General features: G+C 37.3%; 3 protein-coding genes across 3 annotated transcripts; all 3 read right to left on the bottom strand.

The window, feature by feature from the left end:
• Positions 1 to 14101: 14101 nt before the first annotated feature.
• On the bottom strand, positions 14102 to 17496 carry LOC117218313 (pancreatic triacylglycerol lipase-like). The gene is made up of 4 exons (XM_033466612.2): positions 17436 to 17496; positions 16848 to 17153; positions 16456 to 16698; positions 14102 to 15306 (listed from the first exon to the last, which is right to left on the bottom strand). The coding sequence occupies exons 1-4, from the start codon at positions 17482 to 17484 to the stop codon at positions 14903 to 14905; spliced, it is 1002 nt and encodes a 333-aa protein (XP_033322503.2). The 5' UTR covers positions 17485 to 17496; the 3' UTR covers positions 14102 to 14902.
• Positions 17497 to 20426: 2930 nt separating this feature from the next.
• LOC117218311 (pancreatic triacylglycerol lipase) lies at positions 20427 to 23632 on the bottom strand. The gene is made up of 4 exons (XM_033466610.2): positions 23526 to 23632; positions 22951 to 23271; positions 21281 to 21523; positions 20427 to 20955 (listed from the first exon to the last, which is right to left on the bottom strand). The coding sequence occupies exons 1-4, from the start codon at positions 23563 to 23565 to the stop codon at positions 20528 to 20530; spliced, it is 1032 nt and encodes a 343-aa protein (XP_033322501.2). The 5' UTR covers positions 23566 to 23632; the 3' UTR covers positions 20427 to 20527.
• Positions 23633 to 24450: 818 nt separating this feature from the next.
• Positions 24451 to 36851, bottom strand: LOC117218312 (uncharacterized). The gene is made up of 9 exons (XM_033466611.2): positions 36764 to 36851; positions 35017 to 35340; positions 31153 to 31395; positions 29891 to 30307; positions 29461 to 29513; positions 28341 to 28740; positions 27628 to 27948; positions 27043 to 27285; positions 24451 to 25236 (listed from the first exon to the last, which is right to left on the bottom strand). Exons 1-9 carry the CDS (start codon positions 36771 to 36773, stop codon positions 24830 to 24832), a joined length of 2418 nt encoding a protein of 805 aa, XP_033322502.2. The 5' UTR covers positions 36774 to 36851; the 3' UTR covers positions 24451 to 24829.
• Between the last annotated feature and the right edge of the window lie 35238 nt (positions 36852 to 72089).

A 72089-nucleotide genomic window follows, 5' to 3' on the forward strand; every position in this document is an offset into this window, starting at 1 on the left:
AGAGCCCGGGTCGCGGCTGCGACTTTTTCATCAGCTTCTACGCGGCGGACCGCGAAAATTGAAATTCCTGCGCGCCACTTCTGCCCGCTGCTTTCCACTTCACCCCGTTTCCGAATTCTCGAACGACGCCGCGGTCTCTCGCGTCGAAATTCGCCCCGCGTGGACCCACCACCCCCGATCCCGTCGTGTTTCCAATCTGCCGCCCGTGATTGCTGGGAATCCGCGTGATATTTAGAAAATATTGCCCGAGGGGGGACGGGGGCCACCGCGGCCTGATTTTCTTTCACACAGCCCGACAGGATTTATTAGGCCCGCCGTGTGTCCCGGCTGTTCCGTTCTAAATGGTGCGGTTATGTGCGCGATAAAAGGTATATTCAATAGCCGTACACTAACGTTACGTTTATATGGACCACTACGAGAACACAGTTCGGTTTAACGCTTCGCGTTCTCCCGGAATTTTTAACTGTCGCTTTCGTTAACTTTTTCACGCAGTTACAATGCTTTCTTTATCGCAATTAATTCTTTTCATTGTTATCTCATTTCTTACAAGCAAAAGTTACATCTGTGGGATCGCCGATTTCAACGCTAGATTTACGGAACCCGTCAAAATGACGGGTCGATAATTCTTTAATTTACGATTATTCATGTCGTAATGATACATTTATGAGTTATTTATTCAATTTATATGTTACTCACGGCAAATGTTGCAATAACATTTGTTCAAAATCAGAATAAATGCCTTGTTGCTTTTAGAAATTATTATAAAACAGCTGTTTTTTGAGCTCCGTAAATCTGGTGTTAATGAAACTATTTGTATAATTGTATAGCAAATTCTCTCCAATTATCCCGCAGCTTGTGAACATAGACAATTTGGGAAGAGAAGATGCAATATTTTTTTTTATAATTGTTGACAATCGGCAAATATAAAAATGAGCCGCTAGACTTGAATAATCATATCTTCCCTTCCCAAATTATCCATTTTTGTTGACAAGCTGAAGGAAAATTAGGGAGAATTTACTGTACCCATTCCTAGTAATAACTTGTTGACACTAAACCTGCCGATCTCGAAAAATGACCAACGCACGTTGCTTTATAGGATTGAGAAGATCGAATTTATTTAGACTTCCCGCCACTTCTATTGCACTGTAGGCTTGAACAAACGAATTTATTCAATCGTTAATAGAGCCTTCATAATTTCAACGTTCTGAAAAATGGGATATCAGTCGTTTTGACTGGCATGGTAGATTTAGTGTTAAGTACGAATATCATTCAATTTCTGTTCTTTTGCCATCGGAATTTATTCATTCAAGTAAGTGTAGACACATGATAAATATAATTTATCATTTCTAGAATTTGCGTAGCTCCTTTTGGAGAATAGATGTCTCTACAGTTACGAGCAAGAATATCGTCATCGAAACAAATGTCGGCCGTAATGACGTCGACACCCTAACCTAGATTATCCTAAGCTACTCTGATCTAGCCGTAGACCAGAGTCTACCTGTTAATCCTTTGTCCTTTATGCAGATAGCAAATAATAATTCAACCGTAATTTATACTACAATCGACGTGCGGGTATTTCTCAGATTTAATTTGATATTTTCGACATGTCGAACTACGGTTCGTCAATAATACATTCATCAATACGTTCGTCAATAATAATAATAAATAATTTCTAATAAAATTTCCCAACCGCTTATAGGTGTCAATGGTATATATACCAGGGGTGAAACGTAACTGATAAGTATCTCTGCTCTACCAACGGATGTCCCAATAATTACGAACAAGGATGTATTGGATTGGCAGGAAAGTAATTTCGGTATACTCAATTTTTACTATGCAAGAAATGAACTTTAAGCAATCAAATATTTTCCATTCTGTTCGATGACCTTTTGCCATCTTTCTGGTAACTTCATGATTCCGCGTTCATAAAACTTCTTTATCAGTAAAAAACTCAATCGAGTGCGATTTAAGGCAATCGTTATTATTGAAATTTTTACCATTCAAAAAGTTTTGTAAACTTCGAAATAAATGATAATTTCGTTGATGCAAGGTCAGGACTATATGGAGGATGCGACATCGCTTCCAACCAAGCTCCAATAATTTTGTGCGTGTGGCTAAAGATGTGCGAGGCCTCGCATTGTCGTGATGGACCACGATTCCTTTACGATTTGCCAATTCTTGCCTTCTCACTTTGATTGCTTCCTCCAACTTTATAAGTTGTTGGCAGTAAACATTTGAGTTGATCGTTTGGTTGCTTGGAAATACCTCAAAAAATACGCAACACCTTTATAGTCCTACCAAATTTACAGCGTGATGCAATTCAGCTTTCGATATAGTTTGTGCTGGTTCATCCCGCTTGGACCATGACCTTATTCGATTAATGTTATTGTAAACGATCCATTTTTCATCATCAGTGATAATTCGTTTCAAGAAAGGGTCGATTGTATTACGTTCAAAATGCCTATGGCAAATACTAATTCGTTGTGTTCAGTGAATTTCTTTCAATTCATGCGGAATCCAAACATCGAGCTTCTTAACAAGTCCAAGACATCTTACGTGATATTTAATTGTTGTGTGTGATACATTTAACCTTTTTGCAATCTCTCGTACAGTTATATGACGATTCGATTCAATTATGGCTTTGATTTGTCATCATCAACTTCAGAAGCTCGACCAGAACGTTGGTCACTTTTAAGTAAAAAATCTTCAGAACGAAATTTTTTGAACCAATTCTGACACGTGCGTTCTGTTAAGCAATCGACACCATAAACTTAGCATATCTCTTCACGAGTCTCGGCCGCTTCCTTGCCTTCATGAAAATAAAAAAGTAAAATTTTTCGAAAATGTTCATTTTTACACTCCATGTTAAAATTGACAGCAAACTATCAGTTGTTAACAAAACTACACGGAATTTGTTTCTATTGTTACCTAAACGTGTCAACTACCAAAGCTGAAGACAAGAAGGTTATAGCCTTAACAAAAGAATGGCAATGCAAACATAACGCTATCTATTTGATGCAAACCGAAATTACTTTCTTGTCAACCCAATAGTAGGCACCAATTCTCGAACGCTTCTAAGGTCATCTACCGCAGCCCCAGACCAGGTCTCTCAGTTCTTGGAGCAACAGCGCACCGTCCAGCTGACACGAAAAAACCGCATAATTCAAAAAACGGGCTGGGCGTAGCGGCTGGATGAGAGAGGGGTCCGTTGGCGAAAAAAGAGCGGAGAGCGTCGCGCTATCAGGTGAACGATGGATACCGTGATAGCGGCAGCGACGGTAGCCGAGGGCGTACATAGGGATGACGCGTAATCGTGAAAGAGGAGTGGGTGGTATTTTTGGTGAACTGCGGGGCCAGCCCCGGCTGTATCGGCACGGGCTGCGGATGGTAACCCTCGCGCAATGGCAATTTTTGCACATGCACCAAACCAGTGTCGGCGAGCGCGAAAGAGCGAGACAGAGGGAGAGACAGAGAGAAAGGGAGTTGGAGAGAGAGAGAGAGAGAAAGCAACAGACAGCAAACGGTAGACAGAAAGAGAGGTTCAGCGAGATGGAGAGAGAAAGCGGTACGCGTGCCTTGCCGGATCCCACCCACGCACACGCACGCAAACACCACTGTCCGATAATGCTGCACGATGACCATGGGACACGGAGCTGATTGGGGTGTGCAGGCTAGCTATGCAGTTTAATTTATGTTGCATCACCAGTCAGTCGTAGCCGCATCAACTCCTACAGCTGCCGATCGAGTTTGGTCCGTGACTTTCAGCCGGATTGCTGTCCTTGGTCCCCCGTCTTTGAGGCCGGTTACGTCGTTGATCCATCGAGAGAACACCGGCCCGGCTGTCTGTGTTGCGTTTCTGTGCGGGTGGGTGCGCGTGTGCGCGGATACAGGCCCGGCGTGTGCGACCTACGTCGACCGTGCAGGTTCGTAGTCGGCCATATTTGTTAAGCGCGTCTGCGAGACGCATAATCGATCTTGCGGTTGATCCGAATTGTAGCCGACCAGTTGACGTTTATTGGTTTACTGTAACGCCGCGTCGATCGGCGCTCGTTCAAGGCTCCGCCCGGCTCCATGGGAAACGCACTCGTTGCCCGACTCTTGCGAAGCTCCAGCGTTCCCATCGATTTCGCCGCGATCGGCTCGTCCAATTGCTAGTCAATGGATTAGCAGAGAGTCTCTAGCTTCGAGTCGGATAGAGAGGCCGGGTAACAGGAGCGAGAAACCGATGTTCTAATTGACCTCGAATTTATTACAGCTGCTGTCGTCGATCCTGGTACCATGCAATTCTGTTTCAAATGTTTTGCCCTGTCGTCGACGATTTTTGCACAATTTCAAACCGTTTGTTAGCAGACTCGACCTGCGTGTCTAACCGAGGACTTAAACTTACGCTTAAGTTTTATTAGCTATATACGAACACATTTTCAACGAGTTCCATGGTGCCAAGGGGTTCGCATAATAGAGCAACTACACCGTCAAATTTTAATATTAGGGACATAATAGTTTTGGTAAATATCTGCGAAAAGGTACCACCGTGTATGACCTCAAATATTAATTTTAACATGCTGCGAAAGTCATGGCTCTGGGTAAAATCGTGGAAGTCTATTTTAACGATCTCGTTCCTTATAGAAAAGATATCGCTGAAAGTATATTTTTCCTAAATTTCGATAGAGTATCAAATGCGATATATGAAGTGTCATAACTGAAACGAAGCAAGAAGTATGAGTTGCATGAGACATAAGAATATCCTTCGTTAAAGTGACAACCGCGTGGCAATGTTATCGTGGTTTCATAATTTATGGATTTCATTGGGTTCTTTATATTTGCGCGTTATATGAATACGCAAAACTCAGGTCTGCGGGCTGTAAATTTGTTAAATCTGCGACGATTAATAATTTACTGATATTTTATATGCACTTCGCACTTGCTCGCTTAAACGATCAATAAAACGTATTTGAATATCGTTCGATGTGTGGAGAATACTTTTCGCGTAAATTACGTGTTATTATTCTCGTTTTGTCACGTTTTATCGATCATACGATGAACGTGGTTTTGATCACCGAGTCTTAAGCATTACGTTTTTCTTCCCCGATAAAAGCTCAGTTTAGTGAGCAGCGGTAAACACGTACATGATGGATAGGCGATTTAACGTCACGATCTTCGGGGCAAGACGAGTCTATGTTTCTGTGATTAACGATCATCGAGGAGATTTAAAAATCTATTTCGTTGACTCATTTCTATGTACAGTAAATTCTCCCTAATCGACGCACAGCTTGGAAACAAAAATAGACAATTTGGGATTAGGGGGTACGATTATTCGAGCTTCGCGGCTCGTTGTTATACTTGTTAACAATCGGTAATTATAAAAACGAGACGTAAGCCTCGAATAATCGTATCTTTTCTTTCCAATACAGGGTGTCCCAATAATGTCTCTGGATCCGGAAATGGGAGGTTTCTGGGATCATTTTAAGTAACTTTGTCCTTAGCGAGAATGCAGTCCGCGGCTTTGTTTACGATTTATTAGCGTAAAACAGTGACCAACGCGAGACGAGATCAGTTGCCGTGAGACGGCCGAGCCAATGAGCGGAACCGAGCTTTGTGCGCTCGTTGGCTGGGCCGCCTCGCACCAATCGAGTTCGCCTCTCATTGGTCAGTGTTTTTCGCTGGTAACTCGTAAACAAAGCCGCGGATTGCATTTTCGCTAAGGAAAAAGTTACTTCAAATGACCTTAAGAACCCCCATTTCCAGATCGCGAAACATTTTTGGGACATCCTGTACCGTATATCCATTAAATGGCCCAGCAACTTGTAATTAAAAAATAATGAAAAATAATAAAAAATTTTAACGATTTGATATTAATCTAATTAATTAGTCTTGATTAATGATCCAAATTATAATGTTAATTAATCTACTGATCTAAATGAATTAGTCTCGAGGACAGAAGAATAGTTGAAGAAAGCCGACGCCTCATAAACTAAAGTCTCACATGCTGCATTTTCATAAAAATATCTTTGGAGAGATCAAAACATGACTACTGCTACACGAACAAAAAAGTATCGTTCAAACTTTCGGTTTACAATTTCATGTAAGAAAATAATTTATTCGAACTTACCCAAACGGATATTTGCAAACACCTGTCTCCAGGAACAGCATGAAAACGTCAGCGGACGAAATCGACCAGCATCATCGCAAGAGAGAACGATATCACTGATAACATGGTATTTACAATAAATACCGGTAGCACGACGTTCGTCGATACGCTCGATAATTCGCATCAAGCACTTTCTTAACGATTTACGTGCACCGATAAATCACACTTTAACGAACAAACGAACGCGTGCCAAATGAATGATCCGAGATAAGCTTGAGCTTGCAAGTAGCTTAGCAACACGTTCCAGATAAAGACAGTACGCACGGAACTACAAATCGTATTTCCGTTATCGAACTGTAGTCTCTCTCGATGGAATGTTGCGTACCGTCGATAAGATAAAAATGTCAACGAACCAGGTGTTTCGCGACAGGCCTGTCTGCGAGACAGGCACCCGAAGATTCCAATCCTGTGTAAGATATCGATCGCGAGAGCGCCGGGAATTCTTTCGCGTTCTAATTAAAATCTATCGATGAACGCTAATTAATAGCGGGACTGAATGGGCGGTGTCAGCGCGGCGTGAACTTTTTCTCTCTCTCTCTCTTTTTTTTTTCGTTTTTGTTGTTCGCGCACTGCGGCCCCTTCCGTCGCGATCAACCTTTCCCTCGATATCAAATATACTCGCGAGACAAAGCCTACTGCTTATTGCCGCGTGAATGCGGCAAGATCAAAGGCCTGATAAATAAAGGAGCGTCACATTGGAGGCATCGACCAGGCCACTAGCTCGGAAACGGAATCCGGGATCGAGGAGGAAAAGCTAATTAGCGCGGATCGAAGCCGCGTCGCTTGATAAATGGACGGTCAATATTTGAATTAAGGACATTGTACTCCCCCGCGGCTGGTCCCTCCTTGCCCGCACCCTTTTTATTTCCATTATTTATCATGGAGTTCTTCCGCGGCTGGTCGACGACGTCTCGGCGAAGTGGCCGCGCGAACTTGCGCCTGCTCGACCGAGCATCTCCGCGATATTTGCACGAGCAACCTCGACTCCGAGATAGCAGATGATTAATGGCTCTCCTTCAGGGTTTATTGACGATCTGTCCACTGGCCAGCGCCATCCCCGTTCTGACTTGACCACTTTTCGAAAATTTGCTACCGCCTGGAACGCGGCGCCGAAATTAGTGCCTGATGAATACTCGAGTTACGGCCGCGGGAATTTGGTTTTCGTTGGAAAAGGAGAGCTTACAAAATGGAAAGTTTTAGTCGTAACTCCTAATCGACTCCTCTAGAACCCCACGTGTCGTTGGTTTCGTTCAAATCTTCGCGCATTAATTTTTCTTTCGATATGTTACAACTTACATTAATAAGATCAACGGCGATCTGTTTATTGGACCTAGTACAAATAGCTGACGATGTAGTGACTATGGTTACGTGAAAATTAGACTTTCGATGAGACGTTTTGTAATATTTGATTCAAATGCACCATCATTATAAGAGGATTAAGAACGATTTTAGATAATAAACGATGCGAACAGTTGTAACCCTTAAGCTTTTGGTTCAACGCAGTCCCTCGATATGTCTCTCTGGTGATTCCTTGCATGAAGCGTAAGTACAAGAACTTAAATACAATTCGTTTACCAGCTAAATTAGTATCTAGTTTCGGAAAGATGATAATCACCTTTATCTTAAAATATGGGATGTCTGAAATAGATCAACCATTTGAGAATTTCATTACACGGAGTTATACGAAATTACATCTACTGCCCGAAAGTTTCGGGCGCTTCGATATTAATCAAGTTACTCAAAATTAGCCTTAATGGTCTCTCGTAATCCATCGGATTTTCTGCAGTTAAATAATTGTCCATCGAAATTTCTAACTCCGCCGAATTCGATGCGCCTGCATTAATTTTTAATATGTACACCCGCCATCAGCTTGTTCTTCCTTTTACGTCCCTTAACGTCGGGTAGACCGATTGCTAATGCAAGCAATTATGATATTTTTTTAAATTTATTTATTTAATGTCGCATCTGCTTAATAGCAATTAGCGTTCACTTGTGGGATAACATTTGTAGGTTACATGTAGAGTGTAATATACAATAGTTTTGCATTACATTTTACATTATTTTCTTAATCTAGGCTTCTTTTGTTACTACAGTAAATTCGCCCTAATTGACGCTCAGTTTGGAAACAAAAATGGACAATTTGGGAAGAGGAGGTGCGATTAATCGATCCTTGCACCTCGTTTTTATTATTGTTGACAATATTCACCTATAAAAATGAGCTCTGAGGCTCGAATAATCGTATCTCCTCTTCCAAAATTGTCCATTTTTGTGTACAAGCTGAGCGTCAATTAGAGAGAATTTACCGTATACAATTTCCCTAAACAATTTGGTTTCTTCTAGGTATGACATCACTTTTGCTGTTTGTTTCTAGTTGTCCAAACATTCTTTGATGGTATCGGGCGTTTTTACTTTTTTCCTGATATTGGTGTACACTGGATATACAATTAGGATGTGCTTAACTGTAAGCTCAGTGTTACAGTTGTCGCAAATTGATTTGTCTTTCTTAGAGAGTATGTACTGATGTGTTGTTTTAGTATGCCCAATTCTTAGTCGAGATAATACAATTTGCTTCCTTTTTGTTAAATATACTACGAGGTTCCACTTATGCCACACAAATATTTTTTATTAAAAATTTCTGAGCATCCTCAAATGGAATTTTAATGTGCTTTAGGTCTACATTTCTTTCGTTATTATTTCCTGGAATTTCAATATTGTTTACATTCGCAGAGGGTTATATTTTGGTGTCTGTCTAACTCGTTTTGCAAATCACTGATTAGATTGCTAGAATTGAAGGGATTTTTTACTTCGCAAGCAATTATGACAGCTATAAAACACAGTTTTCCCGTGTCATAGTTGCGAATATGTTCACAGACGTGCGTTTGTTAACACTAGATTTACGGAGCACAAAAATCAGCTGTTTTATAATAGTTTATATAAAAGTACCAATAAAAGACATTTATTCTGATTTTTAACAAGTGTTATTGTAACATTTGCCGTCAGTGACATATCAATTGAATAAATAACTCATAAATGTATCTTTACGATATGAATAATCGCAAATTAAAAAATTAGTGAAATCAATTGTTAACTACTTTCAGTGACCGTATTTATTAGATTTACTATCGACAGGTAGTGGGTCTAACTAGGTTTACTAGATAACGATAAGGTTACAGCAATTGGTAAAATGCAGCTGTATCGTCAAGTTAAAAAACAATCACGGTCGATAAATAAGTTATAAATCGTGCCAACCTAATCGCCATAATCTCAGACATTCTAATAATTTTCTTTCAATCAAACGTGCTTCATACTGGTTTTGAATACAGAGAAAGCAGGTACGGAATGTGATTTAATTGCATGATAATATAACTACCGAGCTAGGGATTGACAATTTCTTGCCCCATCGTTGCCTGACTTTGACGAATCGGCTTATTTGTCGAGCAGATAAATCTGTATAGATCCGACCGTCTTTATTCGTTCGATGACAGTTGAGTCACGCGACCGAGACCATAAGGCACCGTGTAAGTACACGGTAACTCTATCCGATAATAGACAGTCAATTAAGATGGACGCCATAAGAACCAATTAAACGTAAGTGGCCGGCCGGGTCGGCTCGCGTTACATATTTACGATCTGAAATTATGCCCCTTTTGTCGCACGATCGCTAATTACTCGTAATTCGATTTCTTCGGATCGCCTCCTTAATAGTTGAATTTTCCTCGGACACCTGGCACGTGCACAGTTTTATCTTCTCTCGGAAGCAATTTGTAATCAAGCTGGGAGAAATGTTAAACATATTAAAAAGAAAACGAATGAAAATTACAGATTCTAGGAGTACAAGGAATTAAAATAGAGTACACTATTCTTTGTTTTATGATTGTTCACTTAATGAATTTTTATGGCTGAACTTCGTCTTATCGTTACAGCAATTTGTTTATTGTGCTTTCATTCAATTATGATCGCAGTACGTGTATAAATAATAAGACTTCCACAAAAATACTTTCATTTAAATAGCAATTAAATTCGTCTAGACAGAGATTTCGTTCGTCGTTAACACCGGAGCACAGAAAAACAGCTGTTTTATATTAGTATACAAAAGTAACAACAAGACATTTATTCTGATTTTTAACAAGTATTATTGTAACATTTGCCGTAAGTAACATACAAATTGAATCAATAACTCGTAAATGTATCTTTACGATATGAATAATCGTAAATTGAAAAATTATTGACCCGTCATTTTGACGGGTTTCGTAAATCCCAGTGTTAAAGAAGCGTTCAATTAGTGCAGATTCTTGTATGCTGTAAACGTAAAATCCGAATATTTTCCTAAGAAGTAAATCTTTCAACTTTCTTCCTTTTCAAGTCCCGATGCCACCGAAATCAACAATTTCGCGGAAGGTTGAAAAGAAAAGTGATGCACTCAAAAGTTAACGAGGAAAACAAAAGGGCGCGGGGACAAAAGTTTCCGATCGGTCTCGTCGCCAGACATTCCCAAACAAAAGCGGAATAATTAATACCAATACATTCTAATTTTAATTCATTCGATTACGTATTAATTACTTATACGGCGCTTCCGGCGGGAACATAATATTACATTATCGCCGATATTACGGCGAACGCGAGGCAGAAATTGTTTTCAATGTTCGTTTGAAGTCTCCGGTTATTTTCCGGGTTGAACGTGGCTCGCATTGTAAATATGACGCGTATCGTCATCAATCGGTGACCTTGGTAATTAATCACCATGTTAATCGAAACGGTTTGCTTAATAAGTTACGCGTCGGAGGGGGGAAAAACAAGAACGCGATTCATTTAGCAATTATTTTATGCGATGCACGCGTAAATTCAGTGAAACGCGTTCCGCGAACAAGTGCACACATACCGGCAGCGCGCGCGGCCAACAAAGTGGAAAATTTCGAAACGAGTGGTGACCGGTTAGCAATTCAGATAATTTCGTGACTAATTGGAGGTCAACGGGACGAAGGAAACGATCGATCGATCTGACCGGAGAGACAGCTCCTTTGTTCACGAATCAAGACGATCGACGTTTTCACGAACTACGATTCGCGGAAATCATTTTGATTCTATGGATTGTAGGCAAAGGTTGCCAATGTACAACCACTTAAAAAAATTTTAAGTGCTTGCGAATATTTGCGATGATCTTTTAAGCAGATATCGTTGTATTGGGTCGGCAACTAAGTAATTGCCGATTTCAGTTATAGATGTCTCTCACTCCCATTGTTATGATATCCGTAAATGTTATGTTATAAAATTATTATTATTATTATTATTATTATGTTATTTTTTATTATCCGTGAATGTTAGCAACTGGACAAATTGAATGCAGCGGCCAAGGGAAAGCGACCAGAATTGGTCAATCGTAAAGGTGTCATTTTCCAGCAGGACAATGCTAGGCCGCACACGTCTTTGTCCACCCGGCAAAAATTGATGGATATTGGTTGGGAATCGATGTTACACCCACCATATAGCTCTGATCTCGCGCCATCGGATTACCACTCATTTCGATCCCTGGACAACTCCCTTCGTGGTAAAACTTTTAATGATGATGACGTTGTAAAATCTCACTTAACTCAGTTTTTGGCCGAAAAGGATCAGACCTTCTACGAGCGTGGAATTTTCATGTTGTCAGAGAGATGGCAAAAGGTCATCGAACAAAATGGAAAATATATATTACAGATTAAACTTCATTCCAAGTAAAAAGAAATTTTTATTTCGTTGAACAAATCGGCAATTACTTAGTTGCCAACCCAATATATCAACGTCATTTCATTATTAGAATAGATACCCGGCTTCATTTAACACTAGATTTGCGGAACCCATCAAAATGACGGGTCACTAATTTTTTAATTTGCGATTATTCGTATCGTAATGATACATTTATGAGTTATTTATTCAATTTATGTGTTACTTACGGCAAATGATACAGTAACACTTGTTAGAAATCAGAATAAATGTCTTATTGTTACTTTTGTAAACTAATATAAAATAGCTGTTTTTTGAGCTCCGTAAATCTAGTGTTAATGAAACTATTTGTATAATTGTACAGTAAATTCTCTCCAATTGTCCCGCAGCTTGTGAACAAAAATAGACAATTTGGGAAGAGGAGATGCAATATTTTCTTGTTTATAATTGTTGACAATCGGCAAATATAAAAATGAACCACTAAGCTTGAATAATGATATCTCCTCTTCCTAAATTATCTATTCTTGTTTACAAAGTGAAGGAAAATTAGGGAGAATTTACAGTATTCATTGCTAGTAATAACATGTTAATACTAAACCTGTCGATCTCGAGAAATGATTTAATCAGCATCAAATGAAACAGCATAAAATGATCTTGAACGATCTTCAAAGATCAAAGTGTCATAAGTCGATGAATTGATCTTGAAATGCACAATCCGTTTACATAAACAAACTGTGCAGTTCCATTAAAAGAAGCAAGGCCACCTTAAAAACTCGGAAGCACATGCACCCAGCAAATATTTGCTACCATTACAGGGTGTTCCTTTCGAAACAGGTTGAGGTTCATTTGAAATATTTTTTGAAACGAACTATATAGTGTGAGTGCGTTACTTGAAATGGGACACCCTGTATATAAAATCCAAACATTAAAAAATTGTTAAATATCTTCGTTAAATAATGAGCATTCTCAAAAAAACTCGGGCAGGTGTTCACTTAAATTTGTCTTTAGAATCATCACAAAAAGTTTCATTAAAATTGGCGACCTCATAGGTGTGACCTCTACATTATCGTAGAATATAGGTTATGTCAACGTGTTTTTGTAAAGTTCCCTTGTACCGTACGAATAAAATTATTATTCATTATCATCATATTTATCATTATATATATATAATAATTATTATTATTATCATTAACAATAATATATAAAACGTTATGAAATATATTACAAAAGATAGGACTGAGAATAAAATTAATTCTTTAAAAAATGTATGCAAAGACATTTTACCGGTAACTCCTCTATAGCTCATTTGAAGGTCAATATGTTGTACACAGTTCTAATAATGTTTTCATTAGGTATGACGTTACACAGATCAGAAATACTTCGATTAACCTTGAAGTATGTCCTCGAGTAGAATTTTCTTTACCACGTTGCTCGACTGACAGACATTTCTTTATTTACACATTTTTTGGTATCATTACAAACTACGGAAACATTTCAAACGAAAATGTTCGATAACACCCTATGTAATCGCAGGAGTTAGATTTTTGTTTTTTTTTGACAAAAGTGCGCAGATAAAACGCAAGTACATCCGAGAAACCTCGGATGGCCTTCGTAACAGTTTCTATTTAGTTAAATAAAAGAGATATAGTCATCCATAATAGTCGTCCCTAGCTTATCGATGACCATTACGTCATTGACATCCTGTAAAGTCATTGACATCCTTCCGCGTGCGGAAGAGTTAGCTTTTGCAGTTCCCCGTCGACCTGGTTTCTCACGGTCAGAGGTTGTCACAAAACGAGTTTCCGCAAGGGTATAAAAACGAGGAGTGGTTATTAAATATACCTCGAAGGGTGACCAGAGGAAACGTGTCTGTTACCTCCGCGTTAATCGTACCCGGCATTACCCCCTGCCCACGTGTTTCTCTCGCCGACCAGAATGTCTTTAGACCCATGATGATTCGCCGAACATTTTTTGGAGATTTAGGACTCAAACCACGTGTTGAAAGGATTCCCCATTAAATGGTCTCAAACTTACTTAATCGCTGTTTCATTAATTTCTCCATAGATGAAATTAATGGCACCAGAACTGAACGTGCTATTACTGAGATTTCTCGAATTCACCATTGCTTCATGTACCAGAAAGTTAATGTATAAAAAGAACTACAATCATAGAACCATTGCATTCTGAAGACAACGTGATAACAAGAATTCGTCAAAAATTCTGAGGGGAAAATTAATTGAAGTTACATTAGGATTGACTTCAATGCGTTTATTGCTTTACATGGATGAAATAGTAGATCGATAGGTATTTACAAAATCTACATTGGCTTAATTAGAGAACTAGGAATTACGCGAAAACATTGTCTCGATATGGATCTTCAGTAAAAGTCGAAATAGTGATCCGTATTAAACTTGGCAAGACGCAAACTTATCTAAATATAAACGTGTACACTTTAATGTAACTATATGTACAACTTATTCACCTAAAAAATCGCTAAAATCGACATGTTTTTGTACGCTATGTATAAACATCTTACCACACGGTACGATATATGTTTTACAATTTTGTCAATAGAGTTTTATCTCGAACAAAAATGCATTCGGAGTTGAAAAGTGCTGTGATACACATTGTCATAGGACTAATCTGCAGATAGTTTTCCTATTGAATACGTGTAAAAGTTCACTCTACACATCCACTCTCGCATCATTGTCAGGCACATAACTGTTACTATCAGATTCATAAGTACTGTTTTCTCCATCCCTTACCAAAAGTAGTTTAACGCTAGATTTACGGAGCACAAAACACAGCCGTTTTATATTACTTTACAAAAGTAACAATAAGACATTTATTCTGATTTTGAACAAGTGTTATTGCAACATTTGCCGTAAGTAACATATAAACTGAATAAATACCTCATAAATGTATCTTTACGATATGGATAATCGTAAATGAAAAAATCAGCGACCCGTCATTTTGACGGGTTCCGCAAATCTAGTGCTAAAAGGAGATTATTTTTGTTCCTTTCACAAGTCGTCGAAGAATCAGCAAGTCACCTTAAATACTGCCCATTGCGAACGGAGTTTTCTTGTTCGTTCGCAAGAAATACGTTCCCTTGATTTTACGGTTTAAACGCAGACCTCCCATTAAAGTCTTACCGTTCGAGTTGCACGTACCCTTCAAGAAATTAACGTAGCTGTCGCATTTCACCGCCTCGAAGCCCTTATTGCTGTTGATAGACTCCGCGAAATACTCGTACGATCGCGAGTGCGAGCAGGTGTTGGTGATGCAGCCAGACTGTATGGCGCCGCCGTTGGGATAGAAGTCGATGTCCCCGATTGCTTTTTCGAAACCAAACACAGCCGCGTTCGAGTGGATCACTGCCACGTATTTTGCATCGTCGCGAGAAACCCTGGCGCCCTTGATAGCTGACTGGAATTCTGGTAGAGCTGGGTCCAAAGCTGCAAACAGATCGAGCGTGATGTTTCTTAACGATGGAACTAAATTGCTTTATTGCAACGGCGAAATTGTATTTGCTGAAACTTCATCTGTTGATTAATAAATAATTTAACCTTGAATTCAAATTAAATTATAATTGAACCTTGTTATTTTGAGTCTGTGAATTTTTTATGCAAGTTTCCAGATGCAGAAGATATTTTAGGAAGAAAATATTATATATTTTATATAGTATATATATAATATATAAAAATACTAGTAGTATATATATATATTATATATGTAGTATATACTATATAAAATATAATTTATAATATAATATAATAATATAATATAATATATAATATAATATAATATAATATAATATAATAATATAATATAATATAATATAATATATAATATAATATAATATAATATAATAATATAATATAATATAATATAATAATATAATATATAATATTATATAAAATAGTGCAGAATTAAATTAACATATCTACTGCACTTTCTGTTTGGTGTTTACTTTAAAATATTGGAAATATAACAATTAAGAGAAATATAAAATTGTGGGGCACGGGTATGTAGAGAAAAATAATGGTCGTTATCTTATGCAATCAATATCGTATTAGTGGCAAATGTGGTTGTGCAAATTGGAGGAAATATATGAAGAACATACAACATTAAAGAACAAACAATACGATAAGAAAGAGTTGATATTGGATGAGGAAATATGAAAAGTGTTGGTCTTTGGAAAGAGAGGAGACGATATCGGTGAATGGAATGGAAGTGAAAATATGAAGCATAAGTGTATGCGAGTGTATGCGAAAGAAAGAAGGATAATATTAGGTTGGCCGATAAGTCAATGCGTTTCAAAAATGAGGTGATTCATGTTTTACACGAATATTTATTGCATCCTTTTGCAAACTTAGTTATCAGAATAATTCAGTATTCTAAAATCCTTTAACCAACATCAAACATTAAATATTCAACTAACATTTTATTTATTATAGAGCAGAGCTGATAAAAGCTGTCTGTAGAATGTCCAAGCAAAACGACGACCGTTCTACCGAGCAGTCAAAACGTTAATTATGCGATCCTTTCAAGCTCGAAATTAAAAAGAAAAACTGATTGATGCAACATCAATGTGCACGACTTACCTACAACATATTCAACTCGACCTTTGGCATAATAGGCTGACAATCCGGCGACATGGCCACCAAGAGAATGACCGACCAAGGTCAGTTGCGATAAATCCATTCCTTGCGACTGAAGAAAATCGATCATGGAGGCACTGTATTGACCCACCATCACAACGCGTTTAGTTGCCCATATGTATGGCCTAAGTGTTATTGTGCTCCAGTCAATCGCGATGACGTTGTAGTCACCGTGCTGGAGGTAAGCTGTGAACGATAAAAATGAGTCGGACTTCTCATTATTAATGACAAACCATGTTACGCTACATATACTAACTACATATAAGTGTTATCAAACGGTAAAACTGTCAAACGACTGCCAGACGAAGCTGACAGTTCATAAATTATGTGCGTACCGTCGCGAATCAATCGAAACGCGCTGCTGCTTTCCGAGTTTATCCATCCGTGTGTGACCATCATTGTCGGTTTCTTTGGATCGAAGTGGCTCTTCTTCAACGCGTCAACGTCGTTAAGAATCAACTTCTGACTTTTCGTCGGATTAGCTTTCGTATAAAGATAGAAGAAGACACGATTATACAAATCCTTTCTCGTTTCTTCCTCGGATTCGTCATAAGTGTCTACGTTCATTTGATCACTTATCACAGGTACTTCATTTTTAGGAAGATCTATCTCGCCTTCGATCTCATTTGAGATCGCGGCACCTGTAAAACATGGCACAATTTTTATACCAGAAACCTTTTTGCTAAAAAGGTAAGCTTTCTTTTCCATTTACGCGTGACTGAATTCTTATTTCTTATAATTCTTTATTTCTTGCTGGTACAGTTGCAAGCGATTGATATAAATGCGATATATTCTACGGATTTTAAAGGAGACATTAATATCACGATAATCGGTGAATGAGAATGATTGTAGCTGAAAATAGAGAAATACGAAGAAAGCAGTGTTTTATATTTGGCTTCTATTAAAACATCGTAAGGATTTACCATAGACGCCGCAGACAAGCAGTAAACTAACCAGAGCGTATGCCTTCATGTTTGACTCGACTTTCCTGGTGGCAACGACTCGTGATTCCTTTATAAAGCCATCAATCGATATGATTGATATCGTTCAACGATAAGATAAAGATTACGTCTTCACATCGTTCGTTGCAGCCAGATTAAAATGCGATCAAGGAAAGATGGATAGTTGTGTTAGATAGAGATCAAGTATGGTTCCTTTTGTTCTCTGTACTATTTAGAAGTATCGAGATTAATGCGCGATAAAGACGTGTTTAAGAATAATCGTTTCGGTTATATTAAAAATCCTCTGCTTAATTATTGCCATCAGTAACAAATGCGATCAAGAAAAAATGGATAATTGAATTATGATGCAGCGGATTAAGTATCAAAATGTCTGCAGCTTTCAAGTATGCCATTGTCACAAGATAGATAATACGTTATCTATAATAGAGAATAATATTTCGTCTATGATAAAAGTCTTCTATTTCCACCGGTTTTTCAGTATTCCTCGTACAAAGTTCAAGCAATCCTTTTATTTTTAACTCAGACATTTTTGAGGAATTTAAAAATGTTCCTTTAGAATTCAGTCAACGAATCACCTTTTATCATAGACTATGAAGAAGATTAGATCCACGTGGCAGTCAGGTGACAACAATTAGTAACACCGGAATCCTTTGGGCCACGGTTTCTACCCTCCTTCGATGGTGACAATTTCCCAACTGGCAATTTTCACTTGGCAATACGCACGAGTGCAATGCAAATATGGTGAAATTCTGTAAAATGTCTGCCGCGGTGGATACGTTTTCCGATGACCGGCATTCAAGTGGATTCGAAGGGGATCGTTCGTCCCAGTGATCGCTGAATGAACAGAGACGTATTCTTTCCTTCGATTACGATGTCTTCATAGTAGACGTACTTCGTCTGTAAGTTCGACTATTGCGATCTTTCAACGCAGAATTTATTTTGACAATATCATACATGTAAAGATCCTCTTGCATTAGGTATTTACCGATCACATCGATAGATATATTATACTTGCAAAATTTAATTCGTTCCATTATTTATCTGGAAAATTGTCCAATGTAAATGAACATTTTGGTTTTCCACTAATGCCTTTAATTTAAATAAATAATAATAAATCATTTTTAAATAAAGGTATTGAAATGGTAAACGTCAGGTTGGACTGCTCAAAGTACTTCAATTGTATTCTTCTCTAAATATTTATGCGCTAAAATCAATTAACTAGCGACCAAAATTAAGTCTAATCAATATTATAAAAAAAATACGAAAGTGGTTAGGGTTTGTGAAAATTCCGATTGTATAGTTCATCGAAAAAAGAGTAATGTCAGGTAAAATGAGGTTAGAATAAAAGCGGAGTGTAGGTAAAAGGTGCACATGCATGAGAGAATGACATTGAAACTTTAATAATTGTTTGAACATTTTCCAAGGAATAATGCCCTCATCTATATGGCCACAGAATTATTGAAAAGTGTGATGCGAGTAATTAGCATATCGTTCGCGAAAACTAATTCCGTGCAAGTGGTCATAACGAGCGAGGGATTTATTCAATTTATGTGTTACTTACGGCAAATGATACAGTAACACTTGTTAAAAATCAGAATAAATGTCTTATTGTTACTTTTGTAAACTAATATAAAATAGCTGTTTTTTGCGCTCCGTAAATCTAGTGATAATGAAACTATTTGTATAATTGTACAGTAAATTCTCTCTATCTGTCCCGCAGCTTGTGAACAAAAATAGACAATTTGGGAAGAGGAGACGCAACATTTTCTTTTTTATAATTGATGCAAATGCATCGGAGAATGACATTGAAACTTTAATAATTGTTTGAGCATTTTCCAAGGAATAATGCCCTAATCTGTATGGCCACAGAATTATTGAAAAGTGTGATGCGAGTAATTAGCGTATCGTTCGCGAAAACTAATTCCGTGCAAGTGGTCATAACGAGCGAGGGATTTATTCAATTTATGTGTTACTTACGGCAAATGATACAGTAACACTTGTTAAAAATCAGAATAAATGTCTTATTGTTACTTTTGTAAACTAATATAAAATAGCTGTTTTTTGCGCTCTGTAAATCTAGTGCGCTCCGTAAATCTCCAACTGTCCCGCAGCTTGTGAACAAAAATAAACAATTTGGGAAGAGGAGATGCAACATTTTCTTTTTTATAATTGATGCAAATGCATCGGAGAATGACATTGAAACTTTAATAATTGTTTGAACATTTTCCAAGGAATAATGCCCTAATCTATATGGCCACAGAATTATTGAAAAGTGTGATGCGAGTAATTAGCGTATCGTTCGCGAAAACTAATTCCGTGCAAGTGGTCATAACGAGCGAGGGATTTAGATTACTGGCGGCCGAGTTATCTGTGAGTCGATCAGTTGAAAAACCAGCTGCTGGTGATAGACAGTTTAGGAGAGAAAACAACATTAATTGTTTTCCGGCAGGACGACCGGTCGGAAATTGAACAGGCGGTTGATCGATAAACAATTTTATTGCGTCGGGATACATTACTTCATATTTCACGGTGTATCTTCGTTTTCGAATTGACGTGAACCTCCCGGAACTCATGAAACATCGAGCAAAAGATATTACGCATAAAATCGCGGCTGATAATCGAATACCAGAAAACCATACCGACAGCAGATTCGCGAGTATATTTTTCCTATTACATCTTCATACCTGTTTGACGTATCTTATACCGTTGTTTTTTTACCGTGATTTTTATCTTCTGACGGACGTTATCTTAGATTAATTAGATACTTTTAATTAACTGCGACACTTTAATCCGGGATTAATCAAACTTGAACGAGTTCTTATTGTAGTTGAAATACGCGTGTTCCTTAAACATTATCATTTTTTCGTAGTGTAATTTCATTGGACGATTAAAACATGAAATTAGGTTATCTACTTTATAATTAAAGAATTTGGTAATCATAAAGTCAGTTGCTTATATGTTTGGTATATTGCCACGAATTTTTATTAAATTTACAATAGAAATCGACGATTGTGTACCTGCTAGTAAAATCGGTAAAACACTAAACGATGCCGTCAGCTTGGGGGCAAGCGAGTGCCAAATGAATTCTCCTTAGCGAAAGGGGAATATTCGTTCGTGTCGAAAAAGTATACTCCCTTGGCATCATTATTAGGATTCGGACCTCCCAAGAAAACCTTATCATTCGAATTGCATGCACCCTGGCGGAAATCAGAATAGGTGGGGCATTTCACTGCTTCGAAGCCCACTTTGCTGTTGATGGACTCCGCGAAATACTTGTAGGCCCGCAGGTGCGAACAGGTGTTGCTTTTGCAGCCAGCTTGTAGACCACCGCCATTGGGATAGAAGTCGACGTCCCCAATCGCTTTTTCGAAACCAAAAACACCTCCATTCGTGTGTACCACTTCCACGTACTTCGCATCATTCCGAGCACATCTTTCACCTGATGCAGTCAGCGCGAAGTGTGGCAGAGCTGGATCCAAAGCTGTAAAAAAACGAATTTTCAAGTTTTCCAAAATCATTGGAGATTACACCGTGCTAATGAACTAAAATGATTCCGACTTTCAGTACTTTATTTTGCAGATTTCATTGAATTTTTTCAAACGAATGTTTTATATAAATAAGCGTACAATTTTTATACGAATAATAGCAAAAGTGTTCGTTTTAATTGAATCTTGATAAGTGCATTTTTCTGCTGCTAATATAATGCATCATATAATGCAAAGGAAACCTTGGAAAGAGTGTTCTCATGAATGGTAACATTTGGAGAATGAAGAATAGTAGATACAAAATCAGTATGCACGACTTACCGACAACACGGTCCACCTTGCCTTTAGCATAACGAGCCGACAGTCCGGCTACGTGACCACCAAGACAGTGACCGATTATGGCTACACGTGATAAATCCAATCCTTGTGTTTGAAGAAAATCGATGAAGGATGAGCAGTATTTGCCCACCACTAGAACACGATTACTAACCTTTACATACGGACCGAATGATATTTTAGACCAGTCGATCCCAATGATATTGTAATCACCATGCTTCAAATAAGCTATAAGAACCGAGAGAAATTAGAGATTTTAAATATTCCAGCTCATTACATAGGTCTATCTATTATGTTGGCAGGAAAGTAATTTCGGTATTTCAATGTGAAATAAAATTCAATTACTCCTATATAAGAAACGAACTTTAATCAGTCAAATATTTTCCATTCCGTTCGATGACCTTTTGTTATCTTTCTGGTAACTTCATGATTCCGCGTTCATAAAACTTCTGGTCCTTATCAGGAAAAAACTCAATCAAGTACGATTTGTGGCTATCGTCATTATATATATATTAAAATTTGTATCATTTAAAAAGTTTTGTAAACTTCGAAACAAATGATAATCCGTTGGTGCAAGGTCCGGGCTGTATGGAGGATGCGACATCGCTTCTCAACCAAGCTCCAATAATTTTGTACGTGAAGATGTTTGAGGCCTCGCATTGACGTGGTGGAACACGATTCCTTTGCGATTTACCAATTCTGGCCTTTTCACTTTGATTGCTTCCTCCAATTTCATAAGTTGTTTGCAGTAAACATCTGAGTTGATTGTTTGGTTGCTTGGTAGCAGCTCAAAATACACAACACCTTTATAGTCCTATCAAATTAACAGCATGAACTTTTTCTGATGCGATTCAGCTTTCGATATGATTTATGCTGTGTTCATCACGCTTGGACCATGACCTTTTTCGATTAATGTTATTGTAAACGATGCATTTTCCATCACCAGTGATAATTCGTTTCAAGAAAGAGTCGATTGTATTACGTTTAAAATAATAATACTGATTCGTTGTGTTAAGTGAATTTCTTTCAATTCATGCGGAATCCAAACATCGAGCTTCTTAACAAGTCCAAGACATTTTACGTGATATTCAATTGTTGTGTGTGATGCATTTAACCTTTTTACAATCTCTCGTACAGTTATATGACGATTCGATTAAATTATGGCTTTAATTTTGTTATCGTCAACTTCGGAAGGTCGACCAGAACGTTGGTCACTTTTAAGTGAAAAATCTTCAGAACGAAATTTTTTGAACCAATTCTGACAGGTGCGTTCTGTTAAGCAATCGACGCCATAAACTTCGCATATCTCTTTGTGAACCTCCGCCGCTTTCTTGCCTTCATGAAAATAAGAAAGTAAAATGTGTCGAAAATGTTCATTTTTGCACTCCATGTTAAAGTCGACAGCAAACTATCAGTTGTGGACCGAACTACACGGAATTTGTTTCTATAGTAACCTAAACGTGTCAACTACCAAAGCTGAAGGCAAAAAAATTATAACCTTAACAAAAGAATGACAATGCAAACATACCGCTATCTATTGATGCAAACCGAAATTACTTTCTTGCCAACCCAATAGTACAACTGTTTTGAGAAATTGCATTCTATTTAACTGTTCGTTTGACAAATCAAATTGGCAGGTTATAGAATGTTCTTACCATCTCTAATCAAAGAGACCGCGTCATCTTTCACAGTGTTTATCCATCCATGTGTGAGAAATTTCGTAGGTCTGCTAAAATTGAAATTGCTGCCCTTCAGTGCGTCGACATCACCGACATACAGTTGTTGTCCATCGGTCGGGTTAGCTTTGGTATAAAGGTAGAAGGAGATCTGTTTACGCAAATCCTTCTTTTTCTCCTCCCAGGTTTCATCGGAAGTAGCTTCGTTTACTTGGTTAGCCACTAATTTATCTCCGGGATCAAGATCGTTTTTTTCGTTTTCGATCAGCGTTTCCAAGTCTGTGCCTAATATTCCAAGACCTTTAAAAGATGAATCTGTTTTATCTATTGAACCGGTCCGGGAACTGAAGGGTATGACGAAATGTGCAGATAAAACGCGAAGCAGTGAAACGAACGGAACGGCTTGCTTGGCAAAATGATTCGGAAAAGACAGGCTTCACGGGAACTCTTGCAACTGATGCTAAGAATTTCTGTTCGGTTATTCGCAACAAACTTCTGAATTGCACCGCGGATAATTGTTGAGCCAATCGCGACTGAAAGTCACAGGAACTTACCGCTGATCAGCAGGAAACCGAGCTGTACGAACGCCTTCATGTTTGATTCTGGATTTGGTGATCTCTTTATATATATATATTTCGGAATTCGGAGAACGGGAGGAGGAGATAAATACAGAAAACAGAACATGTGGAGTTGAAACCAGATTGAGACTGGGAACGAAATAAGGTAAGCAAAAAACATTGCAGATACGAAAATAAACGACATTTAGAGTGTACGAAGGAATTGTACGGAGGTAGGAAAGGAGAGGGCAGAAGAAGTGGAAGAAAGAGTGAATACACTAGAAACGTGAAACACGAATATATTATCTCTACGAATGCTATCGCCGTGGAATAAAGACGACAAGATAATACACATCATTCTACACGCGTGCTTCTTGTGTAGATTCGAAGAAATCGCAGTCTAAATTTACATAATTAATGTATCTTCGTATAACCTTTGATATTTAGGAAAACATTGATCGCGTGAATAATAAGTATGTCCAAGGCGTCTGGAAACCATATAATACGCGTACAATAACAATGTAAGTGGAGAGAATGTAAATCAAGGGTTACGTAGCTTGAATAGAAATTACTTCGAGACCAGTCGCAAAAGAAACAACACAGTACAGGATCGTCGGTTGCTTTTTCCCGTCGTTGAATTATTCAGGGGCTGGTTTTATGTGCAGCATTGCTAAGTAATTGCTGATAATGATGTCAGAAATGATCATCAAAATTCTGACAAATATATTGACCTTTAACACATTCGGAAATGGCCGTATTCGTTTTTCCAAATCTAAGCAGAAATTAATTTCATTCGATGTTTTTCAGCATTCATATTATAAGTATTCAATATTAATGTTATAATAATAGCTTCCAACCGTTCCGAATACATTAAGTATATGTATACACGTTTAATAGATGGTACAAATGACACGCGTGCCAATAATTGCAACATTTCAACCAGTTTATTCTCATTGTTATCGGATACATGCATTACAACGATCAGCACATTTTAATACTCGTATACATATTATAATACCACGCAATAATACTATTCATATTGTAATGAAGAAGATTAATTAAATGTACTCTTTCGAAGTGCGCCAATCGCCAAAAGATACGGCATTTAGCTTAACGCTGGATTCACGAAATTTTCAATTTACGATTATTCATATCGTAAAGATACATTTATGAGTTATTTATTCAATGTATATGTTACTTACGGCAAATGTTGCAATAAGACTTGTTAAAAATTAGAATACACGTCTTATTGTTACTTTTATAAACTAATATAAAACAGCTGTTTCTTGTGCTCCGTAAATCTATTGTAAAATATCGCCCTGCGCGTACTTAGGGGTTTCGTTCGTCCTCAAATAGTATTTTCCCTTAATACTGTAGTCCGGTTGGACACCTCCTAAGGAAACCTTACGATTCGACTTACATTCGCCATTGCGGAATTTGGAGTAGCTGCTGCATTCCACCGCCACGAAGTCAGAGCTGTTAATAGACTCCGCGAAATACTTGAACGCTCTCAGGTGAGAGCAGGTCTCGGTCTTACAGCCTGCTTGTAAACCACCGCCATTAGGATAGAAATCGATGTCGCCGATCGCCTCTGAGTAACCAAAAACGCCGGCGTTCGTGTGAATCACCTCCACGTATTTTGCGTCCCCGCGAGCTACCCTGCTGCCAGGCCCAGCAAGCTGAAAGTTCGGGAGAGCTGGATCTAAAGCTGCAAGGAGAATTACTTTTAAATTTCTTGGGAGCTTCAGCTGTTCTGCCTGGAACTGTTTCAAAGATCAGAATTTTGAAAAGATTATTCAATGGAATTAACATCGACAAGCTTGTCATCGAAATTGCACTAATGCAATGACAACAATTTTTGAAAATTGAAACGCTTCCGTTCGCATAGTTATTGTCTGGAAAATGTCAGCTTCTTAACACTTAGCCAACCGAATAGGGAGATCTCCCCGCTTTAAACTCAGTCGTTTGACACCCGAATGGATGATCAATGAAAATTTAAAAATAATTGCTCAAATTTATTAAGATTTGAAAGAGGTACGAATGCTGAAGGAGCAATCGATGCCATATAAGTTTGCTTCGTAATTTTTGTTTAAATGAATGAAATATTTTCATTTTATGAAAACTTTTGAGGTTTCTAGCGCGGTCGTGGAAGTGTTAATATATATAGCTGGAAGTGTTACGTCTGAAACTTTTAAGAGATCGTTGATTTGCAAACAGAATTTCGACATTATCGAACACGGTTTCGATAATTGAGCCGTTTACTTTGAAAGTGGCATAAGTCACTTTTTCAAAAAAACCGAGTTAATGGTAACACTAATTACAATTGAACGGTATCTTTTCATTTAAAAAAAATTGCAATCAGTAAGCTCAACTTAGTTCTCAAACTATTGAGATTTGTTCGAGAGAAGTTTTGCTAATTAATGGTATAACAAACATGTTTATTTTGAAAGTGGCGTAAGTCGCTGTACTCAGGAAATTAATTGCGGGGCTTAGTGTAAAAGAAATAGAAACGTGTGATAAGTGTGTGTGAAGTATTGTTTTGAATTATTTTCAGTATTTTTAAAAAACTTGTGATCACTGGACTTATTTTTATAAGTGCGAAAGAGAATAGCGCAGTTTTGTAAATTATATTATAGTGATGTGGCAGCTACCTCCAGACCCGCCGGCAGATGGCTATAAAATGTTTTATAAAGTAACTTTAGATGAAAAAGATGAATTTCTAGCTTTGGATTTGTCACCAAAAAGAAGAAGACCTAGGCGTTATTCACAAATAGAAATGGATCCGTTATACGCTGGATCTCGTCTTGTTTCTTCAGCAAAATACAAAGACGCGATGGACTTGCTTAATTATATATCCCCAAAAAACCACAGTTATTTCAAAAATTTGAAACAAAACACGATTTCCGAGGACTTAATCACTCCTATTGATGACGAAAATTAAATTGAACCAATGTATTTTCATATAAATTACTTATACTTATGTTTCAAAATGTACTAATTATTTTTGTATTTTATGAATGTTAAAATAAAAAATACTTAAATCAAACCTTTATATTAAATATGTTCATGGTATAAATTATTATTATATATGTAATTTATTCAACAATTTTAGTAAATCACTGTCCTTTCAAAACATCACTTCAGTAAAATACGTCGGACAAAATTAATATATGTCAGTCATTTCTCTAAACTATTTATTTTAAAAGTGGCTTAAGTCACTTTACCGTAATGAAAAGTGGTGATTTTGTAATGTTTATACGAAATTATTTATACTGAGAAAAATATCAGTATCCTGAGATAATAAATACAAGTAAATCTTCTCGAAAGTTAGCATTCATATTTTTAAACGTGTTAAAACGCAAACCCTTAAATATATCGACTTAAAAACAAAGTGACTTATGCCACTTTCAAAATAAACGGCTCAATTAGTGGCGTGGCGTGGGCAAGGAATAATGTCATCGAATATTATAAATGGCAAACTAGAGCAGTCGAAACGTCGCTATGCGTGACTTACCAATAACGAGGTCCACGTGACCTTCAATGTAACGTGCCGTCAATCCGGCTATTTGGCCACCAAGCGAGTGACCGACAATCGTCACTTGCGATAAATCCAATCCTTTTTGCTGAAGGAAATCGATGAAGGCGGAACAGTATTTGCTGACCATCACAACGCGAGAGCTGGCCCATTCGTATGGCGTGAATGAGATTGCACCCCAGTCGATTCCAACGACGTTGTAGTCGCCATGCTGCAAGTAAGCTTCGCAAAGAAGATGAAATTAGGAATTTGATCGATACTTTGAGAGATTTAGAAGAGACGAATAATAGAGGAAAATTCTGATCAAGTAATTAAATGGAAGTGTGAAAATTGTGTTGACCATAGTTAATGATGATTAGATTGCGCGTCGCTATACGAAACAAAAACTTCCTGCATGAATAGCACGACACTTGTTACAATAGTTCTAATCAATTGATTCCAATGATAATATTCTGGACATTTTCTAATGTTGTTAGCGCTTTATATTTCACTTCGCTCACGTCGTCGCGCATGCATAAAAACGCGAAGTTTGAATAGAATGCAAAGTTCGTCGATGATTCTTACCATCGCGAACCAAAGCGACCGCGCCATCTTTCACAGTGTTTATCCATCCATGGGTGACAAATTTCGTAGGCCTGCTAAAGTTGAAGTTGCTCTTCTGCAGTGCATCATCGTCGCCGACATACAATCGCTGTCCTTCGATCGGATTGTCTTTCGTGTAAAGGAAGAAGAATACTCGATTGTCCAGGTCACGTTGCGTGTGCTCCAGGCTTTCATCCGGCGCTTTTACGTTTTCCGGATTCGTCACCAGCTCGTCTTTAGGATCGAGATTGTTTTCCTCTTGACCAATCAGCGTACCCAAGTCTCTCAGAGGATTCTGAAGACCTTTGACAGGATAGGCAATTATTACACAGGGTACAAGAGAGTCTCGGCAGTACAATAATCACGAGACAAAATCTCTTCTATTACAACAATTGCCATTCTGGGACACGCCAGAAACAGTTTAGGTGAACGTATTAGGCGACTCACCCTCATTTCCTGAAGGTATAGTCAATTACTGCTTGCATTGAAAGATGGAAATATTTTTATGCTCCTTTGTGCAGCTGATTTTAAAGCTCGAAAAACATTTCAAATATAGTTCGATTCGAAGAACAATACGAGGCAAAAAAATATGAAAGAACTTTTTCGATGTCTTCAGTTAAATAACGTGGAATAATGCGGGAGAAAAACAAGTGATTATTCTAAAAAATTACGTGGAAAAAGTCGCAACTACTTACCGTGTACGCTGTAAATAAACAGTAGAGCGAGCAGAGCGTGCGCCTTCATGTTTTGTTCAAATCCGGATTCTGATTCTGCTTTATGCGACTCCTTTATATAGCATTCAGGATTTGCAAGGCAAAAAGCAAAACTAAATGGAAGATGGGGGGAGATGATAAAAGCAGGTGGAGACAGTCCGAACAAAATAACACCAGTTTTACACTGTAGAACGAAAGGAAGAATGGCAGGTGTAAGCAAAAAAAAGAGAGAGAAAGAGAGAGAGTAGAAGGAACGAAGAAATTGGAAGTGGTAAGAATGAAGGACGTGGCGCTGTGCCATTGGGGGAAAGTAAATGACAAAATGTAAAGGAGGACGGAGAGGATCGTGAGGAATACGAAGAAAACATTCTTGTTGACAAGCCTATCTTGACGGCCACGTTAGCCGACTCGAAATTCTTGATGACAATGAAACTCCTTTGGATTTTTCTCTTCACAAAAATATTTAATGAAAAACTAGAACGTAATGTTTGTACCAATAGTATACAGGGCGAGTCTCGTAACATGACGACATCAAATAACTGATAAAATCTTTGTTGTTCGAAAAAGTATTTCAGATAGAAGTTGCATGGTTTCCAGGGAGACATGTGGTACTATAATCAGTTTTACGTTATTTTGCTTTTTTATCAAGGTACGAAGGTCACCTTCAATTTTTTCAATGAAATGGTTAATATTTTTTCCCGAATTCGTATCAAGCATTAAATTCTACATCAAAAAGTACTATACCAAGTATGATCGAAAATAAATAGTTACCGAGATATTAGCAAAAATAAATTATGTTGCATTAGGAAATTAACCATGAATCAACGTGACTGTTAGCACAATGTAGTAGGACAATTTTGTCCGGTTGACCCAGGTCCCCCCCTCGAATCCATGCAACTCCTATCTGAAATAATTTTTCGTACAACAAATATTCTATGAGTTATTTGATGACGCCATGTTACGAGACTCACCCTGTATAAATGGCGTATAAATAATATGTTTGAAATCGAATCAAAAACTAATATACAGCGTTTAGTGGTAAGTTTCACTTCACAGTGATTAGTGGTACTAATAGAATCACGCTTGTAAACAATCAATAAACCTTATAAAACCTGTTATTCAAATTTGTAGGTGAAATATCGTATCGGAAATGTCCTGCGAAGACGTCAAAACACGCCTCAAAACACGCAATCCAATTTACATAATTTGCGAATCTCATGAATTAGTAATTCAGAAATTGTCCTTTATTCTTCGATATTTGGTAAAAGATCGATGACCGAGTTTTCTCAATAGCTGCGTTTCCAGTGCAACATTGACAAAAATATTCGCCGATGTTGTCGAAAACGCGAATGATGCACGTGACAATAATTGTAATGATTGACTAATTTATTTTCATTGTGTTACAATAATTGGTTCAGTTCAGCAAGAGCATGTACGTAGCAACATGACACAACAATAGTATTCATATTTCAATGTTTTCTGAGAAACTGTGATTAAACGTACGCATTCAAGGCGCATCAATCATTAAGCGCTTGATTGTTTAAGTGCAACGTCACCCAAAGCATATGGGGATTTTGCGTTTGAGTTTAAGTAATATTTGCCCTTGGCCTCATAATCCGGTTTCATGCTTCCCATGTAAGCCTTAGGACTTGAGTCGCAAATATCATCTCTGAACTTCGAGTAGCTTTCACACTTGTACGCAACGAAACCTGCCTGATTGTTGATGGATTCTGCGAAATACTTGTACGCTCGCGTATGGGAGCAAATGTTGGAAACACAACCAGGTTGCTGGGAACCACCATTTGGATAGAAATCGATGTCCCCAATCGGGTCTACGTATCCGTAGAAACCAGCGTCAGTATGAATGACTTCTACGTAATTTGCATCACCGCGAGCTACTCGCTCGCCTGGCCCAGCAAGTATGAAATTGGGGAGAGCTGGGTCCAGAGCTGCAAAAACAAACAAACTTTAGACTTTCGAAAGAGCTTGCTACGATAGGAAACTATAAGAGGGCAAGAGTTTCAATCTGCAAGTAAACCGTATGACTCTCAAATCTGTGAATCCTTGCCAAATAAAAATGACTGCAATTGATTTTAAGGTAACAGTATTCTATAAGTTCTTCTGATGTTTATAATATAACTTGTCTATGTATTTTTATTATGTATGATGAATTTTGTCAAAGATGGTTTTTGTATTTTAACGAAATGTAACACACTAGTGAACAGTATAATTACTACAACTGCGAAACCGGTCAGAATAACTGGTCCATCATTTTTTCTTTTAGAATTCCCGATATTATAAAAATGTTACTGTGAACAATCTTAGGGTAAACTTCATTATTCAAACATATATTTTAATAGAAATCCGATCTTGTTATTATTTTCGAGAAATGAGGGGTTCCTGAGATGATTTGAAGCAACTTTTTCCTTTACAAAAATTTTCTCCGAGGCATCGTTAACGAATTATTAATGAAAAACACTGACCAATGAGAGGCGAGCTCGTTTGGTGCTAGGCGGCCGAGCCAATAAGCGGAACTGGGCTTCACGCGCTCGGTGGCTTGGCCGCCGCTCGCCAGCCGAGCTCGCCCCTCATTGGTCAGTGTTTTCCGTTAATGATTCGTTAACGATGCCTCGGAGAAAACTTTTGTAAAGGGAAAAGTTGCTTCGAATGACCCGAGGAATCTCTAATTTCCCGAAAGTACCATAATTTTGGGACAGCCTGTATAACAGTCGCGTTTAGAATTCGGTGGTTCTAGTATTAAGTGATTACAATGGCAATAATTCGTATGACTTACCAACGACATGTTCCACCTGGCCTTGAGCAAAGCGAGCTGATAATCCAGCTACATGGGCGCCAAGAGAATGACCGACAACCGTTAACGTCGATAAATTCAATCCTTGGGACTGAAGAAAGTCGATGAAGGAGGCGCAGTATTTGCCCACTATCAGTACGCGCCTACTGGCCCAACTGTATGGCCTGAATGCTATATTGCCCCAGTTGATTCCAATGACGTTGTAGTCACCATGCTGCAAGTAAGCTAGAAAAATGCATAAGAATTTAGGATTTTAATCGTTGCGGTCGGTTGTAAAGATTGCTATCAAATTATTTTCAAAAGCTTAACAAATGTAAAAGAGTTGTTGAGGTCTCTAGTGGGATTGCAAGGTAGAATAATGGACTGTATGGTTAAAACGCTTATTTCCTAGACTAAAGATATCTTAACAAATAAGTTATATACAGAGGAAGGAAATGTGCAATAAAATAATAAAATGTGATGACGTATCGCGAAGCTCACGAAAGAGACGATCAAGCGATCGATGTTTGACTACAAAGCTGTAGCGATGATTGCAAGCGCAATAGAAAAGAGCGGAATTAGGGTCGATTCACATCTATGTGCCAGGCTCGAGCCGTGCTCCAAGGCCGACCAAGGCCGAATCGTTCTTACACTTGATTTACATTGGAATGTTCACACTACACGTGCCGTGCTCGCAGCGTGCCAGGCGGCCCGGCTCCGTCCAAACGTGTTCACACTTGCAGGCAGGCCCGGGCCAGGCTTGCTTCGCCCGTAATCAAAACAAAGCGAGACGAAACTTCGGAATTGGACAATGTGCGCAATCTTTCGCGCGTTCTAGCGTTGCAGGAAATAAACCCGGGAAAGCATTTCGACTTGACAAGGCATGCAAAAAAAGGAATCTATGAAGGCTAAATGAGCCGTTTATTTTGAAAGTGGCATAAGTCACTTTTTCAAAAAAATCGAGTTAATGGTAACACTAATTACAATTGAACGGTATCTTTTCATTTTTTAAAAATTTGCAATCAATAAGTTGAGAACTATTGAGATTTGTTCGAGAGAAGTTTTGCTAATGAATGGTATAACAAACATGTTTATTTTGAAAGTGGCGTAAGTCGCTGTACTCAGGAAATTAATTGCGGGGCTTAGTGTAAAAGAAATAGAAACGTGTGATAAGTGTGTGTGAAGTATTGTTTTGAGTTATTTTCAGTATTTTTAAAAAAGTTGTGATCACTGGACTTATTTTTATAAGTGCGAAAGAGAATAGCGCAGTTTTGTAAATTATATTATAGTGATGTGGCAGCTACCTCCAGACCCGCCGGCAGATGGCTATAAAATGTTTTATAAAGTAACTATAGATGAAAAAGATGAATTTCTAGCTTTGGATTTGTCACCAAAAAGAGGAAGACCTAGGCGTTATTCACAAATAGAAATGGATCCGTTATACGCTGGATCTCGTCCTGTTTCTTCAGCAAAATACAAAGACATGATGGACTTGCTTAATTATATACCCCCAATATACCATAGTTATTTAAAAAATTTGAAACAAAACACGATTTCCGAGGACTTAATCACTCCTATTGATGACGAAAATTAAATTGAACTGATGTATATTTTCATATAAATTACTTATACTTATATTTCAAAATGTACTAATTATTTTTGTATTTTATGAATATTAAAATAAAAAATACTTAAATCAAACCTTTATATTAAATATGTTCATGGTATAAATTATTATTATATATGTAATTTATTCAACAATTTTAGTAAATCACTGTCCTTTCAAAACATCACTTCAGTAAAATACGTCGGACAAAATTAATATATGTTAGTCATTTTTCTAAACTATTTATTTTGAAAGTGGCTTAAGTCACTTTACCGTAATGAAAAGTGGTGATTTTGTAATGTTTATACGAAATTATTTATACTGAGAAAAATATCAGTATCCTGAGATAACAAATACAAGTAAATCTTCTCGAAAGTTAGCATCCATATTTTTAAACGTGTTAAAACGCAAACCCTTAAATATATCGACTTAAAAACAAAGTGACTTATGTCACTTTCAAAATAAACAGCTCAAATAGTGCCTCAACTTCTGGTGACCATATGCGAGTCATAATTCAATGAAATGTTAAGGTTATTTTGTTGCAAATTCGTAAGTCAGACAATCATTTCGATACGGATGGTGTATAAACTACAAAAATAACAATTTCGTCTAAGATGACGTTTCACTGGTTTCTTGAAATATTTAAGTTAATATTAATATGAAAAATATATTTATATTTTTCGTAAAAATCAACTTAATCGTAGAATCAATATATCGTGTTTGGTCTTATTTTAATCAGAAGAAGCTCACGATTGCATTGGAAAATGTCCCATTAAGAAATAATGAAAAATAAAGAAGTTACACATTGCGTTGTTATCTGTCCTTCATTTGCTGTCCTTTTCTATGTTTGGGAAAAATAAAGTCGAACTCGGAAATCTCGGTCTAACCCACTTCAGTCCCGAGGTTATCGGTCCTGGCTGGCATCACGCTCGCACGTCTAATGTGAACACTCTCGATCGAGCGCGCTGCTAGCATGACCCGAACCTGGCACGTAGATGTGAATCGGCCCTTAGACTGCAAGTGCAGATAGATTACAAAAGCGTAACAAGAGCGAGCTCATTCGACAGAGGACTCACACACGAGAACGACCGCGTTATACGGGGCTTAGTATTATTTATATAATATTATTATATTAATTATATATATATATATACATATAATTATATAAATTAATTAATAATATAAATAATATTATTAATATTTATATAATATTATTTATATATCGTAGGCCATCGGTTAGGAGAGGTAAAGGAGTGCGGAATTTGAAAATTGCAAGGACTAAGTTGCGTTGAACGTTCGTTACATTGACGAACAGGACTGTCAAATGTATACAGTGCAGGTCGTTCAACTGGGCTGGCGTCGAGCTCGAACAGCTGAGTTTGACGTCAGCGCTGGAGTTTTTGTGCACAGACCCAGGTGATACCCGTAAAACGCAATGCTCTTTATTTTAATTTCAGACAAGAGTTCTAGACAAACGGTACTCTGCATACTTTTATACTTGATCTGTTATCATGCAATTGTTAAAGCTAGCTTTATATTTCATTCTAACTATAGATCTATACTATACTATAGTATACAGGGTGTTCCACAATTATTTTAACAGCCGAAAATGAGGGGTAGCTGAGGTCATTTGAAGTAACTTTTTCCCTTGCAAAAATGCAATCTGCGGCTTTGTTTACGAGTTATTAACGAAAAACACTGACCAATGAGAGGCAACGGCGCGAAGTTCGAGAGCCCGCAGCACGAGGCTTTGACAGATAGTCGGGACGGACTCGAGCCACGTCCGAAGTATTGAACAAATCACGAAACGAGAACTTTCCAGATTTTTTTTACTACAAAACAGTGATATTTTTAAGAAAAACGCTGTTCACCTTTACTTTAGAACGTCTGAAGAATATTTACTAATTCTTCGGACCCGAAATAATAAGTAATTTAACCATGACAGCCATTTTAATTTTCTAGTGTGCATGACACCTCGTGTGTAACATATGAAATTTTTCAGCAAGGTGTACAGTGAAGATTAACAAAGTACGTAAATGATATTTTAATTTAAATAATTCCGTGTCCGAACACAGTTCAACGAATGATTCGCAAAGCTAATTTAATAAATAATAATCGTGTTAAAGGACGTAAGGAATATGTTTGTTAGAGAAATATGAAGAATATTATCAATAAGAAACTGTATATAGTTGTAGATCGTCTCAAGAAGCACATATTTTAAACGTTCGAGCATTAAAGGATGCGCTAGAGAAGATTCTTACCATCACGAACCAAAGAAACTGCATCATCCTTCGCACTGTTGATCCAACCATGGGTTACAATTTTGGTTGGCTTGCTAAAATCGAAGTTGCTCTTCTTCAGCGCGTCGATATCATCAACATACAACTGTTGCTGTTCCTGCGGGTTACGTCTTGTGTAAAGCTCGAAGAATACTCGGCGTTTCAAGACGAGCAACTTATCTGCCGAGGATTCATTCACTGATGCTATGTCTAATGAATCACTGTCCCCTGCATCTTCGAGTGCGAAAAGGTCAAACTCACAAACATCTTTAATCTTATCCCACAATGCTTCGTCTTCCTTGAGACCTGTGAAGCATCGCATAATCTTATATCGTGACAATGAAGTCGATTATCTTTTTTACTGAGAGATGATAAACTTTTCGTGTTTGTCGGTGCAATACTAAAAATTAATAAAACATTTTATGCAAATCCGGTTAAAATAACAATTAAATATAAAGAAAAACGGGAAAATTAATTCGTATGGAATAGGTCCATTTAGAAATTTTCATATGAAGAAAATATATACAGTAGCCCACAAAAGTGTTCGTACATCTTTTGAAACACACACACACATACACACGCAATAACTATTTTAAAACTGAACTAATTCACTTGAACTCTTTTTAATAGATGATAGAGAGACTAGTATACTAGACGATGATTGAAATGTATTTTTTTTTTAAATTTTGTTATTACTTGGAATGATAAAAAGATTAAAATCTCTCGTTTTTTTTAACTTTTTTATGTGAGCCTACAACGAAAATTGAGGAAATGTCTTTTGTAGATCTCGGTAACTTATATGCATGTTGAAAATTTTATTGAAATCGGTTTAGGTTGTTATGAGTTACAACAAATCAAAGATCGCAAAAATCACAGTTTCATCAGGATTTTGACCAAAGTTATAAGAAATCTGCAGTTTTAAATATCCTCCAACGTTTATAGCTCAATTCTGGGTTAACCGATTTCTGCACGCATATAAGTCACCGAGACCAACAAAAGGCATTTTTTAAATTTTCGTTATAGGCTCAGATAAAAAAGTTGAGAAACAAGGGTTCCTAATTTTCTCTTTTCATTCCAAGTGATAGCAAAATTAAAAGAAAAAGCTTTTTAGCCATCGTCTAGTAGACTAGCCTCTTATCATCTAAAAAAGAAAAATCAAGTCATTTAGCTCAGTTTTGAAGAATTTATTGCGTTTTAAATGGTGTACGAACACTTTCGTGGGCCACTGTATGTACGTATAAATTCAATGCTACAAGTAAACACACATGTCGGTTAATACGTTAATAATTCTTTTGTAATATGTGATTTGAAAAACGATGACGATAATATACGATCTGATTTGAAAGAACTAAAATCTTGACAAATGTTCAAATCCGATCACTAGACTGTGGATTGTATGTATTTATGACAACAATGAATAGATAAAATGCAAAACCGAGACGGAACTAGAAACTTTTCAAAATGATGCTACACTATTGTTGATCTGTTAAATTATTAAAGTAAACAATTAAGTTTTATTTAATTTTCTGTTAAAATAATGAATCAAATATTTAAGGTGCTCAAGTTGAGAATGTCACGGTATACTTTAACACTAGATTTATACGGAACCCGTCAAAATGATGGGTCACTAATTTTTTAATTTACGATTATTCATATCTAGTGTTAAAGAATATTTAATTTACAGTACTTTAAAAATAATTCTATTACAATGTAGCACTGTCTCACTTACCGCCTGACATGGTTACCGTGGTTACAATGATTCTACTTCAAATTCAGATTGACTTTGAACGTACGTCCCTCCTTTAACGACTTAAATAGTCTCATACACGACGCACACGCACTATCTCCCTTTCTCTCTCTCTCTCTCTCTCTCTCTCTCTCTCTCTCTCTCTCTCTCTCTGTCATAACAGATAACAGTTTTATATAGAATTCTTACAAGTTCGCCGAATTTATTAGCCACACAAGTACAAATATAATATAAACACTGATTCTAAAAAAAATAGATCACAAGAACGTACCGTTGACATTGCAGATAAGCAGCAAACCAAGCAGTGCGCACACATTCATATTTGATTCAAATTTCGATTTGAATTCTAGATTTTGCGGTTCCTTTATATACAGTGACTCGCGTTAATATTCGGATACGATATTATTAGAAGATTATTGCTCCTTTTCGTTGTTTATGATCGTATTATTGAATCAATTGTTTTCTCATATAATAAAGCACCTCTTAAAGTAAGTAGAAACATATATTTCGTTTATTTATTGCACATGTTCTTTTGTATAATAATAAACAAGATTGTGACAAAATTTAACGTCGCAAAAATATTCGGACACAACATCTTAGATGCCAGAGTAAAATACTGTACTACATTCTGACGACGCCGGAAACACACATTGTTTATAAACACATCTAATTCGTTGTGAGAACTCGGTACCACAGAAAGTATTGGTGATATCAGACGCTTTACTTGTGGAAATGGGACGAAAAGGAAGAAATGCGTCTTTTGAAATCCGACAATTGGTTATTTATCACAAGGAAAAGGAAACATCATACAGAGATACAGCCAAATTATTAAATCATAAGCAAGAGTAGTGTGGCAGATATTACACGTCGGTACATTCGTGAGGATTGAATCGATTTAATCCCTCAGCAAGGTCGTCCAAAATTATTAGATTCTCGCGACCAACGCAAGATAATAAAACAAATAAAGAAAAATTCTGGACAAAGTGCTACGAAATTAACAAAGAAGTTGTTCGTAGAATCTGGGAAGAAGGTACACCCGGACACAGTGCGGCGGGTATTAAAAACTTATGATTACAACGAAAGAGTTCCTCGTAGAGAGCTATACGTAAATGAAGCAAATCGCAAGAAAAGATTGAGCTTTGCAAAAGAATATTTTTACAAAGGCATCTGGTGGTGGAATGATGTAATATTTTCGGATGAAAGCAAATTTAATCTTTACGGATCCGACAGTCGAAAAATGGTGTGGCATAAAGTAAATACAGAATTGAACATTTCAAGTTTAAGACCGATAGAGTGAAACACGATGGTGGGAGTGTAATAGATTATTATTATATAATAGAAAATTAATTACAAATGCTATAAATATAGGTATACGTACAGTTTTAAGTTTTATCAGGACAATGATCCTAAACAGAAGGCCAGAATTGTACAGGAATATTTATTATACAATTGTCCAAAAGTACTGCAACCTCCTCCTCAATCGCTTGATTTAAATCCGATTGAAAAATGATGGGTTCAATTGGACCGAAATATTCGTACAACACCTACAAGAACAATGACAGAGATAAAACAACGTTTGTTAGACGAATGGAAACGGATTTCGCCGGAGTATTTAAATAAAATCATCTGTAGCATGCCCAAGCGATTACATGAAGTAATAAAACAAAAGGGTCAACCGACAAAATATTAATATTATGATAACATGATTAAAAAGATATTCATTTTATATAAAATTAATGTAATTCATTCACTGTCCGAATATTTTTGCGACGTTAAATTTTGTGTCACGATCTTGTTTATTGCTTATTATACAAAAGAAATTATGTTTCTACTTACTGTAAGAAGTGCTTTATTATATGAGAAAACAATTGATTCAATAATACTATCATAAACAATAAAAGGCAGCAATAATTTTTCTAATAATATCTTGTTCGAATATTAATGCGAGTCACTGTAATCCTAAAGACTGAGAAAAGCTATTCAAAAAGCGTAGAAAAACTTGATACAACTTTGGGACCAGTTTTTAGTTTTTGAATGAAGCAGGCAGGACAGAATGTTGGAGAGATGTAAACAATGTGAAATTGCGGAGGAAGAGTGCAAAAGAAATTCTGATCAAATCAGGATCGGAGAGGATACAGGAGAAGGAAAGGAATGGCATTATGGGCCCGGGAAAAAATACAAGAAACGATATAATGGAGAAGACAGAGGTCAAGGTCAGGTATCAAGGAATCCATTCTTGTTTAACACTATATTATAAAGTACCTTGAACCTACTTTTAGTAGTTTCGAATATTCCGTAAAAACGAGACAGCACTTTCAATTCGGCTACAGACGGAATGATCGATTGTATTTGGAGAAATAGTTATAGAAATTTCCAGGTGAACTTTGCAAACAAAATTTCATGTGGTACCGTCAAGTACAGTAAATTCTCCCTAATTGACGCTCAGATCGCACACAAAAATGGACAATTTGGTAAGAGAAGATACGATTATTCGAACCTTGTACTTCGTTTTTATAATTATTAACAATCGGCAACTATGGAAATGAACCGCGAGGCTCAAATAATCGTATCTCCTCTTCCTAAATTGTCCATTTTTATGTACAATCTGAGCGACTAGAGAGAATTGACTGTATATTCTCGTTCGGGACACTCGACGTGAGATTGTTTCAGGTGAAGGTTTATCATTTGGGGACCCTTTTTAGCACAGGCGTTGCGTATCACACGCAACGTCCTTTACAATGAGTTCTGAATAATTTATCAATACGCAATCAATTGTACTTTTGCAATCTCTAGTATCGTATTCAAAGTGGTACAACTGTGGTGAGCAGAATCAATAAATTGCAAGCTAACTTAAATTGTGAATTTCAATTCCTAAAGGCAATCGTACGAGTTCGATTGAAATGACCCTTCCTTGTGCTTCATGATTATACCGCGGGTTTTACTCAATAATGGCAAAATACACGATACGAAGGAGAAAAGAAACAATAAGTGCAGATGAAATTTTTAACAATGAGGATGAAAATGAATGTCTATTTAACTCATGTTTGTTGCAATCGTTGCACGTCGAAGATACTTCTGCCGAGTATCTCCGAGTTCATGAACTGCACGCACAAATGGCGCGCGAATTTCCTGTAAACTGTTCGAATGACAAATATTTTGTAACGACTAGAAAGAATGAAGACGTGCAATGTTTCATTTTACTGACATTATCAGCCGCGTGCCAGCCAGTAACATTGATAAAGACATTCCACGAGAAGTGGTTCTGGAGGGTTTTGTTCTTTGCGCGATACACGAGCCGGCAAAAGACTTTGATGCCGGAACCGGTATTTTTTTGAAACGGCATCAGGTGCATTCCTGCTCGAAGCGTCCCGTCGTAGGATATTGTTTCACTCGGTGCCAGTGTTTTAAGTGCATTCATTGTCACTCCGCGTGCCACGGGTCACTGAAGAGACTTGCATACATAACCTTTTCCTTTCAAATAAATCATTCAAGGATTATGTGAGTCTTAGGATTTGTTTTTCCTGACGACGTTAATGCCTTTTTTTCTGAAATATTTTATTCGTGATGCAAAGTTTATTAGCAAAATTTTCACAGTTTTTTTTTATCTCACTGGGGAGCATAACAACTTTTTTCAAACTAGTCTAAGCGACTTGAATCTTCTTTTAACTGTTAAAGGTACTAGTTTACGATACAATGACTAGCACACTTTTTTATAAAAATTCTGCTATTACATAAAATGACAATAAAAGATAAAACAACACTCGTTCTTTAACTTTTTTACCTGAATCTGGAACGAAAATTTAAAAAGTGCGTTTTGTTCATCTCGGTGACTTTTATGCAAACCGAAAGTTTCATTGAAATCGGTTGACGTATAGTTAAGTTACAACCACTGAAAGGTGGAAAAATTATCTGCTATTGGTTTAAATTCGTGAAAAACTGCGATTTTCACGATATTCTATTGCTTGTAGCTCATAATAACGTCAACAAATTTTGATGAAATTTTCAGTATGCTTATAAGTTACCTAGGTCTACGAAACGCATTTTTTACATTTTCGTTCCAGATTCAAATAAAAATGTTAGAGAACAAGTGTTTATTTTTTTTGTCTCATTCCAAGTAATAGCAAAATTAACAAGAAGTATTTTAGTCATTGTAATTTAGAAGAAATTCAACTCACATTTAATGGAGTTTCAAAAAAGTTATTGCATTTTAAAAAGTGAACGAATACTTTTTGCCAGAGGTTGTACATTCCAATAGCTCGGTCGGACGTCCAGCAGCAGGTACGGTGTAGCGACAAACGTCAAAGCCTACCAAATTTTTGCAAACGTTATATCTAATTTTTTCATAATTGACTACTCATATACGGCTAAAATTTTAGCTATGCTCGGTGCGAGTCATGTGTAGTGCAGCACTTTTGGGACTGCAGCTGTTATTCAGACATTTTCTAAGATCTTGCAATAAAAAGATTGTTTTACGTGTATTTAAATAAGATAGTTGTTTAAAAGATATTTTTATTAATTCCATCAGAAAAAAATTCCTAAATGTCACGTTCTCTTAAGATTATATTACTAGGCGCGAGGATCTGCATTACCAGAAATAATTATCTTTGACTTCGCCAAACATTAGGGTCACAGATTGAAATATTATTTCAGTCTATATAGTACAATAACAAAAACTTCATTGGTGATGTTGCTTCGTTTGTACGTAAAAGAAATTGTTCATAACGTTTGATAATGGTCACCTACATTAAATATTTTAATATTTTTATGATTATAACAATAGATATTCTTCAATAATAGTTAAATATACATATTGTATACAGGGTGAATCACAAATTAGTCCCCACGATTTTTCAGCCCCTTCCGATAGTTTACCAAAAAAATGTTTCCTATTAAAGTTAATTAATATTTAACTGCCAAGAAATTGCAATTGTTTAAATTTATAAACAAATTGATTTTCGTTAGAAACATAAGCTCGCCGTTATATTTTTAAATTAAACTAGATAATTTTAACTTCATAGTACCGTAGGCAACGTCGAGCTGAATTCAACGACCTGCTACATGATGAGCTTCGAATGACATTGAAGGAAAAATTGCCATGAATCGTTTTCCACAATATACTCAACGTCGCCTGGAATACAATGAAGTTAAAATAACTTAGTTTCGTTTAAAAATCTAACGGTGGCCTTATATTTTTAACGAAAATCAATTTGTTTTTATATTTAATTAATGGAAATTTCTTACCGGTTAAATTCTAATTAACTTTGGTAGTAAATATTTTTTCGTCAGACCATCGGAAGGAGCTGAAAAAAATCGAGGAGACTAATATCTGATTCACCCTGTATATACATATACGATATTGTTTGCACTTTAATGGACGGGTATTAAGAATTAATATGATCGTGATCGTATTTTAACAATATAAATTACGTTTGCATGTGGCGAAATGTTCTACAAACACTATAAAAATATATGTTTATAAATTCGTTGAATTGTACCCAGAGAGTTAAGGGAAGTAGATAACTAATTACTTTAATGGGCCCCAATCGTCTTCAATTATAAAATTATGAAGAACTTCCGCATGCCGAGGATTAATTAGCCAACACGTTTGTGAACGAACCCTTCTGGCGTACGGATACATACCGAACAATTAAAGTTCAAGATTTCCAGCGGTATTCGCACGGTAAAGAGAAAGAAAGTTTTAGCAGAATTTCTGTTGTCAGTGATATTGCCGGCAGTTTATTTAACACGTTTTTATATGATAAGCAGACTTTAATTCAATTATTTTAACTCCGTTAGGCGGCGGGTACACGTAATCCCCTTCAAGGTCCGAAATAAACGACCGAAAAGAAAAATCTCGGAGTTAAAGGTTTAAGAGACGGAAACCTGTTGTGCCGGCTAATTCCGGCGGTCCCGTATGCTTTTTTCCGTGGCCGTCGCAAGTTCTCACCCTCGGCAAGCGTTCGTTTCTCAGACAGAATCAAACAGGTTTGCGCCGGTTACGCTCGGGTAAAAACGGAGTTTCACCGACTCCTTTGAACGCTTTTATTTTTCTCGTTGGTCCCTCGTTGCTTCCATGTGGGATTTCTTCTATCCTCCCTCGTCCTCTTCCCGATACGTTCCATATTTAAATCGGGCAAACGCGCAGTGCACGGTTCATTGGCTGTCTGACCTTACGCCAGTCCGAGAAAAGCGATACCGTGGGAGTATGTAAATCACGAAAGCGTGGCCAAGCTGATTAATTGCTTATCAAACCCTACTTATCAAGTCTGTATCGTGTAGTTAATTCTTCTGCCCGCGTATATCCCGGCTGTACTGTAAACATTAATGCCGGATCCTCAACGGCAAATAAGAAGAAAGAAGGTGGTAGAAATAGCATCGATACATTTTTTCAAGCAATTATTTCATGAATTATTAGATAATCCGCAGTCTTCTTGCTGATCATGTTATATGAAAGGAGAATACCATAAATAATGTTCTGCTACCATCTTATGATAGAAATTGTATAATAATTTTGTTCATTGAAGGTTGATCGAATGAAAACTTGTCTGCAAACTTTCACAAAAAATGTGATATGACTTCTCGGCGAACTAAATATTTTCTGAGTACGCATTTTGAGACAAAATGGTAGCAACAATCTGATTTTCGATATACCAGAAAGGATATTGATTGAATAAAATTATGCAGATTATTGGGAGGATTAGTATTCATTAAAGCAACATTGCGGATTCGCATTGACTCTAAAATTGCGCTCTAGAATTCAATTATAAATATGTTGTACTCCTCGTCAGAACTGATACGCTCGTTTCTCTATTTGTTCGCGAAACGTTCCATCGCATCGCCTTGGGTCAAACATTAATAATTCAGTCCGCACGCAAGGCTGAATTTGCCTACAAACCGTGAAGAACGTAATCGAATCATCTTTACGGTGGAAAATAAAGGTTTATATCGGACTTCTTCACTTTCACTGTTCTAAAACTGCGGGAATCGTTAAAAATAAAGTCGTCAATGGCAGTACACTATCGTTCATAAGTTTTCAAGTTTCAGCTATTGTACAAAATTAAAGAATTGCAGAAAAACTTAAGGAAACATGTGTAGTTCTTAATGAAGTATAGCACCTGTAAGTGCTAATAATTTAATAATTTCATTTAGAAATGTGCATTAATTAAAGAAATACTTTAAAGACCCCTACAGCATGTTGCCTATAATACTACTTTCAGCAGAAATTATATTTTAGAATCATAATTATGACTGCTGAATGAACCACTTCTACAAGTGTTATATTAGAAATCGAAAATGAAAAGACAGGAATGGAAACATTGATTTAAACGATATTTAACAGAGATGACTGGAAAATTGCACAAAATCGAAAGTACGTATTTCGGAAGATAAGAGTAGAACACAAACATGGTTTATTGCGATAAATAATTCTGCGAAAATTTGCACAAGTCATAAATGCATAAAAATCCACAATCTACTAATTATTTTTTTCCCAGTACAAATTCATATGTTCACATTAACCTTTTAAAGTGGAATGGCGGCCCTGGAGCATTACTGAAATTTACCATACTGTAATTCTCAATTTTCACGTTGCTAAATAGGTTTAGATTTAATAAACTGCTAACCATATCATGGTCCGGGTAAACGCACTCGACCCTATCCACTTTATCATAGAACGTTGTGAATTAAAAATCTCTGGACAAAAAAATATTTTTCTAATCATTGAATAATAAATTTTAACTATAATAAATTTTAACTTCCTAGTTTTTGTTTCGTCGATAAAGACTTTGATATTGTTGGCATTTTGAAGGATGTAGTAGTTAACAAGTATTGTAGTAGTTAACAATTTAGTAGTTAACAAGTTAATGAAATACAAAAACACGAAATCAGACAGTTATTTCTGATATTTCATCACTTGCTTCTGTGATCGGTTCATAGAAGCTCATAGTACAATTTGGATATAATATCAATTATGATATTAGTACTTTAAAATATTCGTGACATCAGTTTTATTTTATCACTTTATTTTCCTTTTTTCATGACTGTATTGATCTCTATTATTTTCTCCATTTTTCATTTTATTTAATTACCTCGATCACTTGTTTCATCTTCTCTTGTATCTTTTTATTTTATCGCTTTTTTTCTTTCTTCTTTTTGTTTTTGACACGCTACTTTTGCAACATATTGTCACATTATTGCAACACAGGAACATTCTCTTTTATTATTATTATCATTATTATTTCACATAAGTTTCATCTAAAGATTACTCAATCTAACTATGAATCACATACGACGCCCAAATCAGTGAAAACGTTAAATAGTACAGATTTATGTCGAGTATTGCCCCTGAAAAAATTGATTTTTTTTTTCTCGAAGAAAGAGTCTCGGGAAAAAATCGCCGACGTCTCGTTTTCGCAGGCAGGGTGTAGGTCATCGGTTCGAAAATGATTCTTAGGCCAGCGAAGACACGTCGGCCAGGGTGCGGGCGCTTGCGTGAAGCTCGAAAATGAGGGGGGTCGCGAGGGGGTTGCGGGTGGTCGGCGGTGTTGGCGGTGGCGGCGGCACAGGGGGATGAGTTTGGGGATTGTGAAAGCGAGGGCGCCTGCAGTGACTAGCCTCCATCGATTTACCGTGCGCCGCCATCTTGCCACCCTTCGCTACGGGGGTTGACCACCCACCCTCCCCCCAACCCCTTCGTTCGTCGGTGTCGACCCTCCACCCACCTCCCCTCGAGACAGAGGCAGACATTTTGAAAAATGATTCCGAAAGTCATCGTGCCTCGGCGCGTCGTTTTTCAGTCGGCACTTCTCCGTTCCCGCGCGTCTCCACACCGCCGCCCCTGCGGAACCGTTTCCTTTTTTGGCACGCAACCCTACGCCGGACTGACCGAGAGGGAAGAAAAAGCATTGCGTACGCAAAAAGAAGGCGGATCGGAACGCCGAGAAGACAGGGAAATAAATGAAGAGGACCCCGAGCCGAGCCGGTAATTTCGCGGCGCCCGGATACCCAGGAACCTCGATTATGCGAAAGACGTTCCTTCGTTTGGCTGTCTGTCAGGTGGATTTGCTCAACCGATTGCTTGGTCGAGGTCTCATCCCCTTGCTTTGTGGCGTCGAGATGCATCCCTATTTGAGATTGCAAGTTGACGATTAGACCGCGGATCGTTGGCGGAATTTTCTCTTTAGTGAGAGAAGTTTTTATTTATTATTTACTATTATTATTACCGATTTAGTGGAATTTTCTGAAGCGACTATCACGAAGCTATAGCCTATTGCTATGCAAAATCATCTCGGATACGTCATATATGTGTACGATGAAGAATACTCTTTAATATCACCGGTAAATATTACTAGAAAAATGTCTTCTGTCGTCAGACTGCGGACTTTTATGCAAATTCGAATTTTCACTTTATGAAAATGCAAATAAGGAATTTCTTTCCTTCGCTTTAATTTTACCGAAATGTTGGTTCCGGTAAAAATGGATAAAGAGTGTTGATATTTTTGGTTAGTATATCTGCATGTTTTGTTGTACTTCATAATTCCAACAGTTTGAAAAATCCGCAGTATAATTATTATCGTAATAGTATGTCTGTTTGGAAATTGAATTAAGGTTGTTCGTTAAACACGAACGAACAATAAATTGAAAAATTAAGAGTATCTTCGGTCGCATCGAGTTTTATTTAATTTAGTTTTCGAGGGACATCAATCACTAAATCTATCGGGCACTGAAAGTAACTGATTTGCCTGTACACAATTTATCAGCATGAATTTGCTTGTACACAATACCTCGCGCTGCCAAATTTTTATTTCTTCAACATCTCTCTCCGGAAAACATTATTCTATTTGACTATTAACCGATCGACTATTTTTTACGAATCTATTTACTTTGACGTCTTCATCGATCCGATTTATTCCTAGCATACGATATTTTTTAATTTTTCAATATCAGAATCTTATTGAATAGTTAAAATTGCTAATAAATTTTGTAGCTTCAGTGTACTGGATCAAGAGATCGATACATGAACATTTTGTGAACAAATTGAAACCAACGTTAGCGTATAATTTGAGAAAACAGTGACGAGAAGTATGATTGGAAATAAAGATTTGTCCTTGCACCAGGTTTGTTTTTATATTTTTTTTATTGATAATTTATATTAGAGATAATTTTATATAATAATTTGACAATTTATATTGGATAAATTATCAAAAATAATATTTGCATATTTATCGAACTCTGAAATTATTTTCGAATTATCGGACACAGCAATTGAACATCGTGGAAATGTTGACGACGTTTTGTAACAAATCCAAGTTATTTCCTCGCTAGCAGATATCGAATTGTATCCTTTCTCACCGCACAATTTCCTTCGATATCGCGGCGGCAGGGGTCGCCGACGTGATCGGCGAAAACAAAAATTCTTTTTTTCAGGTTAATCGAGAGCCGATCAACCGCACGGTGAATTCTCGAAAGCCCGTATTGTTTATTTCCCGATTGGTAGACGCGATTGAAATCTTTCTCTCGCGCCCCTTTTGTTCCTGGTCTCTTTTCATTCAGGATATTCGTCCACAACCTGTAACCGCCTCTTTAAAGCGCAAATTCAGTTCCCACTGAAATCTGAGATGACGTGACTTTGATGCAATTAAGCTCGTCTCCGATATCGCTCGTGCTGGATTGGATCTATCAATTGAAAGATCAAGATAAACACGATCTCCTTTTGTTACCTGTTTTACTGAGATAGATACAATACGAGCATTATCATGTTTCCCATTTAACTGTGTGCATTGAATCAAATTTCCTTTTCAACATTCCTCTGGAGAGAAAAAAAAGATGGCAATCGATTTAACTGAGAATCTCGGCTATTTCGATAGATTGAAAGAAGTTTAATAAACACTGCCTCTAATGCACAGATTGTTTCCTTTATCGCTACGAATTGTATAAGCATCAAATGATTTAAATGTGTATCACTGTTTAACTCTCATCCCGCCCACATTTTTTCAACTTAACGTGTCCTTTGTTTTGTCAAATTGACACTATTGTAAAAAAATTGATATAATAATATACTAAATATTTATTGGAAATAAAGGAAAACATACTTACACAGGTCAAATTGACACACAAAAATCTTTTTCGCAACAAAGATATTATCACATGTTTACGTTGTATGTTTTTTCATTTATAATAATATAATATAATATAATATAATATAATATAATATAATATAATATACTATAATATAATATAATATAATATACTATAATATACTATAATATACTATAATATACTATAATATAATATAATATGATATAATATAATATAATATAATATAATATAATATAATATAATATAATATAATATAATATAATATAATATAATATAATATAATATAATATAATATAATATAATATAATATAATATAATATAATATAATATAATATAATATAATATAATATAATATAATATAATATAATATAATATAATATAATATAATATAATATAATATAATATAATATAATATAATATAATATAATATAATGTATATTGTATATATATATAAAATATATTATTATATATTAATACCTCATATTAAAAAAATAAAAAGCATAATAATATATTCTCAAACGTTAAAAAGTTGTTTTTTGTCTACTAACGCACATTGGTGTATTATTAAATAATAGTTGTAAAGAACTGTCGATATTAAATATTTATCGAGTAACTGCGGTATTTCTGTCGTAGTTTTTGATCTGCTGCACACAAAACAAACATATTGTGTGATAACTATCTTGACTAATTATCCAAAAAAATTGATTCTATTTTGCGTATCGAAATTTCACTTCCTGCACTGATAATTTTAATATTCAAGGATTAATATCGACATATTGAAACTCCACGGATATATTAGTCTCATCGTTTTCAAAATTAATGGCCATTAGACTACAAATCGTTACATAAATTTCAGACTGCTTAAATTAAAAATCATATTATGCAGTGCTAATATTTCTAGCATTTTTCAATAAAAGAGGTTACTAATTGATGCTTTAGGAGATACTTTACAGATGCCATGAATGGGTTGAGATGCTTAATCTGGCAATTATAAGCTTCAGAACTATTAGTCCTCATTACTAGACTGCGATATGATGATATACTGCAGATTTGCAAAATCAATAGAAATGCACAAATTAGCGAGAAGTCTGCCTAATGATTGACGATGTGTATACTCATTACTGAGCGATAGAACCCTAATCCAGTCTCAAAAGTCGCAGTATACAACTGGCTCGACTGATTCGGCTCGCATGGGAAACTGCACTGGATGCAACGAAAGGAGGAATGCAATTTCGCGGTCGACAGGGAAGCCCGAAGAACGAAAACTGTGCCGGGCGCGAATAAAATCGGAATAAACACCGCCCCAAAACAACTTCGTTCGCGTGTACAGGCTGCGACAAAAATGTAGAACACCGACCGGCATTCAGTCCCCTCCCGTTCACACCCCCACGGTATTGGTAATTGAATTTCAACGAGAATAACAGGAAGCTGACAAATTTACGGGATTGCGTTACATGGCTCCCGTTCCATGATTATATCTCTTCGTTGTCCGTTTTCCATACACTTTGCATTTAATTAAAAAGAATCACGTTGCAGCGTGCCAGATGATGCTACTTTCACTCTTCAAACGCGCTGGCCGATGCGATGAACAAACCGCATCCCGATACGGTGCCTCGAAAATGAACTCGACACGCTCCGAACAGGAAAAGAAAGCAAACCGACGACGCGACGTTAGCGTCGATAAGGTGCATAATGAACAGGATTCCATTTTCGCCGACGTTCTTGAATAATTACTTTTTCAATTTCCCGCTTGCGCGTTCTTCATTAAAACGTTCGCTTCACCGCATCCGCGGATTTTTATTTTCAACGTTTTGATGTTTAAATACAATCCCGTGAGATTCCCGAGCAATGCTTCCTTTCTTATGGAAATTCATTAACTTGCCAAAAGGAGTTCCGTGAATACTACGTTTTTAACGAAGTATCGGCGAAATGTGCGAATAGTCTCGGTAAGATTACTAATCGACAAGCGGAAAGAAGTTTTTTCGAAAGAACTTGTTGCATTATCAAGCGAATTTATCTGGTTACACGAAATTTCGAGTGACGATTAATTATGAATTACCCGCGAACAACGTGTAATTGATTAATTTATTCTTCCGGCGATTAATTACAATATGATAATTAATTTATTTATTATTCTTGAATAACAAATGATTCGAGTCAATCCGCCGGCCATTTTATGCATTACGCGAAACTATTTCCCGCAACGACATTGTCCGATGGACCTACCTACAGTCAACATTTCATCGAAAATGAATTTACAATCGAAATTGGACACAGTACACTTCAATAAGATCGTATTTCGTATAGAAGAGACATTTGATCTTTGAATTTTTCTTTCAATTTAGATCTCATTTTACTTATTTTTACATAAAAAGTAAAAAATGAGATAGTGGAAGACTCTCCTTTGGTATAATAGAAGAGGTCAGCAGAGTACGTCGCAATGAAAGCCAGAAAGAACTCTACTGTTCTACTATCAATGAAGCTAATATTCATTTTTACCAAATTAGTAAATAGAAAACAATTTTTGTCTTATCACTGCAAATACACCGAAATGCTAAATATTTATCTAAATCTTCCTATCAACGCGCATTAAATAACCATTCTATCTCTAATCGCAGTCTCAATGGTCAACGTGATAGTATTATATAACGTTTGATGTTAAGCGATACTGATGCAATGCAACAAATAAGTAGGAACGACTGCATTTAAACGGGCAAGCTTCGATTCGTCTAGATCTGATCATTCAATTGCTCTACGTCATGCGAATACGGGCAAACGCGAACGAATAGTCGCCTTTGATGTATCGACAAGGGATGAATCACGTTCACTCGCGATTGTTCGTCTTCGTTCGTGCTCGTAGCAACCTCCACCCATATGCAATCGCGTTAGTTCCCCGGCTTAACATTGCAGAAAATGGGTAGCAACAGATTTTCCAGTCGTTCCAGTTCCAGTCCCAATTTTCGGAAGCTGACTTTTCATTGTAATACGTATCGTAACGGATACTATAGAGATACAACAAATATTTCATGGTTTCGGAAAAGATGAAGCAAGCGTTATTTGCGAAAGTTTAATTATGAAATTTAATAATAACATTGTACATTATATTTTTTAAAAATTATGAATTGTTATGATATAGTACACGATACATCATTAAAAGTCGGGAAATAAAACCCCTGTTGCGTTCGCAGCTTGTCCGACCATTAGCGGACCAACTAGTTGGCAATCTTCCCTGGTAAAAGTTAATGATTTTCCGTCCAAATTTAGTAACCTCTCTTGTATCGACGAGTACCGTGTACTCATGTAGAGTTCAAGAACAACTTGTTCGTACAACTTAATTCTTGGCAAATAATCGTGATAATAGTATCGATGCGTAATGATAACATGTGCATTATCGTTAATTAGGTTATAAGATACGAGTGAACACGTTAACTGTCAAATAGCACGCTCGCAAAGTCGATATAACAGAAATTGTAAAACTGAAAGCAATAATTGTTACCTCTTCAACACTTCTGCATCTTTTTTAATAATAATTAATATCCAAACTCTGTACATAAGCAACGTCGCCAATATAAAACCGACTTATCAATCTCGCGAGATTGTATACAAGACAAGATTGAGATGGAATTATAGTAAATTCTTGTTCCTCGGCTCGCAAACAAAAATGATAAGAATGAAACAATTATAAAAACGAGCTGCACGGCTCGAATAATCGTGTCCCCTCTTCCCAAATCGTCCATTTCTATTTACAAGCTGTGGGACAATTTGGAAGAATTTGCTGTAATCAGAACAGAGTGCACGACGTTGCTAGACATAAATAATCTCACACCCAAACAGAGTATCATACAGTATAAATAAAACTTTCTTTACACATTAAACCTATCGTGCGTTAAAAACGACTAATGCGTGTTGATTTATAAGAATGGGAAGACCGAATTTATTTAGACATTTCACTATTTTTATTAGAATGGATTCCTCAATTAACAGATCGACTGAAGCATTTTCAATGAATACATTTGTATAATTCCAACAATGTTAAGATAATTGATTTAATGTTAGCATTTCGATATTCTAAAGTAAGAACTGACAGGACCGATTGGAAAGATAATTATAAAATCAATTCGGTACATAGCAAAATGAAATCCGCGGATGCAGACAATTGTGGAATTCATACTGGAAGCTGGCAGACATCCGAATAATCCCGTCGACGTGGAAAATCGCTGAAGATCAAGGCGACAGGTCCGCAGATGTAATTGAAGGCGGGTTCCTAAGGCGAGACGGGCCAGTGTACAGGTGATCGGAAAAATACAATCAACGGTCGCGCACCGGTAATTGAATTTGGACGAGGATAATGGGCGACTGACAAATACGCGCGCGGCCGCGTTAGATCATTTCCGATGTGTGCCGTGCGGGCATTCAGCCAGGCCAGGATGGATCCTTGATGGCTAGATTTAAAAAACCATCCCCCGTCCAACGGTGGCCCTCGTACGGTCGCGTCGCCATGTGTTACGGTTCGCGATGATAGTTGACGATGCTGCCGGGCTGGTGGTGTTGGTGTCACCGTAGGTGACGGTGTGCTGGTCCAGTCGGGGTCTCTGTATAACTGATGGTGCTTCTGAGTGTCAGGGCCAGGCTGTCCACTTCTTTGCGAGCCTGTGAGAGTGTACGCTGGCGTGGGAGCACGTACAACGTCCGCCGGACCTGTATTGTGATTCCCGGCAAGCTCCGTCGCGTATTTGCCTCCTAAGCATGATCGGTATATTGGCACGCTCATATCAGGCCATTCTTTTCCACCGAGTTGTTTTTTTCCCTCTCTTTTCTCTTTCCGCTTTATTCCATTCGTGTGACAAGCTGAGAAATTCGTATGCTCGACGGGGCTTGAAAACCGATTGAATGCGCGCGCGAAAACGCGTAAAGTGACAATTCTTGAAAGACGGGAACTCGTATTGCGAGTTTGCTTCTGCGCTGCCACGGTTCGCCGGTCGAAAAAAAATAGTTTTCGATTCATGCAAATGCAGTCGGATTATACAGAATTCTTTTTATTAGACATTATTGAGATAAAGAGGGATTTCAAAATAGCTAAAGTCTACTATTTGGTATATATACTAAAATAAAAATACTATCTACTATTTAGTATATATACTAACATAAAAATACTATCTACTATTTAGTATATATACTAAAATAAAAATACTATCTACTATTTAGTATATATACTAAAATAAAAATACTATCTACTATTTAGTATATATACTAACATAAAAATACTATCTACTATTTAGTATATATACTAAAATAAAAATACTATCTACTATTTAGTATATATACTAACATAAAAATACTATCTACTATTTAGTATATATACTAAAATAAAAATACTATCTACTATTTAATATATATACTAAAATAAAAATACTATCTACTATTTAGTATATATACTAACATAAAAATACTATCTATTATTTAGTATATATACTAAAATAAAAATACTATCTCTCTACTATTTAGTATATATAATAAAATAAAAAATACTATCTACTATTGAGTATATATACTAAAATAAAAATACTATCTACTATTGAGTATATATACTAAAATAAAAATACTATCTACTATTTAGTAGATATATTTAGTAGACATTGAAGTGATATATTTTTCAACACTTGTTTGCGCGATTTTTGATCGTCCTATTTATAAGCTGGCTACGGTTTTGTAGATTGTACAGTTATGTCTGAGACAGTCGGGCACTGGATATTTTCTAAAAAGTGTACATGGATTTCAGTGGTGGTAGCAGTAGACACCGATCTTGATAAAATTATCTCAATTATTGTTTTGTTAAAGAAATGATTTGTTTCTTACTCGAAGACATACAATATTACTGTCAAGAATTTGGACGTGGAATAACCTACACAAGGAATGCACAAAATAAGTGCAAGTCTTTTTATATTGTAGTATGAAAATTTCATTAATTTTAGCAAGATTACGAATTCCTCTACAGATTCTCTAGAACAGAATTACGTATTTCAATTTATAATTACGCGCTTCATTACTCAAACAGTAACTGAGAAAATTCAATTGCTTAGATGTACGTACAGTGGCCCACAAAATTGTCCGTAGACATTTAAAAACGCGATAACATTTTCAGCATGCATATAAGTTACCGAGATCAGCGAGAGGCATTTTTCAAATTTTCGTTATAGCCTCGAATAAAGAAGTTAAAAAACGATAGTTTTCTATTTTCTTTTGTCATATTCCAAGTAATAGCGAAATTCGAACGGAGCATTTCATTCATCGCCTAGTAGACCAGTTCCTGTATCACCTAACAAAAATTCAAGTCACTTAGTCCAGTTTCAAAAAACGTTACTGCGCTTTAAAATGTATACGAACACTTTTGTGAGACACCCTACATAGAAATCGCGTAGATTTTTAGTTTAACCAATGAGCCAAATTCAAATACGTGGCGTCGGTTCTGCAGAGGTAACATCTCCCTAGTAAAACATACGAATGAGACGGAATCGAGCAAAGAAATATGCAAAACAGAAATAAATGGAAACTACAGAAATTTCCGACGAGTCCTAAAGCGAAAACGTGCGAAATATCAGACGAGAATCTCGTACGTTCATCCACGCGGAACGTGCGAGGGTTAAACAGCGAAATCAAGAAAGAAATCCACTCGCCGGATCATTCCGGGCGATTAATCAGCTCCGGCATATCTGGATCGGTCTCGCGAATAAAACGCTCTCCCCTGTGCGATTCCCAGAGGAGCCCGCGCGGCTTGGCCGGGATTATTTCGTTAGACGTGGCGCGAAGAATCTCCGGTTTACGCGCGCACAATGAAAAACGAGAAGCCGGTTGACCGCGAGCGAAGCAATTAAGGTCGATCGAGGAAGCCGCCTCTTTTCTAGCCGCGCGACCAGAAACACGTATCGATCCCGTGGAGCGCAGCGCAACAGGGTGAAACGGGACGAGAGCCAGCGATATGGAGGATCCAGATGGAGCGGGATGCACATCCGAACGCGGCGGACACATCGACGCTGAGAACCGTTAACGGGTGTAGAAAAACGTCGTGCCGACTCCCAATCCCTTCCAACAATAATCGAGTTGATTAAAAGTCGCCGATTCCACAGCTCTCCGTCGCGAGCCGATCGCTCGTGACGAGCTGGCATCTAGCCTCGAATCACCCACGCACACCAGCGAACGTGGGAATGGCAACGCGCGAATCGCGAAATCAATGGGGGCTCTTTGTATCGCGACGTCGCGCTTATCGTTAATGAGCTGCTAATTGTACACACCCGGCTGACGTGGGGCCAATGTGGAAAAATTGCTCTATCGCGCGGAACGTATTAACGGCTCCTCGTTGTCGCCGATAATTAATATCGAACTTGATGTCTTGTACGCTCGTAATTTCGCCGGAAGTTTCGCTAGCGTTGTTCGATATAAATCAGATATGTTTACTCCCGCAAATTTTCGAGATAAACAGAGATTTCGGACTGCTAGAATCGAGGTTGTGCGAAATCTGAACGAACAAGTGGCTATTTTTACGAAGCGATAGGAGATATTGATTTTCGGGCAACAATTATAACGCGCTTGAAATAAATAGTAATTGCGATATTAATCATGAACGACTATTGTGGGCGTAGAATTGAACTTAATTTGCGGGAATACTGTGTACACTTCCGACTGCAAGGCTTCGAGACAAAGGAACATATTTATTGATTAATAATTATTTGACCGTAGCGATGCATAACGCAGGATACAATTCTGCACTGGGACATGTTTCCGAAGAATAAATTGCAAGAATTAATTTGTAGAGTAATTCATTTAGGCGAAAACTTGTGTTGTCGTTGTATTCTTCAGCAACCACTTGGACGAAGGGTTAAAGTCTCCAAAACCCGTGTAAATAATCACCTCGGTAACCGCGTTAACAATTACGTCCGGGAACTCGCTGCAAGCTATAGCAGCGTACGCGCGTCGAAACGAATTTATGGAATAACTCCGACAAAAGTGCTGTTTGTGATTTTAGCAATTACGAAAAGAACTTTCGCCGGTCAATTCAGGTAAATTAGCGATCGAACCATCAACAGGTTGAGTTCCTGTCAAATCGCGAAAGACCATTCGGGGTATCGCTGCGAAACGATAAAATTACAATCTATGGTGTAAAATGTACCGAATGAGATAATGTATCCGGCGAACAATTCACATTTCTGTCGCACTCATTAAGCAATCTTGTAATTATGCACCACGAAACGCGACGATATCAAAGCGGTGCTGTAATTCCATTAGGACGGAGTAAGATAACCGTGATTACCGGGAGTTTGAAAGGTGACCCGTTGGAAAGGTGGAGGGATGGATAAAATGTGACAGAGCGGGAGCGAGAGAGTGGAAGATAGAGAGAGAGAGGGAGAGGGGGGTGGGAGAGGGAGAGTTACCGGAGTATAGACGCGTAGCTCGAAGAGTTGCCGAGGGATGTGATGGCGGAGTCAAGGCGGGGGATCGATATTTTTGACTGCAATTTAGTCTGCGTTTAATCAACGTTTAATCATCTCGTCAACGGACCAAGTTAATCCGAGCGAACTACCTTCGGCTGGGTAGAGCCAGAACCTGTATATCCGTACACGACGACGCCATGTTTAAACTCATCATTATTCGACGCACTAATAGAACTACCCCGAGGAAAATGCTCCCGGGAGTTAAACTCCGGTAAAAAGACGACCGCGCTGCATTTCGTGGCCGGAAGTCATTGTTAGCGAGATGCTGCTCGATACGTTTCAGGAAATCCAGCGAAATACTCTTTCATTGTCCCCCTTGTGCTTCTTTCATGCCACAGTATCCCTCGTAGTAGATTGCAGCAGTATTGTCATCGACCAGATTGACAATATTCAGTTCCTCTTTCTCCAAAAATGTTATCCTTGTCATGTATTAATTACGATTTTCTAATACTTTATCACTGTAGTTTGCGCTTTCGCGATTACATTTGCAACACATTTTTACAATAATTTTAATCTATCTTAATATTCACGCTCCAAACTCAAGTTACGTTATTGCGTTAATTACATTCTGTCCTAATTTTTGTGGAGCTGCATCGTAAACGTTTTTATTTTATTTCGTTATGCTTCAGCTCAGAATCTCATTTTACTTTGTTGGCTTCATTCTATTCCACTGTTTTTTACGGAGACCTTAACTGTTACAACAGAAATGAAAGATATCAAGTATAAAAATTATTTATTCGATCGAACCGTTTTCTTGTACAAATAATAATTATGAATGAAGGCAAAATCATTTTCATCGTGGATAACGATTATCGGCGAGGAAAACTCTGTTTTAGTTGCTCGTAACAGTTATCGATGAGGGAAACTTTCTCTCGCTCATGATAGTTATCTGCGTGCGAAATTTATTTCGATTGCACACAACGATATCGACGAGGGAAATTGTATTTTGATCGCGTATAATGCTCAAGGTCACGTTTCCTTCTTTCCAAGCACGCGTTTATTTCTCCCGCGTATATTGTGGCCGATATTAAAACGATAATGGATCAAAACAAGTGCTTTTCATTCATATCATGCGACAATTTATAATGTCATTCCATCGGCGATAAATCCACCGGTTTCAAGAGCGCTGATAATATTATGAAATATGCGTTTGTATCTTCTGATCGCAAAATCGCGCTAAAAATGCGATTTTGATATTTGTCGTACGAAATTTTGAAATTCACGCCCGAATTGAACCCATATTAACACTTCCGCGAAACGTGGAAACGCGCCAGAAACTTCAAAGATTTCATGAAACTAAAGTATTTCATTCAGTTAAATAAAAATTACGTAGCAAACTTATATGGCATCGATTATTTCTTCAACATTCGTGCCTCTTATAAATCTTAATAAAATCAAACCATCGTTTTTAATTAGACGTGGAAGATTTCCCAAATTGGTCATCAATTGACTGAATTTAAAACGGGGAGATCTCCACATTCGGTTGGCTAAGTGTTGATAGAATAACTTGTCTTAGAAATCGAATAGAGATTTAATAACGGTTCACTACTTTCTCGATCCTCGTGAGCATTTCAGTGTACAAATTCTTCCATTTTGTACTTTTCGATACTAAGAACCACGTAGCTCCTTTCTGTCGTAAGTCATATTTCTTGAAATTATGACATTACAAAAAAACTATATCAGTTTATATACAATTATTGTATACAATTATTCTTATATATATTCTTCTATATACAATTATTCTTATATATTATATATATATACAGTATTCGGACACCTTTTAAATCGTAATGACTTTTTTAGACTAAACTTATGACTAAACTTTTTGAATTTTTTTTTAGATGATAGAGGAATCAGTTTTTGAAATGACAAAAAAAAATAAAATACTCATGTTTTTCAACTTGTTCATCTGAACCTGTAACGAAAACTTCAAAGATGCAGTTTACAGATCCCGATACATCGAAATCGGTTGACCTTGGTATGAGTTGTAAACGATTAAGGATCGCAAAACAATCGCAGTTTTGTCCCGATTTTTGACACTTTCGACCAATAAGTGTGAGAAATCTGCAACTCTTTAAAACATTTAGTGCTTGTAACCGATTTCGATGAAATTTCCGGCATGCACATAATTTACCGAGGACTACGAAACTCATTTTTAAAATTTTCGTTATAGATCCATATAAAAAAGTTGAAAACCATGAGTATTTTATTCTTTTTTGTCATTCCAAGCAATAGCAAAATTTAAAAAAAAAGAAGCATTCTAATTATGGACCAGTAGACTGGTCCCTCTATCATCTAAAAAAATAATCAACTCGTTTAGTCCAGTTCTAGAAAGGTTATTGCGTTTTAAATGGTGTTCGAATATTAATCAGTCATCTATTGGGTTGGCAACTAAGTAATTGCCGATTTCAGTTATAGATGTCTCTCACTCCCATTTTTATGATATCCGTAAATGTTATATTATAAAATTATTATTATTATTATTATTATTATTATTATGTTATTTTTTATTATCCGTGAATGTTAGCAACTGGACAAATTGAATGCAGCGGTCAAGGAAAAGTGACCAGAATTGGTCAATCGTAAAAGTGTCATTTTCCACGAGGACAATGCTAGGCCGCACACGTCTTTGTCCACCCGGCAAAAATTGATGGATATTGGTTGGGAATCGATGTTACACCCACCATATAGCTCTGATCTCGCGCCATCGGATTACCACTTATTTCGATCCCTGGACAACTCCCTTCGTGGTAAAACTTTTAATGATGATGACGTTGTAAAATCTCACTTAACTCAGTTTTTGGCCGAAAAGGATCAGATTTTCTACGAGCGTGGAATTTTCAAGTTGTCAGAGAGATGGCAAAAGGTCATCGAACAAAATGGAAAATACATTACAGATTAAACTTCGTTCCAAGTAAAAAAGAATTTTTTATTTCATTGAACAAATCGGCAGTTACTTAGTTGCCAACCCAATACTTATGGATTAAATTGGCGTAAACAATGCACAAATGTTAAAATATGAAACTAAAATAGATGAAGTATTGTTGTAGGACTTTCTCTGTCATTATTTTTCTGAAACATATAAGGGTTAAGTGCTTAATGGAATTAAAGCCGTATTCGGTTCTTTACGAGGGCGAGAGTCGTTCCGAAAGTATAAATTACGGCGAGTAGCAATCTTCGAGTTTAGGACCCAGCCCTATCCGAACCGGCATCCTCCATTCCCTTCGGCCTCTTATCCCTGTCTCCGACCTCTATAAATTCCCTTAGGATTTTTCTTTCCTCTACTTGCCTTAATTAAAGCCCTGCCATACTGCTCTTATGGCTGCGCCTACGAACCCGCCTTTTCGACCGTGTTTACCCCACCCGTGATGATCCTACCCACACGACAGGTATGCGTTTAACGCTGAATGTCAACCAGTACAAAGACGGCTGGGACTATTACGGGGGTTTAAGGATGGAAGGGTGACATTTTAATATTGGTGATCGCTTAACGTGACATTTTAACGGGACAATTCCTGTGCGTGACATTTTATTATACTTTAGCGATTATCGAATTGGATCGAAAATAGATACTTTGCAATGCGTGGGTTAGAATAATAAGCGTAAGTCACATTTTTGAAAATTTTCACTTGTCTTAAAATGTAATTTATGCATGCCAAAAGACAAGTGAAATTAATTAGTTAGAATAATAATGGCGCAAGTCACATTTTCGAAAATTTTCACTTGTCTTAAAATGTAATCTACGCATGCCGAAATGTTAAAAAGACAAATGAAATTAATTATAAAGTTACTTTAAATTAGCTTAACTCTAAATTATTCGAACAATAAATTTGTTCAATAAACGATACACGTGTTAGGAAATATTAACCGTCCTTTTTCACAATGAAGAAAATGTACTTTACGCCACTATGGTTCTCACACATTCATTCACATTTTCTCATTCACGGTAACGCTTAAAAATCCGTTTAATGATTTTCGTAACACTCATGGGTTGCTCAAAAGATTCTTGGTTTTCTCAACATTCGTTTTTCTGCACTTTAATTAGAGAAAATAGTTTTTACGTATAATTTGAAATTAAAAACAGAGAGATACTACGTGAGAAAGTAAGCTAAAAACATGAAAGATAATTTGTTTACATGCGACTTCGATTTCGAGGAAAATATTATGAGTATATGTATGATGTCTAACGTGTCTGTTTATGACATACCTATTCTACTTCTTTGCGCCGACATGTGTGATCACGAGTTCACTTTTTTGCTTCTCACACAGCAATGTATTGGGTTGGCAACTAAGTTCCCGCCGTTTTTTTAAATTCTTCAAAAGTTTATTTTTCAATAAAAATTAAGAACTAATTAATCAGTAATGTATGCAACTTATTGTGTACAACTCCTTCCCAATGATCAACAGGATTTTCAATGTCTCGTTGGTAGAAATCACCCGATTTCGACTCGAAAAATTCATCCAACCGAGCTCGTTGATTTTTGTTGTTGTCGCTTAAAGCATGCGAAACCCATGCTCCACACTTCTGTACCTTTCCCATTGAGCGAAGAAGCTTCTCTATAGTAGTGTGAGAGCATTCCATTTTCTCTGCCAGTTCCCCTGTTGTTTGACGCGAATTTTCGTACAAAAGTTGGTTTAATCGCTCTTCATCGAACTCAACCGGATGGCCAGAACGAGATTCGTCTTTGAGATCAAAGTGTATTTCTATTTTTGAACTTGCCATACCAATCACGAGCGGTTCTTTCAACTATGGCACCCTCCTCATACACAGCACAAATGTTGCGATCAGCTTTTGCGGCCTTAGAACCTTGATTAAAAGCAAAAAGAAGGACATGTCAAAAATGCTCACTTTTCTCAACTTGACATTCCATTTGAATGATCTGCAAATTCACATAAATTAACTCGAACAAAAAACCAAAACATAGATTCCAGTAGAACAAAGCATCCTATTTCGAATGCTTTAAAACAGGGGTGAAAAAAGAAAAATTAATGTTCATAGAAACAAATATTTTTATTTTGACTAGTACATTGTAATAAACATATATAGTTAAATTATTGTTTACGTCCTGATACTTGACATCAAAAATGATCATCTCGGGCCGCGAGTTTGACACCCATGCTTTAAAACATTATGCCAAAAACATTTAATGACATGCGGAACGTTAAAATTTAAAAAAAAACCGATGGGAACTTAGTTGCCAACCTAATAGTATATCCTACTTTCTATATATATATCGATCCATGCACACCAGAAGATGTAACTGTCAACGTGTTTGTTTATGACCAACCCTTTACACTTAATGTCTGGAGCAATGCTATATCCGTAATTATGATTACAAAATATTAATCTCTTGCAAATTATTTCTAGGCGATACGAAAGCAATGTAGGATAACAGGGGGGGGGGGAGGTGCGAGATAAGCGAATTTATTATACCATAAGGTCAGGCTATTATAATAAACTAGTTTGTTTGTAAACGAAGAGTAAGCAAACATATATTGATTAATGAAACGGTTATGTTATTTCATAATATATGTAACATGCTTTACGGTTTCTTCAAAACAAGAGGGATTATTACGAGCTTATGTCTTGTATAATTCAAATGTATCGTGTATATGGTCAAGGTTAAATTCACATGTTGCATAATTCTTTAGGTACCATACAGATTATACATTTAAAAATCTGGTAATCATGATAGCATTACCATCACAAGCAATCATAATCACTATTAACTTAACACTAGATTTACGGAGCACGAAAAACAGTTGTTTTACATTAGTTTATAAAAGTAGCAATAAGACATTTATTATGTGATTTTTAACAAGTGTTATTGTAACATTTGCCATAAGTAACATATAAATTGAATAAATGACTCATAAATGTATCTTTACGATATGAATAATCGTAAATGATATGAATAATTTGACAGGTTCCGTAAATCTAGTGTTAATAAAAAATAATACTGAATGAAAATATCGCATAATTCATATAAAATGTATTCATTCGTTATTTATGCATTCCTCAATTACAGTTTTGGCTACTCTGTCTTCCTTCCCTGTGTTTTAACCCTTAGCGCTCCGAAGGTTCCGCTACGGAGACATTTGTCATTTGTTCCGTAACTCCGAAGGCTCCGCTGCGGAGCCAAATGTTTTTAGCATACGTTATTGTCGGCGTTAGCAATTGGTATCTGTAGTTAAAACGTGCTAAGTCTGTACCATTACGATTAAACCATTTTTTGACCCTTCCTATGGTTAGCAACATGGAGAAAAATAAATATTATGATGAGAATTGAGTGATACTGAAGACGTATTTGATTTTGAAGAGTTAAAAGACATTGTGGAAGACAATGTTGGTTATGATTCTGACACTACGAGTAGTAGTAGCGAAATTTTATTATCAAAGAGACGAAGAATGAGAATTATTGAAAGTGAAAGCGAAGATTCGTTACAAGACTTAGATGAATGGCGTGATGTTACGGAAGAATTACATATTCCAGATAGAATACCTTTTAGTATATTGCCACAGGTCATTGGACCACAAGTTCCCACAAACATTGAACAGCCGATACAATATTTTAAATGATTTTTCACAGACGAATTGGTAAGTGAAATTATATAAAGGAAACCAACAATTACGCAGAAAATGTTCTAAACTTGAAAGAAATATCTAGTAACTCTATTTGACAAAGTGAATACTGTGACACTCGTCCAAGTAAACCCAGAATGCATACGGGAGATTGTTACCAAAAATATCACACCATGATGAATTACAAAATTTAAAATTTATCTTTTATTTACAATAGGAAAATGTATATTTATAAAATAAATAAAATCAAATGCATTCACAAGGACGTGTAATCTTTTCCGCTCAAAATAAGACTTCCTTTGTCTCGGGCGCTCCGCTCCAAAAATGTGCCGGAGTTGCTGGTAGGCAGTACTCGTAAAACGCGCGGAGCGCTAAGGGTTAATGAACAATGTATTTTTCTGTAACAAATTTTACATACTCATCACACAATAATTATTTCACAAATTACATTTTCTGTACAATCTTATTGTATAATTCCACTTAGTAATCGTAAGAATTCCTACATCAAACTGAAGAATCGAAAAACATCATGATTCTTTTCCTCTTATTCATACTTAATCATAATATAATTTTGATTACGAATTATGCCGTATTACTTCTTCGATCCATTCGTTCCAAGGAACGGAACGCACACGAACGTCGAGCTTCCTTTCACGCGACAATGTGTTCGGCCCCAATACACACGCGTGCGCGCACACATACACACACGCGCGCGCTTACAAACTCACACACACGGTCAGAGAAGTTTTCTCATGTCCGCGCATGCGCAGTCTGGACTCGGCGAGAATTTCGAAAAGTTTTCGCGCGCAAAAAGCCGCGTTTTTCGCTGGTTTCTTGGCCGGGGTGCGCAAGAGGATGCGCGCGGCCTCGCGGAGGAGGGTGAAGTCGCAGGGGCTGGTGGTAGTTATGGAGCTAGCCGTGCCGTTAGTGGAGGTAGCGATGTTGGGGGTGGCATCTGAGGGTTCGAAGAAGGAGATTTAGGAGTGGGGAGATCGACAGATAGGAGAAAATGCAAAGGAGGGAGACGTACGTTAGAGGGGTGGGGGGATTTTCATTCCTGTGTGATTATAAGCCAGTACATTAGAATCCTTTAGAGAATGGAAACTCGTTCCATGTCCGGGAGGTATTGCCGGAATTCTATTTTAAGAATTACCCGATAATACAATCTACGCAATTTTGATAAATTTCGGTTTCCTTATTCTACACATTTTTAGCGATTTATATAGGCTAATATTCGCACGATCGTAGAAATACGAATTATCAGTTTCATCGTTCATGAGTTCATTCGTGGAATCTTTAAATAACAGAAAATTTAAGTCTCGCATCGTTGAAAGATACATTATGATAAAAATCGTATGAACATTTTCTTAATTTGAGTAGAGCCAGTTATGTTATACAATGTTTTTAAGATTCACGTATTTTATACATGAAAATCCGCGTTATAATTATACGATGTACGATCAAAGTATAGAAGGATGATACTTTCTTGTAATAAGATCGCAGATTTTTGTGCATTTATACTTATTTTATTATGTATTGTAATCACTATATTTTCATCTTCTTAAAAGTACTTCTACAAGTACACGTGCACCAGTTTTAAGTCTACACTTTACGCACTTAACGTAATATAGGCATTTCCAAGTACTTCATCAATATCAATCACTTTCTGATCTTAAATGAGGTTATTGATCCGAACTTATCTTGATTTATCTGTACACAGATAGAGAGTTGGATTTACCTTAAAAACATAAGGAATATCTTCAATGACGCTTTGTATCCGCGTTACGATTCTGTAAACGCCAATGTGGCGGCACGAAGAATGTCGAATCATTTCGTCATGGAAAACGCATTACTTCATCATCCTTCAAAACGATCCTCAATTAAGCTGTTCGAATAAAAATAAACAACAGTTCTTTATTGCATTTACATGAAACTGAAAGATGCAATAAATCGCGTTTAACCTCTTCGGAAACAAATTGTCTTCAGACAAATCAAACGATTACAATTTCTTCGTTATAAGCAGTCATCAATTAACCAAGACATAAGTGAACATAATCGAGAATACGTTGGAAAATTAATAATAAATAATAAAAATTAAAGGTGCAGCACGCAAGTGTCAACATCCTTGGCGACGATAATTAAATAAGAATTAGAAATATATATAGAAATATATATAGAAATATATATAGAAAATATATATAGAATATATATAGAAAACACTAGATTTACTGAACCCGTCAAAATGACGGGTCACTAATCTTTTAATTTACAATTACTTACGGCAAACGTTAAAATATCACTAGTTAAAAATCAGAATAAACGTCTTATTGTTACTTTTGCAAATTAATATAAAACAGCTGTTATTTGTGCACCGTAAATCTAGTGTCAATGTAGCACTATATCTACGGAACCTCTTCTATTATCCGAACAATCGTATCCATCCGATTCGATCGGGTAACCGAAATTCAACTGTTCATTAATTCCTATTATCTCAAACATTAACTAGCATTTCAAACAGATTTTATTTGCAATGTGTCTACCCTAGGCCCGATGTATCGCCAGAACAACCGTAAAACTCGATAGGCACAAGGCCTGGGCTTTCATCGGTAGCCTCGATATCTTATCAGCGAATCCTCTCGCCGGAGCTTTCAGATCTCCCATCCGAGCGTAGTGTGCGTACAGGTGCAAATGAACCTTTAAGGGTAAACGCTGGATCGACGCCGGGTGGTGGCAGGGGGGTGAAGAACGAAGGAAAAGGGGGATGGGTTGGGGTGTCAGTCTGCAGTATCTCGGACCACCTAACGATGCACATATAACCCCGTAAAAGAGGATCCCGAACGGGGAATAGAAGCGGCGGCGGTCGAAAGTAAGGGGAACCGTGGAGGCGATGGTGAGGAGGAGGAGAAGGTGGAGGAGGAGGAGGAGGAGGAGACGGTGGTGGCTAAGGGGTGGCGGCACGGGGAAGGTGTGCTAGCAGAGCTAGTATCCTCGAGAAGCTTTTGCAAACCGAGTCGAACTTGTCGCTCGCGTTGTGTGCGGTGCTGATGGTGGGGAAACTGGTCGGTCGATGCGCTCGGTCGCTGCCGGAGCTGCAGGGGGCTGTTTTTGCGGGTGTGGCTTAACGCACCCCCTGTCGCCCCACTGACCCTCGCTTCCTTGCCCCAGGAATTATCAAGCGTCTCCCTCTGCGTCCCGCGCGCGCCCAACTAGCCGGGCCGCTCTGCTCCGCTCCGGACCGCTCACCTCCGCCGTCGCCGTCTTTCTCATCCCCGATCCCTTTCCCTCTCTTTCTCCTACCGTTCCTTTGCTCTCTCCTCCGGCCTGACCCTCTGCCGCCTGTCTAGCGCCCGAGGGGGCGAGAGCGTGAACGCGAAACTAGACTCGCCTGATCGTGTCTACGTGATCAGGAACAGAGCAGACCATGCGCCGAGAACAAACTGGAAATATGGAAATTCACGCTTTGAGACTTTTTGCTCCGCAGGTTGTCTTCTTGAGGGATACCGCCGTGCCGACATACAAGCTGACTGCCTCGCTCTCTCTGCGTTTGTTTACGGTGAAACACCCGGCCGATCTCTCTCTCTCTCTCTCTCTCTCTCTCTCTCTCTCTTTGGTCGAACAGTGCACTCTTCAATTTCTTTGGGAAACAGTTTTACTGGCGACTCACGACTTTCGCCAGCCACTACCACGACACGGCGCGTGGCCTAGGCGTTCTAGAGACCAACCGGGCTAAATCGAATCTTCGACGCCCTTCCCGGGCGCCGACTACTCGCCCTGTGTTTCAGGATCCCTTTGATTCCCGTGATTCATCCCTCCGGGTCTTTGTTTTCCGGATTCTCTTGATCTTGTATTGTTTTGCTTGTTCTTGCGGCCGGGCTTCTTTTTGGCTGTTGCCGAATCTGGAATGGTAGACTTGGGAAGCAGTTGTTGAATCTGCGAGAGAGCTTTGTCTCTTAACTCTGTGATCTGTTTGTTCGGTATTTACCGTTCGTGCGTCTTTCGTGAAACTCTGGTAAATTGATCTGTTCGATGGTAGAACCAACAACAGCCGTCTACTTGTTGTGTTCCCGGCTCCATTTAGACTCATCCCCTCTAGATCTTTGTTCCTTTCATTTTGCTTTGGCCTGGGTTCGTGTAGTTTGCTTTTATACGTGGACTCCTAATTTATTGTTGAATCTTCTGCTTCGGGAAACATTGGACGACGTGATCTCTCTCATGTAGTCTGTTTGATGGTTGAATTCGGGCACTTGCTGAAATATGCAAAAATGAAAAATATATAAACGTAATGCGGGTAATAATTTATAAATGTGCCAAAATATGTAAGAAACGATTGTGCTGATAAAATGTCTAGTTAGAATGAAAGCTGTTACTAAACAGTTGAGCCGTTTATTTTGAAAATGGCATAAGTCACTTTGTTTTTAAGTCGGTCATTTTGTTTTTCAGTCGATATATTTAAGGGTTTGCGTTTTAACACGTTTAAAAATATGGATGCCAACTTTCCAGAAGATTTACTTGTATTTGTTATGTCAGGATACTGATATTTTTCTCAGTATAAATAATTTCGTATAAACATTAAATAATCACCACTTTTCATTACGGTAAAGTGACTTGTGCCACTTTCAAAATAAACGGCTCAATTGTGTAGTTGGTGTCGCTCGTCTGTTATCACGAATGGCTTGGAAAGTTATAAATAGATAATTTTAGAAAAAGAAACAGAATTTATCGTTTGCAACATGCAATATTGAAGTTTGCACAAATTTTGCACATTATTTCTGAACATTAAATTTTCGCCGAAAAATTGATGATTTTTACTGTTAGAACTTCGTGACGAGCCTGTAAAAAATAAAACTTATTTTTGCTTAATTTGAGAACATAAAGGCTCTACTTTCACACTGTCAAATTACTATTTCCAAAGAGGTTTCTGCGTCATGCGGGGTGATCGAATAGTGACGATCCTCTTTTGCCGTCGATTATTTTTCAAATTTAATTGTCACTTTAGAACGACATCTGAAAACTTCACTTGCGACTTTCATTGCCGTCTTGCTGAACATTAAATGAAAAAAGAATGATTATTAGAAATAATATATTATAAATAATATATAGTAAATATATTATAAAAGAAACTTACAACGTGTTGAACATCGGATATTTGCCGACGAAAATACAGAGCTTCTTCAACCCTTGGTGCACTCCACAGGTGAATGGAAAATTCATATTTCAAGAAATTGATTATATCAAAATAGACATTGAATTCTAAAAAACATCATGCCCATCTCAACCCGTGTGCAATGCACGCAAACTTTTCCTTCTTACTTCATTTGCATGTATTTCTACAAGGCACATGACAATTAAAGCTGAAGATCTAATTTCAAGTCAAATTAACACGAACAGTTCAGAAGGTTGAATGTTTTAACAGCTTAAGAAATTAATTTATTAACACTTTATTTACCGGAACACCATTGATCCGCTTTTCAATGACTGAACTGCGTTCAAGAGTAGCTCGATAACATTCTTCTAAATAATAATATCGAAAGAACTTGTTACAACGTATTAATCTAAATAATTAGATTATTAATGTAGATTATTAATTAAGATTATTAATTAATTGTAGATTATTGCAGGTTTTGCAGAACTTGCTAAGAAAATCTTCGCTGTTAGTCTTCGATTTTGAAATGCGTTAATAAGATACTGACAGCTCTTCGGTGGTTCTACTTTTCTGAAATATGCAAACGATTAATCCACAACATTTTAACACGAGGATTAATTTGACCAGTATTTCGTATTGGCGACGCGGTAGGTGCGAGTTTCGTCCGGACGGCTAATAAATTCGCGTATCGAGGTCTAGCCGTAAATGGAGGTCGACGCGGCATCGGCATCGGAGGTCGAAGTCCCCGCAGCGGAAAAAAGAGTGAATTCGAGCGGCGTGTTTGCGCGCGTCGGCGTGGGGGTCGGCGCACAGCGGGGGCGGCGAAGTAACAGCTGTTTTCTCTTGTGTCGTAACGGCGCCTGGGTCGGCCAGGGGAAAAAGAGCGCGGAAACAGCGCGGCGAGGAGAGAGAATGAGGAGGAGAAGAGTAAAGCAACAATCGAAACCATGTCGGGCAACGACCGTGGCCCGCGCGCGGCTCTTCACAAATGGACCCCTGTTGTTGCTGTTTCAATGTCGCCGTACTTCATCGCGGTCATTCTCCTCGCGCCGCTCCGCAACGCGTTCCGCTCGGCCAGCAACTATTTATTTTTTATCCGAATACGACCGCGTCCATCCCCGAAACCGGCCGGAGATCGCTCGCAAAGCACCAATTAGTAGAACACTGCGGGAACCGCAGGGGAAGAAAACTTCGGAGACGCGAGAAGAGGAACGCGAAAGTGAGAACGGAGGGAAACGGGAGTTTCTTTGCAGTAGTAATTAGTTTCCTCTGCCGAAAGCCAGTGGAAGTGATGGTGGGAAAAAAAGGAGGAACAGCAAAGGAATCTTCTTTAATGATAAGTGGTTTGCCCGGGGCACGGGAGCGGAAAGGAAAGGATGTGACAGGAAAAATGGAACGGCGAGAACTGTAACAATCGGCGGAGTTCGAGCTCCGAATTCGAACGATCGCCGATATTTTTTGCGTTTGTTAGGTGTCTTGTCTAACGTGTGCACGATGCAATTCTTTCTACACGTTTCGTCATTTTTCGATTTTAAGAATAGCCTCAGATTTCGTTGACGAACCCTGATATTAACACTTTAATGGCCGCTCACACAACATGTATGTGATGCTTTAATAATTATGTAGGTGATTGTTTTAATAATTATCACGCAAAGGAAAAATATTAAATTTATTGTATTAATTGTATCGTTATTATTGTTGTTGTTTCTTTTTGTTTCATTTGTACATTTGCACCTGTTGAATTATTTCATGAATTTGCATAAATATTGCCGGTCCCTGGTGACGTTTGACTGCGTAGACGTGCGGCTGTTAAAGTGTTAAAAGAAGATTAATGAATTGGTAAGTATATTTAAAACGTGAATTCGTTTCGAAAGAAGTCTCTTCAGTCATCAGGGTTGTATACATCTATCAATTGTAGATACGAATTGTCCAATCAGACATGAATGCAGTGACCCATCCTAGTTGGATTGATAGAAAACAAATCAGACTTCGTTAAGTTTAAAAATTATTGGAGCGTCACTAATAATCGAAGTCTTCAATGAACGGAAATAATTTCTATTTAGTATTGTAAAATCACTCTATAAGACAAGGATTGATTAGGATATGTTGCCACGCAGACAGATAGAAAACTTTTTTAAGCTGCAATCAAATCGATTATTCTGATATCTTCAATGGAGGATGTACACTTGTTTGGTCTATTTCTCGAACAATTCGCAGTTCCAAGAACAAAATCAGATAAAATGATAAAATTATCTTGTCCGATAAAACTTTTAGAGAATTATCATGTTCAGACACAACGAGACCGTAGAAAACAGTTTCAGCTCGTTCGTCTACAACGTCTATAAAAAAATCCATTCTGCGTCATCGACGAAGCAGAATTCACTTTTATCGCGGTTCAAGCCTCGAATATGGAATTCACGAGCCATGGACGAAAAATGTTAATGCGTGATGGAAAATGATCGCGAGACGGAAGAACATCATTGTCTGCCGAAAAACTGTTCGAGCACACGTTCGCGATCCTTCTATTTTCGAATTGCGAGCGCGTGCTGGCGAATGAGAAAAGAGAGAACGCAGGTTTGCCGTACGCGCGAGCAGTATGATTAACCGAGTGACTAATTAGAAGAAAAAAGCGCAGGAGCACTCAGGAGAGCAAACATAATTAGGGGGCAGCCGGAAAGAAATAAAGAAAAAGGGGTAGATTGTTTGAGGACACGCGATCCTCCGTGTTCCACGGCCAAAGTCCACGATGACCGGCTAGCCATCGCTAATGGCGACGGTAAAAAGTGTTTACACGCGTTTACAAAGACCTCGGGATCCGCCCAAGATCGGGCGCCACGCTTAATTCTCTGCGTCAAAACAGAAAGTCGTCTGACGTTTCCTGCTGCCGACCCGTGGCACCGAGGCGTCCTGTCGCCACGCGTTTTGGCGAAAAAGCACCGCGAATACTCGCTGTTCCGCCATTCACCTCCCAACAAACTGTTCCGAACAAATCCACTTGCAAACAAACCACGTACAATGCACACCGTCGATACCGGATCGTTAAATCGTCGTCCTCCGTGCACTTATGACATCGGCAAATTTGTAAAATACTGTAGTCATATTTTCGCTTTATGCATGCTACAAAGTATCTTCAATCCATTGAATAATTTGTTTCCTTATTTTGGTCATTATAAAAGGATTTGAAACAAAAATTGTTCAAATTTGTACGTGTTTTGAACAATACCTAATGAAAGTATCTGTGATAGTCCGTTTATTTTGAAAGTGGCATAAGTCACTTTACCGCAATGAAAAGTGGTGATTTTTTAATGTTTATACGAAATTATTTATACTGAGAAAAATATCAGTATCGTGAGATAACAAATACAAGTAAATCTTCTCGAAAGTTAGCATTCATATTTTTAAACGTGTTAAAACGCAAACCCTTAAATATATCGACTTCAAAACAAAGTGACTTATGCCACTTTCAAAATAAACGGCTCATATGCAACAATTTCAGCAGAATAAACTTGAAGAAATGTAAAGTTACATAGTGCAACAGTATTTTATGAATATCTGTTTGATTTGTAACACTAAATTTACGGAACTCGTGAAAATGACGGGTCGCTAATTTTTTAATTTACGATTATTCATATCGTAAAGATACATTTATGAGTAATTTATTCAATTTATATACGACTTACAGCAAATATTACGATAGCACTTGTTAAAAATCAGAATAAACGTCTTATTTTCACTTTTATAAACTAATATAAAACAGCTGTTTTCTTTTGTGCCCCGTAAATCTAGAATTAATATACTGCGATTGCGTATGAGGACGATCAAATTTGATTGCACAAGAACTTCTGTGAATCTGTCAACATTAAATGTGTCTCCACAAAATTTTACAAGCTGGTATAGCTGCGCACAGAAATGTTAAAGCTCTAAATATCAGGACTCGTAACTAGATCCACAGCATTGAACGAACATTTCACGTAAACTACAGCAGCACCGTAAACGAAG

Source organism: Megalopta genalis, chromosome 2 (genome assembly GCF_051020955.1).
Source record: "Megalopta genalis isolate 19385.01 chromosome 2, iyMegGena1_principal, whole genome shotgun sequence".
Classification (NCBI taxonomy): Eukaryota; Metazoa; Arthropoda; class Insecta; order Hymenoptera; family Halictidae; genus Megalopta; species Megalopta genalis.

Excerpts from the sequence above, each read along its gene's own strand:
- LOC117218312 (XM_033466611.2), bottom strand. Across the intron at positions 30,308-31,152 it reads CCAGGTGGAACATGTCGTTG|CTCTGGACCCAGCTCTCCCC; the intron begins GTAAGTCATACG and ends TTGTTTTTGCAG. Across the intron at positions 27,286-27,627 it reads GGTCGCTTTGGTTCGCGATG|CTTACTTGCAGCATGGCGAC; the intron begins GTAAGAATCATC and ends TTCTTTGCGAAG.
- LOC117218313 (XM_033466612.2), bottom strand. The coding sequence starts at position 17,484 with ATGAAGGCATACGCTCTGGTTAGTTTACTGCTTGTCTGCGGCGTCTAT. Across the intron at positions 17,154-17,435 it reads GCTTGTCTGCGGCGTCTATG|GTGCCGCGATCTCAAATGAG; the intron begins GTAAATCCTTAC and ends CATGTTTTACAG. Across the intron at positions 16,699-16,847 it reads GTTTCGATTGATTCGCGACG|CTTACCTCCAGCACGGTGAC; the intron begins GTACGCACATAA and ends TATCGTTCACAG.
- LOC117218311 (XM_033466610.2), bottom strand. The coding sequence starts at position 23,565 with ATGAAGGCGTTCGTACAGCTCGGTTTCCTGCTGATCAGCG. Across the intron at positions 23,272-23,525 it reads CGGTTTCCTGCTGATCAGCG|GTCTTGGAATATTAGGCACA; the intron begins GTAAGTTCCTGT and ends CATCTTTTAAAG. Across the intron at positions 21,524-22,950 it reads GGTCTCTTTGATTAGAGATG|CTTATTTGAAGCATGGTGAT; the intron begins GTAAGAACATTC and ends CGGTTCTTATAG.